The sequence below is a fragment of the Salvelinus namaycush genome, chromosome 34 (genome assembly GCF_016432855.1).
Source record: "Salvelinus namaycush isolate Seneca chromosome 34, SaNama_1.0, whole genome shotgun sequence".
Taxonomy (NCBI): domain Eukaryota; kingdom Metazoa; phylum Chordata; class Actinopteri; order Salmoniformes; family Salmonidae; genus Salvelinus; species Salvelinus namaycush.
In genome coordinates, this window is record NC_052340.1 from 5,229,530 (window position 1) to 5,290,477 (window position 60,948).

General features: G+C 43.0%; 1 protein-coding gene across 2 annotated transcripts; it reads left to right on the plus strand.

Annotated features, from left to right (window-relative positions):
- The first annotated feature begins 43,472 nt into the window (after positions 1-43,472).
- Positions 43,473-53,927, plus strand: LOC120028279 (transcription factor RelB-like). 2 transcript variants are annotated; one of them, XM_038973458.1, is made up of 11 exons: positions 43,473-43,587; positions 45,291-45,302; positions 45,538-45,725; positions 47,490-47,810; positions 48,568-48,734; positions 48,960-49,051; positions 49,185-49,316; positions 49,493-49,597; positions 49,846-50,061; positions 50,213-50,284; positions 52,042-53,927. In XM_038973458.1, exons 3-11 carry the CDS (start codon positions 45,663-45,665, stop codon positions 52,533-52,535), a joined length of 1,662 nt encoding a protein of 553 aa, XP_038829386.1. In that variant the 5' UTR covers positions 43,473-43,587; positions 45,291-45,302; positions 45,538-45,662; the 3' UTR covers positions 52,536-53,927. The 2 variants fall into 2 exon arrangements, with proteins under 2 accessions (XP_038829386.1, XP_038829385.1); XM_038973457.1 differs by lacking the exon at positions 43,473-43,587 and adding an exon at positions 44,361-44,796.
- The last annotated feature ends 7,021 nt before the right edge of the window (positions 53,928-60,948 follow it).

Here is a 60,948-nt window from a genome sequence, read left to right on the forward strand (position 1 = left end):
CAAAATCACCGGATGTTTTTGGAACTCTTGAACATAACGCACCAATGTATACTGAGATATTTGGATATAAATATGAACTTTATCGAACAAAACATACATGTATTGTGTAACATGAAGTCCTATGAGTGTCATCTGATGAAGATCATCAATGGTTAGTGATTAATTCTCTCTCTATTTCTGATTTTTGTGACTCCTCTCTTTGGCTGGAAAAATGGCTGTGTTTTTCTGTTACTGGCTCTGACCTAACATAATCGTTTGTGGTGCTTTCGCTATAAAGCCTATTTGAAATTGGACACTGTGGTGGGATTAACAAGAAGTGTATCTTTAAAATGGTGTGAAATACTTGTATATTTGAGGAATTTTAATTGTGGGATTTCTGTTGTTTTGAATTTGGCGCCCTGCACTTTCACTGGCTGTTGTCATATCAATCCCGTTAGCCGTAAGAAGTTTTAAACAAATGTTCGATGTTACAAACTTGAGCAAAAAAACAACAGCCTTGTAGGTATTAATATAAATATATTAATGACTTGATTTCTGTTTTTCAGTCACTTGAATTTATTTAGTATGTTCTGAAACTACAGAATCTCAGCTTGTAATGTTAATAATGATGTCAAACTGTCTAGCAATAGCTGATTTACAAGTGTTTTTGCCTGGACTTTTGATTTTTGAATTGTTTTACTACATTCACACGCCAAGCAGGACCACCTTGACATACACAGTCTACAAAACATTAAGAACACCTAAGACATTAACAACCCCGCCCTCAGAACAGCCTCAATTCATAGGTGCATGGACGCTACAAGGTGTCAAAAGCTTTCCACAGGGATGCCGGCCAATGCTGACTCCAATTCTTCCCACAGTTGTCAAGTTGGCTGGATGTCTGGGTGGTGGACCATTCTTGATACACACGGGAAACTTTTGAGTGAGAAAAACTTAGCGTTTTCTTGCCACTCAGCAGTTCTTGCCACTTAAACCGTGGAACTGGCACCTACTACCATACCCCGTTCAAAGGCACTCAAATCTTTTGTCTTGCCCATTCACCCTCAATGGCACATAAACACAATCCATGTCTTAAAAATATATTTCCTAGCCACCGTGCTTCTACACCTGCATTGTTTGGGGTTTTAGGCTGGGTTTCTGTACAGCACTTTGAGATATCAACTGATGTAAGAAAGGCTATATAAATAAATTTGATTTGAGGTGTGCCAAGCTTGTAGCGTCATATCCTAGAGGACACTAGGCTGTAATCGCTGCCAAAGGTGATTCAGCAAAGTACTGAGTAAATGGTCTGAATACTTATGTAAATGTGATATTATTTTTTATTTTTTTAACACATTTGCAAAAAAAAACTGTTTTTGCTTCGTCATTATGGAGCATTGTCTGTAGATTGATGAAGGGGGAAAACTATTCAATCAATTTTAAAATGAGGCTGAAACATAACAAAATGTGGAAAAAGTCAAGGTCTGAATACTTTCCGAATGCACTAATGTGAAAGTCCAGAAATGGATGCACCAATTGAATCTTTAAAGCAACGAAACATACAGTCAGTATTTTGTGATATTACAGAACACCACTACCCAGACTGACACAATATGGCTTATCCTGATATATGGCTCATGAGAGACTATAAAGATGCTAGTTTTAAGCTGATCAGTTAACATACCAGATTTCTCAGCAATAGGCTATGGAAATACCCAGAATTCACATAATGTTGAGAGGGTTGGGCTTCTTTCCTCTGGGCGAGATAAAGGTTCAGCACCTGGAAAGGATGGAATGGAGAGGGGAGGAATGATCGCTGAGGTCAGAGACGAATCCTGTTTTCACCCAGATGTAAGTGTTGCCCGGCACCAGTTCAGGGGAGCTGCAGTGGTCGGGTAATGTGTGGTACAGAGGGGAAGGCAGGGCGCTGACATTGCCATCCGAGGCCAGCAAAGACATGGCGTTAACCATCACGACGGACCGCTCGTTCATCTTCATAGACACAGTCTCCACTGTCCCTAGCAGAACTGAACACAAAAATCAGATCAGCTTTGTGAATCCACAAAGTCAGAGTCAAAAATAAAGTACAGTTGAAGTCGGAAGTTTACATACACGTTAGCCAAATACATTTAAACTCAGTTTTTCACAATTCCTGACATTTAATCGTAGTACAAATTCACTGTCTTAGGTCAGTTAGGATCACCACTTTATTTTAAGAATATGAAATGTCAGAAAAATAGTTGAGAGAATGATACATTTCAGCTTTTATTTCTTTTATCATATTTCCAGTGGCTCAGAAGTTTACATACACTCAATTAATATTTGGTGGCATTGCCTTTAAATTGTTTAACTTGGGTCAAACGTTTCGGGTAGCCTTCCACAAGCTTCCCACAATAAGTTGGGTGAATTTTGGCCCATTCCTCCTGACAGAGCTGGTGTAACTGAATCAGGTTTGTAGGCTTCCTTGCTCACACACGCTTTTTCAGATCTGCCCACACATTTTATATAGGATTGAGGTCAGGGCTTTGTGATGGCCACTCCAATACCTTGACTTTGTTGTCCTTAAGCCATTTTGCCACAACTTTGGAAGTATGCTTGGGGTCATTGTCCATTTGGAAGACCCATTTGCTTTTGTCTTCGTGACTGATGTCTTGAAATGTTGCTTCAATATATCCACATAATTTTCCTGCCTCATGATGCCATCTATTTTGTGAAGTGCACCAGTCCCTCCTGCAGCAAAGCACCCCCACAACATGATGCTGCCACCCCCGTGCTTCACAGTCGGGATGGTGTTCTTCGGCTTGCAAGCCTCCCCCTTCTTCCTCCAAATATAACAATGGTTATTATGGCCAAAAAGTTCTATTTTTGTTTCATCAGACGAGAGGACATTTCCCTAAAAAGTACGATCTTTGTCCCCATGTGCAGTTTTGTGGTGTGGTTTTGGAGCAGTGGCTTCTTCCTTGCTGAGCGGCCTTTCAGGTTATGTCGATATAGGACTCGTTTTACTGTGGATATAGATACTTTTGTACCTGTTTCCTCCAGAATCTTCACAAGGTCCTTTGCTGTTATTCTGGGATTGATTTGCACTTTTCGCACCAAAGTACGTTCATCTCTAGAAGACAGAACGCATATCCTTCCTGAGCTGTACGACGGCTGCGTGGTCCCATGGTGTTTATACTTGCGTACTATTGTTTGTATAGATTAACGTGGTACCTTCAGGTGTTTTGAAATTGCTCCCAAGGATGAACCAGACTTGTGGAGGTCTACAATTTTTTTTCTGAGGTCTTAGCTGATTTCTTTTGATTTTCCCATGATGTCAAGCAAAGAGACACTGAGTTTGAAGGTAGGCCTTGAAATACCTCCACAGGTACACCTCCAATTGACTCAAATTATGTCAATTAGCCTATCAGAAGCTTCTAAAGCCGTGACATCATTTTCTGGAATTTTCCAAGCTGTTTAAAGGCACAGTCAACTTAGTGTATGTAGAATTCTGACCCACTGGAATTGTGATACAGTGAATTATAAGTGAAATAATCTGTCTGTAAACAATTGCTGGAAAAATTACTTGTGTCATGCACAAAGTAGATGTCCTAACCAACTTGCCAAACCTATAGTTTGTTAACAAGACATTTGTGGAGTGGTTGAAAAACAAGTTTAATGACTCCAACCTAAGTGTATGTAAACTTCCAACTGTATACTGAACAAAAATATAAACAGAACATGCTACAATTTCAAAGATTTGACTAAGTAATATTTGGAAATCAATCAATTGAAATAAATAAATTAGGCCCTAATCTATGGAATTCACATCACCGTGTAGGGGTGTAGCCATGACTGGGCCTGGGAGGGGATCCACTGGGGAGCTAGGCCCAGCCAATCAGAAATAATTTCCCCCCACAAAATGGCTTTATTACAGACAGAACTACTGCTCAGCACCCTCCCAACCACCCCACAAGACGAAGAAGAAGCCAGATGTGGAGGTCCTGGGCTGGTTACACGTGGTCTGCAGTTGTGAGGCCGGTTGGACGTACTGCCAAATTCTATAAAACGATGTTGGAAGCAGCTTATGGTAGAGAAATTAACAGCTCTGGTGGACATTCTTGCAGTCAGTGTGCCAATTGCACGCTCCCTAAAAACTTGAGACATCTCTGGGATTGTGTTGTGTGACAAAACTGCACATTTTAAAGTGGCCTTTTATTGTCCCCAGCACAAGATGTACTCACTCTGTTTAGCCTCACATGTGAATCCTGAAAGAGAAGGGTGGGGCTGGCTTAAGAGGATGTGAACGATGCTGAATGGGTGCAGACAAAGAAGAGCTCTCCAGTAGTGGTACCAAAACATTCAAGGGCCATTTTCTCAAAAGTGGGTTACAAGTTTATCACCTTTCAAAGCAGAATTACTTTCCCATTGTTCCTCAACTCTAGTGCACGATATGCCATTTTCTAGCGCTGAGTCTATACTTTTATCCAATGTAAAAAACACCACCTCAAATTTTGCTACATAAGACCGAATCCAGCCGGTCGGTCGCATTTTTGTTCAGTGTAGATTCAAATGCTTCCCACTGTTCTTGCTAAAGGTCAAAGTATAGTCATGTTTCCTTCATTCTGTGCTTCAAACTGGAGGCCTTACCTTCAGTGTAACACAGATCTTCCATCTTCAAATCCCCCAGTGGTAGAAGCCTGGGTCCTGAGGATAGTAAACAACAGTCTAATCAAACGGGCTAAGACAGAGACAGAATCCGAACAGGGACCCATCAAAACACACCCCCTTTATCTTTTATGAACTACATATAGAATCATCATATCACTCGTCTGGCCTGTGGATTGATCTTTCGTAGGGCCTTTCAGAGATAAACAGACGCAACTCAAACTGTGACATAAATCATGGATCGATGAAAAATGGGAGTCAAGTTCGGAGTGTATCCTGTTCCCACTGACCTGGAATCATGTTCATGCTGGTGGTGTTTCGTTCAGTCCTTGGGTGCAGGACCCCCGCACAGCAAGACCACAGGGAGGACTTGGGGTAGCGGTGCCCACAGCAGGTGAACCCTGGCTGGGTAGGGTAGAGCAGGTCTAGCCCTGGGGCGGAGCAGCAGGTGGAGCCGGCCTCCATCAGGACATTCCCACAGCACTGGGCATCCTCTGTGAGCCTGCCCTGAATCTGCAGGTCGTACAGAGTCCCTGCACAGCACTTCATCTGGCCACTGCTGGGGCTGTAGCCCTTCCCTCCACAGCAGGACATGTTTCCCAACCTGCGGTGTCTGTGCAGAGAAAAAAGATTTGACCTCCCAATAGAAAGAGAGCTGTTCTGATACACACCAGCAAAATGATTAGGTATTGTCAACAGGGCTGTTGTCTCTATTAGTGTGTGGCGAGTTAGTTAACACTTGGATAAACTGATTAAAGTTAACGGTAGAACTAACACAATAACTGGCTTATGGAAGCACTTCTCTATGTGAGAGAGGTATAATTATATATTTCTATGTAAACTATTTATATTATTGATCCTAATGATATAGGCCTAGGTGTACAACAGCCAAGGTGATCGAGTAATGACCGTGGAATAAAAAACGAAATGTGTATGGGTGGAGAGAGGGGTTGGTTTTACAGGTTCACTCGCTCTGGATTGTCAGTACTGCATGTATTCTTGGCTGTCGTGCCGTGGCTGTGTCAGAGTCGATTGTAAGTTAAACTTGGGTTTTCCTTTATGGGCAGTGTGATGCCTAAGACACATTTTTTAGTTTTTCATTTTTTCCAGTCATTAGCAGCCGTTAGAATCTATGTTCTTTTTTCCTTCCTCCTTTTTTTTGTCGGGAAAACAACAGGATATAAATGAGGACTACATGAAATATGTCTTGCATGTATTGGACATAAAAAAAAAGGACTGGTCTTGTGATATATTTATGTTGTTTCCTCTTCATTTTTTCAAAATGTTTCAAACAATTGAATCCAATGACGTGAGCAGGCTGGACTGACATGCTTATAGCCTTGCTAGGACTTTCTAAATATGAGCATGCATTTATAAGATTGTGCTGTTATTATTTATATTAATATTATATATTCTTGTTACTATAAAAAAAATTCTGACTGTTTTCCATGTTATTTGGTTAGTTCTCTTAAGCACCCTCATAGATATTTATGTTATCATGGGACTGCCCATATTTCCCTCTGGGCCAACGCCAATTGGCGGCCAAGGGTTTGCCTTAGGACGCGAAGGTGCGTCATGAGTCAGGGAGATGGTCTGATGGTCTTAGTGGGTGGAATATTATATCTCGATAGTGCGGCTATAGAACTTTTTGAGGATCTGGGGACCCATGCCAAATCTTTTCAGTCTCCTGAGGGGGAAAAGGTTTTGTCGTGTCCTCTTCACGACTGTCTTGGTGTGCTTGGACCATGATAGATTGTTGGTGATGTGGACACCAAGGAACATGAAACTCTCGACCTACTCCACTACAGCCCTATTGATGTTAATGGGGGCCTGTTCGGCCCGCCTTTTCCTGTAGTCCACGATCAGCTCCTTTGTCTTGCTCACATTGAGGGAGAGATTGTTGTCCTGGCACCACACGACCACGTCTCTGACCTCCTCCCTAAAGGCTGTCTCATCGTTGCCGGTGATCAGGCCTACCACTGTTGTGTCATCAGCAAACTTAATGACGGTGTTGGAGTCGTGTTTGGCCACGCAGTTGTGAGTGAACAGGGAGTACAGCAGGGGACTAAGTACACACCCCTGAGGGGGCCTAGTGTTGAGGATCAGCGTGGCAAACGTGTTGTTGCCTACCCTTACCACCTGGGAGCGGCCCGTCAGGAAGTCCAGGATCCAGTTGCAGAGGGAGGTGTTTAGTTCCAGGGTCGTTAGCTTAGTGATGAGCTTCGTGGGCACTATGGTGTTGAACGCTGAGCTGTAGTCAATGAACAGCATTCTCACATAGGTGTTCCTTTTGTCCAGGTGGGAAAGGGCAGTGTGGAGTGCGATTGATAAGGGGGAGGCTTGCAAGCCAAAGAACACCATCCCAACCGTGAAGCGTTTTTTTCTTAAGTCCGCAACCTGGATCCCTGCACAGTCTCATTGAAGATCTTGATCACTTTTCTAGCCTCTCTGGATTAAAAACGAATTATGACAAGTACACCATATTACGTATTGGATCATTCAAAAAATAGTGTTTACACTACCTTGTAATTTACCAATAAAATGGGCGGATGGTGAAGTAGACATACCTGGATATAAATGAACTTTCCACAATTAATTTCAATAGAAAGTTAGCAACAATAGATACGATTCTGAAACGATGGCGAGGTAAATACTTGTCTATTTATGGAAAAATCACATTGATTAACTCTTTGGTCCTATCACAGAATACTTACTTACCAATGGCACTGCCTACTCCAGATGACTTGTTTTTCAAATCATATGAGCAAAAAATATTTCATTTTATTTGGAATGCTAAGCCAGACAAAATTAAATGTGCCTATTTCTATAATGAATGAGTTTGGGGGGCTAAAATGATAAAATATTAAAGCTTTAAACTTCTCACTAAAAGCTTCACTCATACATAAGTTATACTTAAACCCAAAATGGTTCTCCAGGAAATTATTAAGAAAGGCTCATCCATTGTTCAAAAATGTCCTTTTTTCCTTTATACGGATTACAACTTCTCATTTCCTACTAATTGAAAATGACATTTTGTTTAAAGTATCGCCCTTTCTTAAACAAGCCATGCAAAGATTGTTACAATTTCAGTTTTATCCTCCAGAAAAGATAGAACAAATATTACAACAAATGTTATGGTTAAACTCAAATATACTGATCAATAAAAAAAAACATTCTTTATGTAAAAAATGTTATTATATTGGTTAATGATATTATGAATAGAAACGGAGGAGTTATGTCACATATGCAGTTGTCGAAAATATATGGGAATATCTGCTCAATACAAACGTACAACCAACTGATTGCAGCAATACAACAAAAATGGAGGCAAGTGGAAAAGGGAGAAGGTAGGGAACTTGTTTGTCTGCCATATATTAAAGATATATATTGGCTGCAATGAACTGGCATAAATAGAAAAATATTCCAGTTTAATTTGAAGACAAAAATGTTGACAGCTGCACCATAACGGTTGCTAAATAAATGGGAAGAGATTTTCGATGTACAAATTCCATGGCATATGGTTCATGAACTGGTACAAAAAAACTACACTTGATTCAACACTTAAGAGTTTTTCAATTGAAATTATTATATAAAATTCTTGCCACCAACAGAATGCTATATATATATATATATATATATATATATATATATATATATATATATATATATATATATATATATATATATATATATATATATATATGGGGCATAAAACAATCTCAGCTCTGTAGATTTTGCTGCGAAGAAACCGAATCAATCGATCATTTATTTTGGTATTGGCCCTATGTAGCTCGTTTCTGGTCACAGGTACAGGAATGGTAAAAAAAAAAATCACAACATGCACTTAAAATTAACCTTACAAATAGCAGTGTTTGGCGATTTGGAAAGCCAGTCAGTCAATAAATAATATAAAAATACTCGTAGGAAAGGTTTTCATCTTTAGCTCACAATCTGTGGATACTATACAATTAGAAAGGTTAAAACATCACAGACCAATTGAAAAATATATAGCACACGAGGGTGGTCTATGGTGATAGGTGGGACGGGCTGAGAGTGGCTGAGGGTTGGGATTAAAGAGGTTATGTTTGGTAAAGTATTATTGTTATGTGACTGCTTTATATAAAAGTACCATGTATGTAAAATGTATATGTAAAATGTATGTATAAACTCAGCAAAAAAAGAAATGTCCTCTCACTGTCAACTGCGTTTATTTTCAGCAAACTTAACATGTAAATATTTGTATGAACATTACAAGATTCAACAACTGAGACAAACTGAACAAGTTCCAAAGACATGTGACTAACATAAATTGAATAATGTGTCCCTGAACAAAGGGTGGGGGGGTCAAAATCAAAAGTAACAGTCAGTATCTGGTGTGGCCACCAGCTGCATTAAGTACTGCAGTGCATCTCCTCCTCATGGACTGCACCAGATTTGCCAGTTCTTGATGTGAGATGTTACCCCACTCTTCCACCAAGGCACCTGCACTTTCCCGGACATTTCTGGGGGGAATGGCCCTAGCCCTCACCCTCCGATCCAACAGGTCCCAGACGTGCTCAATGGGATTGAGATCCGGACTCTTTGCTGGCCATGGTAGAGCAATCACGCACAGAACGAGCAGTATGGCTGGTGGCATTGTCATGCTAGAGGGTCATGTCAGGATGAGCCTGCAGGAAGGGTACCACATGAGGAAGGAGGATGTCTTTCCTGTAACTCACAGCGTTGAGATTGCCTGCAATGACAACAAGCTCAGTCCGATGATGCTGTGACACACTGCCCCAGACCATGACGGACCCTCCACCTCCAAATCGATCCCGCTCCAGAGTACAGACCTCGGTGTAACGCTCATTCCTTTGACGATAAACGTGAATCCAACCATCACCCCTGGTGAGACAAAACCGCGACGGTGGGTTTGTGCCCATAGGCAACGTAAGGCAAGTCCTCACCAGACAACAACAGGCCTACAAGCCCTCAGTCTAGCCTCTCTCAACCTATTGCAGACAGTCTGAGCACTGATGGAGGGATTGTACGTACCTGGTGTAACTCGGGCAGTTGTTGTTGCCATCCTGTACCTGTCCCGCAGGAGTGATGTTCGGATGTACTGATCCTGTGCAAGTGTTGTTACACGTGGTCTGCCACTGCGAGGACGATCAACTCCCGTCCTGTCTCCCTGTAGCTCTGTCTTAGGCGTCTCACAGTACGGACATTGCAATTTATTGCCCTGGCCACATCTGCAGTCCTCGTGCCTCCTTGCAGCATGCCTAAGTCACATTCACGCAGATGAGCAGGGACTGGGCATCTTTCTTTTGGTGTTTTTCAGAGTCAGTAGAAAGGCCTCTTTAGTTTCCTAAGTTTTCATAACTGTGACCTTAATTGCCTACCGTCTGTAAGCTGATAGTGTCTTAACGACCGTTCCACAGGTGCATGTTCATTAATTGTTTATGGTTCATTGAACAAGCATGGGAAATAGTGTTTAAACCGTTTACAATGAAGATCTGTGAAGTTATTTGGACTTTTACAAATTATCTTTGAAAGACAGGGTCCTGAAAAAGGGATGTTTCTTTTTTTGCTGAGTTTACGTAGCAAAAAACCTGTAAAAAAATCTAAAATATACTTGTCCTCCGAAGAGGGGTTAATAATTAAAAAATATATATTTAAAAAAAGAGCTGTCATGTTCGGTGAACTCAAAGCCATAAGTACTGAATATTTATACTTTGATGGATTTTAACCATTATATTTCAATAAATATAGCACTCAAAGAAATGCAATCTGGAGAGTCTAGCTATAATATATATTATATAGTATTATTTTAGCCCATTGATTGCTTGAATCAACAGATTGAGTAATGAAGAGAGATTACCAAAACCCAGTGGTGGAAAAAGTACCCAATTCTCATACTTGAGGAAAAGATACCTTAATAGAAAATGACTCAAGTAAAAGTGAAAGTCACTCAGTAAAATACTACTTGAGTAAATGTATTTGGTTTTAAATATACTTAAGTATCAAAAGTAAATGTAATTGCTCAAATATACTTAAGTATCAAAAGTACTCCCTCAGCATATGGCGTAGGCGTGTGTGTGATTTTTTTTTCACCTTTAATTAACCAGGTAGGCCAGTTGAGAACACGTTTTGTGATGCATTTACTTTGTTACACGTGTCTGTTGTTGATGTGTGCAGAGTGTCCCTGGTTCGCGCCCGTGTCGGGGCGAGGGGACGGTCTAAAGTGATCCGGGTCACGGCACCAATGTAACAGTATAACTTTAGACCGTCCCCTCGCCCCGACACGGGCGCGAACCAGGGACCCTCTGCACACATCAACAACAGTCACCCACGAAGCATCGTTACCCATCGCTCCACAAAAGCCGCGGCCCTTGCAGAGCAAGGGGAAACCCTACTTCAAGTCTCAGAGCAAGTGACGTAACCGATTGAAACGCTATTAGCGCGTACCCGCTAACTAGCTAGCCATTTCACATCCGTTACACTTTGAAATCAGACACAAACAAGGATAAGGGATTTGGGATTCAACCACAGAGTCAAAACGAGAGCAAATCGAAGTGCGTCACTCACAACTGCACTGTTCTCACAGACTTCCCGCTTCTTCCATGACCAAAGTACTGAGTAATGGCATCTGTGTAAATTCAGACTGCCTTGCAACTTCATGGGGACCTAACCAGGGGTCGCGACCCACATTTTGAATGACAGGGTGAGAGCCTTTAACATTGGAGCATTGTTTGTTAATGTGTTCGACCACGTTTCCAAAGACTTCAGATCAGTGTGTGAAGCCGCTGTACAGTCAAAACAAGTAGTAGTGCTTTAAAAAAAAAAATGTATTCCCGTCCGCGTCATGTATCACCTCAGACATGGTACATTTTTCTGTATTCCCTATAAACACACTTCAGCCAATATTTACCTGGAATGTACATTAGTAACATTCCTCAAATCCCAAACAGGAATCAACCAGCTTCCTCCTAGTCAGACACCGAGGTCAACCACAAGTTACACAACAGGGCTAGGTAGACAAAAACAACTACCCACCCCCCAAACAAAAACAGGTGTCTGGCCTCCTCATAGCAGACATACCACCTCTCTTAGGAGATGTCTGGCAGTCTAACTGGCTGAACGACTGACTGGAAAAAGGGAAGTGAAGTACAGAATGGGAGGAGACCTTTAGACCTTTGGCTGCAGCGGTAGACGCCCTCTGGGAGTCAGTGGTTCTCCAACGGAATTCTCTAAAATCAAAGGTAGTGAGCCTGGGAATGTGGGTATGTTTTTTTTTCATCACAATCACATCCATTCATGTCTCCCAGACATAAACATACAAAGATGCACACCCAGTCTCTGATGGTTGGAAAATACTTTCCACAGTTTGTACTATAACTAACATGCACACACACCCACACACACCAAAACATCCCACTGGGCACACACTGGTTGAATCAACGTTGTTTCCACGTCATTTCAATGACATCACGTTGAACCAACGTGGAATAGATATGTTGAATTGACGTGCCTAGTGGGATTGCATCATCACTTGGACAGGGGAGGCTGGATACATTCTGTTGAAGATGAAATGATCTAATCGTTAGCCTTTAGGCACTCTGAACTGTGCCACTCTGAACTGTGCCACTCTGAACTGTGCTTGCAGACAGTGATAACCTCACGTCTTTGGGATAAACTGCCTGGCTAGGTTTCATCTACGTACAGTTTCACCCTACAGAGCAACTCACTTGTGTCCGTTGCAGCAGATTTCATTCTGAGGGTTGTATGTCTCTTCTCCACAGCAGTGTTTGCCTGGATCGTTGAGATGAACGCGTGACTCACACACCATGTCACGGGATGGCAGATACAAGTGGCCACCTGGGGAGCACTGGTGCCCAGCCTCTACCCCACGGTGCAACGTCTGGTTACAGCACAGCACCTGTCGTTCCGCTACAGCATAGGGAGTTTTACCGCAGCACTGGGAGAGACACACACCAGTCAGCAGGGTATCAACACACACACACACGAATAACAGACACACATACAGACAACTTCATGCACTCACAAACCGTAGCATGCAAATACACAAAATTCACACACAATCACAAAAGAAAGTCAAAACGCTAGAAAAGAAAGTCGGACTTTACCAGTAAACCTGTGCACACATCTTCTACCGACAGAGTGCCGCGATAGAAAAGAGACCCAAAGAGAGCTCCCGTTACCAGTCAGGTACACTCTCACACTGAAGAGGAGCTGCGTTACTCTAATTGTTGCGAAATGGGGCTTACGTAGCTAACTGTGCAGACGAAAATGACATAGTACAGCATATGGCCAAAGTAAAGCAATCATCACTACAAATAGTCATTGTTACTGGCAAATCATGGGGCAGATTTTCTCCCTGATAGACTTTTAGATCAAACAGCACTCTAGAACATTGGCCTTGAGTATAAGACACCCACTTCCAACTGGGGCACTGTCTAAACATTCTGAGTGTATTGAAATTAGTCTGTGGACAACGTATAGTTTGACACTTAGTTATTTTAACCATGAAATCTTTTTACAAACACATCCGTTTTCAGTGCAGCATTGTCTTCATGCCTTGACAAACAACTACTCAACAAGTGGGTGGATGATTTAGCTGTTTGACTTTAATTTGACTGAGATTAGAACACATTTTTATGTTGCGGAGGAGGTTCAGTGAACTAAATTTAGCTGTAGGCCTAAGCTCTGTGGGCTAAGCTCTGTGGGCTAACTATAGGCCTTAGGTCTGTGGGCTAATGGACTCACCAGGTTTTTCCCAAGCACCCTATGAGAAAGTTGTCCGGCACAGCAGATGTTGATGTCTGGATTGTAAACCTGAGAGCCACATCTAGCAACATTGTAGGGACCTGGTTAGAGAGATGGGAAGGAGGGAGGACAGAGATGGTGATGACCCACATGATAAAATACTAGTTTGCTATAGAATTCTACAGAACTTACTGCGCATTCAGAAAGTATTCAGACCCCTTGACTTTTTACACATTTCGTTACGTTACAGCCTTATTCTAAAATTGATCAAATTTATTTTTTCCCTCATCAATCTACACACAATACCCCATAATGACAAACTAAAAACAGGTTTTTAGAAATGATTGCAAACGTATTAAAAAAAAACAAACAGAAATACCTTGTTTACATAAGTATTCAGACCCTTTGCTATGAGACTCGAAATTGAGTTCAGGTGCATCCTGTTTCCATTGATCATCCTTGAGATGTTTCTACAACTTGATTGGAGTCCACCTGTGGTAAATTCAACTAAATGGACATTATTTGGAAAGGCACACACCTGTCTATATAAGGTCCCACAGTTGACAGTGCATGTCAGAGCAAAAACCATGCCATGAGGTCAAATAAATTGTCCCTACAGCTCTAAGACAGGATTGTGTCAAGGCAAAGATCTGGGGAAGGGTACCAAAACATGTCTTCATCATTAAAGGTCCCCAAGAACACAGTGTCTTCCATCATTCTTAAACGGAAGAAGTTTGGAACCACCAAGACTCTTCCTAGAGCTGGCTGCCCGGCCAAACTGAGCAATTGGGGGGAGAAGGGCCTTGGTCAGGGAATTGACCAAGAACCCGAGCTCCAGAGTTCCTCTGTGGAGATGGGAGAACCTTCCAGAAGGACAACAATCTCTGCAGCACTCCACCAATCAGGCCTTTATGGTAGAGTGGCCGGAAGCCACTCCTCAGTAAAAGGCACATGACAGCCCACTTGGAGTTTGCCAAAAGGCACCTAAAGGACTCTCAGACCATGATAAACAAGATTCTCTGGTTTGATGAAACCAAGATTGAACTCTTTGGCCTGAATGCCAAGCGTCACATCTAGAGGAAACCTGGCACCATCCCTACGGTGAAGCATGGTGGTGGCAGCATCATGATGTGGGGATGTTTTTCAGCGGCAGGGACTGGGAGACTAGTCAGGATCGAGGAAAAGATGAACGGAGCAAAGTACAGAGAGATCCTTGACGAAAACCTTCTCCAGAGCACTCAAGACCTCAGACTGGGGCAAAGGTTCACATTCCAACAGGACAACAACCCTAAGCAGACAGCCAAGACAACGCAGGAGTGGCTTTGGGGCAAGTCTCTGAATGTCCTTGAGTGGCCCAGCCAGAGCCCGGACTTGAACCCAATCGAACATCTCTGGAAAGATGTTCAACCTGACAGAGTTTGAGGGGATCTGCAGAGAAGAATGGGGGAAACTCCCCGAATACAGGTGTGTCAAGCTTGTAGTGTCATACAGAAGGAGACTCAAGGCTGTAATTGCTGCCAAAGGTGATGTAGATTGAAAAACAATTTAATCAATTTTAGAATAAGGCTGTAACGTAACAACATTTTGAAAAAGGCAGGGGGTCTGAATGGTTTCCAAAGGCACTGTATATATATTTCCTAAGCTTTCTTATATCTCCTAGATATAGGACAGACACTTAAACCTCATGCTTGACACACTCTAACTGGTGAGCCTGGCCCCTACTAGCATACCCCAATCAAAGGCACTTGAATCTTTTGTCTTGCCCATTCATCCTCTGAATGGCACACATATACAATCCATGTCTCAATTGTCTCAAGGCTTGAAAAATCCTTCTTTAAAAAGTCAAATGTAACTACATGTATTCAAAAATGTAATCTACGTAATCTACGAAAGTAATTATGTCTCATGAGAGGACCATAAACAATAACTAGTAATGCTGCATACTCCAAGAAACGTTAAAATCTCACCTCTCTAGTAAAGATAGTTACAAATTGCCGCAGTGTAGTCACTTTTCAGGACACAAGCTCAAGTACACAGTACAAACATGATAAAAATATGAAATATTTTATATGACGTATTTCCTATTCAACAAACTGTATTAATAAGGCTTGAAATTACTTCTATGCTTTCTAAATATAGTAAAATACAATTATAAAACCACTAACTATGAGATTTCACCTTCCTTATAACTGTAAAATACATATTTGTATGTTTAGTGTTAGAGAAATGTACATATTTTCTAAAGGTCTCTCTTGCCCCCACTGCTGTGAACGTCACACATAGCTCTTGCTTGCCTTCCTGAACTTGTTAGGAACCCGCCTTTCACCCCATATCAATGTTGTCCATCTATGACGAACATAAAGTTTTTTGTTGTTGAATCTATTAATTATTTTAGATGAATGGCTGTATATCAAACTCAATGTGCTATGATGTAAGGATTGAGGGCTAGGGTTGGAAAATATTACGATATAAATCAGAAATAAACTATGTTTGACAGACATCGTCAATGGCAATAACACTGATGCGACAGACAATAGTTTAACCTACAGTTGCAAGAAAAAGTATGTGAACCCTTTGGAATTACCTGGATTTCTGCATAAATTTGATATAAAATTTGATCTGACCTTCATCTAAGTCACAACTATAGACAAACACAGTGTGCTGAAACTAATGACACACAAATTATTGTATTTTTCTTGTCTATATTGAATACATCATTAAACATTCACAGCGTAGGTTAGAAAACCTATGTGAACCCCTAGGCTAATTGGAGTTAGGAGTCAACTAACCTGGAGTCTAATCAATGAGACGAGTAAGGAGATTTTGGTTAGAGCTGCCCTGCCTCGTAAAAAACACTCACAAAATTTGAGTTTGCTATTCACAAGAAGCATTGCCTAATGTGAACCATGCCCCGAACAAAAGAGATCTCAGAAGACCTAAGATTAAGAATTGTTGCCTTTCATAAAGCTGGAAATGGTTACAAAAGTATCTCTAAAAGTCAGTCCACTGTAAGACAAATTGTCTATAAATGGAGAAATTTCAGCAGTGTTGCTACTCTCCCTAGGAGTGACCGTCCTGCAAAGATGACTGCAAGAACACAGCGCAGAATGCTCAATGAGGTTAAGAAGAATCCTAGTGTCAGCTAAAGACTTACAGAAATCTGTGGAAGATGCCAACATCTCGGACGAGTCTACGATACGTAAACCACTAAACAAGAATGGTGTTCATGGGAGGATCACATGGAAGAAGCTACTGCTGTCCCCCCAAAAAATTCTGCACGTCTGAAGTTCGCAAAAGAGCACCTGGATGTTCCACAGCGCTACTGGCAATATTCTGTGGACAAATGAAACTAAAGTTGTGTTGTTTGGAAGGAACACACAACACTATGTGTGGAGAGAAAAAGGTACAGCACACCAACATCAAAACCTCATCATCACTGTAAAGTATGGTGGAGGGTGAACACCTGTTGTGTTCGGCGCATGTGACAAGCCATTTCGATCTACGGGGTCCACAGATCGATTTATAAACAAAGGGACTTTATATCTAAGAGGTTTTAACCTGTCTCCTCCCCTCCATCTACACTGATTGAAGTGGATTTAAGAAATGACATCAATAAGGGATTATAGCCTTCAACCTGGTCAGTCTATGTCATGGAAAGAGCGAGTGTTCCTAATGTTTTGTACACTCAGTGTACATACAAATCAGAGGAGGCTGGTGGGAGAAGCTATATGAAGACCGGCTCATTGTAATGGCTGGAATAGAATAGATGAAACGGAGACAAACGTGTGGTTTCCATATGTTTGATACCGTCCCATTTATTCCATTCCAGCCATTACAATGAGCCTGTCCACCTATAACTCTTCCCACCAGCCTCTGATACAAAAACAAATAAAACTAGTCGGACACCTTGTGCTGTCTTACATGGTATTCCATCACAGCAGGTCTGGTGACGCAAGTAACGCTTCCCTTGGAGAGATGTAGGGTTCTCACAGCAACCCTCTGTTGTCGGGTTAAAACAGGCACCTCGACCACAGGGCCTCTCCCCTGGCATACTGGAGGTATGTAGAGAGCGAGAGAGATGCAAAATAAACATAAACAACCAATAAACTTATATGTACACAAACACAAGCATAGTTTTAAAAAACCATGCTAAAAAACAATCATCGTCACGTTTCTAATTATTCCACCACTCTTTTTCTACAGACAAAAGGTTACCAGTTAAAATCTCGGGCCTCGGCCAAAAGCTACAAGGAAAATAAAGCAATCCCTGACACCTGCAGATGTTCAGTTAATTTCAAATCTATTGACATGTAGTGGTCGTTTTTTAAATGATATTGCATCATTTGAAACGGATGCCACACCCAACATGGCTTTTAGCAACTAAGCAACTACTAACTAAATGATTATTTGAAACCCTGACTGTTAATGAAATGGTTGAATTGAACATTGAATAAAGAAAAGTGAGACAGTATGAGGTTCTTTATACAGATGAAGGCAACCTTACCAGTTTGTAGAACTCGCATCAATTCCCCTGTACTGAAAAAAAGAGAGAACAAAATACACACAAAGATGACAAACTATCATAATGTGAAGTTTCATTACAGCCATACAAAAACCAGTAGTTTGGCTTTTTACTAACATTAGAACTTGATGATGCACAGCAGCTTCCATTGAGAGGCTCTGGGGATAGTGGTTCAAAGCAGCAGCAGTGGCTTCGCTGGTCAAACTGGTGGTCTCCACAGCATCGGTGGTGGCTGGACATTTTAGTCAGGACCTTCCTTCCTTCGACAACATTTCCACAGCAAAGCTGGTGGTCTTCATCGTAGAGGTCTGTGGGACAGGTAATAACAATTGATCAGATGTACTGTTTAAAGAACTCAAGAGCTTTCAAGTGCTACAGTGTTACAAGCTTGACATTGTGAAGGGGAGTGAGTGAACACAGAAGCCGTGAGGTGAAGGTGGTTGTCACAATGAGAATCGGGAAACATCTCCCAAACAGCATTCTGAGTAGACAGACCTCCACTGGGAAAGACAGTTTGAGAGCCAAGTCTAAAATAAAGACTACAACACCACCTCTGTTTATGCCTTTGGGAAGAATCGCCTTTTCAATTCAGCCATACTTAGGTAGCCTGTTCCAACCAGTGTTTGTGGGTAGTTGTTTTCTGTTTCGTATTCTGTACCAGACAGAACTGTTTCGGTTATTCTTTTTGTCATTTTCGTGTTTAGTGTTCGGTTATTAAATTAAATATGAACACGCACTACGCTGCACCTTGGTCCTCATCTTCTTCTCTTGAATGCCGTTACAGTGCAAATAAGTTTAAGGCACACAACAGAATATTCTAGCCAAGGCTACATTTATTTCGAGGAAGACATCTGTGAAAACAGGCTTTGAAAATGTAACAAATAAAAAGTGCAATGAAGAACCATTCCGACAATTTTTCTTTTCATTATATATAAACACAAGCATGTTCACCTTTTTTGGCTTTAATAGACTGCAGAGTGGGGTAACAATATATTGCCTGCTGTAGGCAGTTTGAAAAAGACAGTTTGAAATGCACACCACAACGTCACCTCTGTTTATGCCTTTGGGGAGAATAAAACAAACACAACTACATCATCAATGATGACAGCAAACACGTCAATAGACCGGACCTCACTGACCTTTTCCACAACACTTGGCATGGGGTTGGGTCCTGGTTAGGATCCGTGAGTCACAACACAGTTGGTTGAGTGGGTCGTAGGCCCTCAACCCACAGCAATCTGACACCAGCTGGCTCACATTCAGAGTTAACTGACCTGCAACGGTTGAATAACAGATAAACACACACACAGCAAATTCAGGAGGTGCTGAAAAAATTATGATTTTAACCCAGTTACCAGGTTTGAGTGAATAGGTACAACAGGAAGCCTGGGTGAGGCCGAAGGCCCTTTTTCCACAGCAGGACAGCCCCGCCCCTTTATGCCGTACTCCTTCACAGCAGGTGTATTCTAGAACGTCATAATTAACCCCGCCGCAGACGTGAACTCTGGGAGACCTGAAAGGCAGAGGCTCATCTTCATGTCTAGAGGGCATTATCTTCATCTATATGCAGCACATCAACTAGACATAGACAAAGTGGAGTCACAATGCTCACACTTACATCATGATGACACATCTTAATTAAAGAAAGGTAGTAGGATGAAGTTGCCCCTAAACACTGTTCTAAGGTCAGTTTTACATATCCCCACTAAAGATCTGGGCCCAAGGGCAGCTTCTAACCAGAGCAGAGATAATAAGGGCACTTGCTATACTCACGTGCCGTAGAACTTCTCAGCATGGACGGAGACTGGAATTCCAAAAGGATTGACCTGCCCTGTGAGACAAGTAACATCCCCACATCAAGACAATGTCCTGGCTACGTATTCTGTGAAAAGCGCTATCACAGATCATGCTATTAATCTAAATGTGATATTTGCAAAACACACACTAAGAAAATATTGTAACTGTAAATTTCTTTACAGTAAAAAAGAAAGAAAAAAAAATGTAAAGCAATGAATAATTTATTGCTTTAAAAATCGCATATTACAACTGCCTATCAGTGACTGAAGTTGATTAGGATAAAACGCATAAAGATAATTCGCTGATAAAATGCCTGAAAAACTGAGTAAGGTATTGTCAGGAAGCAACGGTACCTATGGCTGCAGTTAGCGCTCCTTAAAGTTCTCTGCAGGCTTAATATCTCCATAGCAACTATAAAAAACACATCCACTAGTATGCCCTAGAAGGCTATACTATTTTCACTGACTCATTTCACTGACTTACTATCTATACTGAAAAAAATATATAAGATGCAACAATTTCAACAATTTTACTGAGTTACAGTTCATATTAGGAAATCAGTCAATTTAAATAAATAAATTAGGCCCTAATCTATGGATTTCACATGACTGGGCAGGGGCACAGCCATGGGTGGGCCTGGGAGGCCATAGACCCAACCACTTGGGAGCCAGGCCCAGCCAATCAGAATGAGATTTTCCCCATAAAAGACCTTTATTACAGACAGAAATACACCTCAACACCTAGCACACTTTAGAGTGGCCTCCCCAGCACAAGGCGCACCTGTGTCGTGATCATGCTGTTTAATCAGCTTCTTGATATGCCACACCTGTCAGGTGGATGGATTATCTTGGCAAAGGAGATATGCTCACTAACAGGGGTGTAAAACACATTTGTGCACCAAATGTGTGAGAAATAAGCTTTTTGTGTGTTGGGAAAATTTCTGGGGACTTTTGTTGCATTCATATTTTTGATTAGTGTAGATTGCAGATATCCCTATACACGCAGAACTCTGTCAGGGAAGTAAGTTACATGATGCACATGGGTGAAAGTAATGCCCGATGTCCACCAGATGCATATGCGTTTTGTTTTGCCGGATGTCTAGCACACATTTTCCATACTTGACGCACATGTACTTTGCTTTTCAACAAGCTACAATGAACAAAAATGTAAACACAACATGTAAAGTGTTGGTCCCCAAATTGTTGCCACAAAGTTGGAAGCACAGAATCATCTAGAATGTCATTGTATGCTGTAGCGTTACGATTTCCCTTCACTGGAACTAAGGGGCCTAGCCCGAACCATGAAAAACAGCCTCATACCATTATTCCTCCTCCACCAAACTTTACAGTTGGCACTATGCATTGGAGCAGGTAGCGTTCTCCTGGCATCCGCCAAACTCAGATTCGTCTGTCGTACTGCCAGATGGTGGTGCGTGATTCATCACTCCAGAGAAGACGTTTCAACTGCTCCAGAGTCCAATGGCGGCGAGCTTCACACCCCTCCAGCCGACGTCTGGCATTGCGCATGGTGATCTTAGGCTTGTGTGCGGCTGCTCGGCTATGAAACCCATTTCATGAAGCTCCCAATAAACAGTTATTGTACTGACGTTGCTTCCAGAGGCAGTTCGGAACTCGGTATTGAGTGTTACAACCAAGGACAGACCATTTTTTACCCGCTTCAGCACTAGGCGGTCCCGTTCTGTGAGCTTGAAGGGGTGTCCACATATAGTAGTTTTGTATAAGTAATGTAGATTAGAAAGCAAATGGCTATTGCTGTAAAGAGGAGGCAATGAAAAAACTAAGCTGTCTTGAAAGTTATCAAAATTCTCAACTTAATTGAGCGAACAGTTGGCCTATAGCCTATCTTAGGATATTGGCACCAGCGGAGAGCATCGGCCATTTCCCTGGTGAGTGTGCATATTCACTCTCATCACTGTTGTGTCAATGCCACTTAAAAACGTTTGTTTTTGGACAATAATTCCCTCTTCCAGGTTAGATGGAAGTCAAATTGTATTTGTGTCTCCCCTTCTCCTAGGCCTATTATATGGATCAGACATAGGGCTGGACGGTATACTGTATTTTACGATACACTGGTATTGATGCACAAACCGGTTTGGGTTTTTACATTACCTTCTATAACGGTATTTGATTTTGGTTTGTTAAATGTGATACGCCATGTGTAACGTCTATTTTTATAGTTTACTCCGTTACTTGAGTCATCTCACTCACTCCATGCCGCTTTCCATATAGACCTTGACCCTCCCCCTGTCACTCATGGAGCGCATTTGTTGGTCCTCGACCCTGACACACTTGCTTTCAGTCTGCATGGTCAATGCAGCACATGCAACAATGTTGATGACAACAATAATGTTTTCCCTTTGCTTCTTAATATGCATCCACTAGTGTTCAGCATTGAAGGTCACCAACAACACAGTGGCCTCCATCAATCTGAAATGGAAGATGTTTGGAACCACCAAGAGTCTTCCTAGAGCTGTCCGCCAGGCAAACTGAGCAATCGAGGGAGAAGGACCTTGGGTCAGGGAGGTGACCAAGAACCCGATGGTCACTCTGATAGAGCTCCAGAGTTCCTCTGCGGAGATGGGAGAAACTTCCAGAAGGACAACCATCTCTGCGGCACTCCACCAATCAGGCCTTTATTGTAGAGTGGCCAGACAGAAGCCACTCCTCAGTAAAAGGCACATGACAGCCCGCTTGGAGTTTGCCAAAAAGGCACCTAAAGGACTCTCAGACCATGAGAAAAAGAGATTCTCTGGTCTAATGAAACCAAGATTGACCTCTTTGGCCTGAATGCCAAGCGTCACGTCTGGAGGAAACCGGGCACCGCTCATCACCTGGCCAATACCATCCCTACAGTGAAGCATGGTGGTGGCAGCATCATGCTGTGGGGATGTTTTTCACCAGCAGGGACTGGGAGACTAGTCAGGATCGAGGGAAAGATGAACGGAGCAAAGTACATCAAAATCCTTGATGAAAACCTGCTCCAGAGCACTCAGGACCTCAAACTGGGGCGAAGGTTCACCTTCCAATGGGACAATGACCCTAAGCACACAGCCAAGACAACGCAGGAGTGGCTTTGGGACAAGTCTCTGAATGTCCTTGAGTGGCCCAGCCAGAGCCCGATCAAACATCTCTGGAGAAACCTGAAAATAGCTGTGCAGTGATGCTCCCCATCCAATCTGACAGTGCTTGAAAGGATCTGCAGAGAATGGGAAAAACTCCCCAAATACAGGTGTGCCAAGCTTGTAGCGTCATACCCAAGAAGACTCAAGGCTGTAATCGCTGCCAAAGGAGATTCAACAAAGTACTGCGTAAAGGGTCTGAATACTTATGTAAATGTGTTATTTCATTTTTTTAAATAAATTTGCCAAAAATGTAAATAAACATGCTTTGTCATTATGGGGTATTGTGTGTAGATTGATGAGGGGGGCATTTCCCCCCCATCCATTTTAGAATAAGGCTGTAACGTAACAAAATGTGGAAAGTGAGTTTCTTACATCTGCAAACGGCTAGTTTGTCTTTCCTTAGCAAGTTGGGCCTAAATCGTGTTAGCTGCTAATGCTAGTTAGCTGGCTAGCTAGTTAATAAATGTACTGAGTCAGAGCAAAAGTAACTAGCTATACAGCCTGATACTACCAGTGATGATGTAGACCTAAATCAATATCTTGTTTGCGCAACAGTATCTTCTAAAGCAGAGAGGAATACACAAAGCTAAGAAAAAACATTAAATATAGCCAAAGATTATAGGGTCCCCTAGGAAACAGTTACTAACACTTTGGTTCCTACACTGCCACAATAATTTTTGGCATTTTCATTCGTTGTCATGTCCAACAACACTGTATTCAAAGTGTCCACTATTATATTCTAACTATATAATTAGAATAACCATCATACTTCCATGATTCCAACAGTTCACCCAAGTGTTTTGAGCTAAATTGCTAGTAAAATCTCAATTGCAACATTTGGTCAAAAATAAGGCCTAGATTGTTTGCTCATATCGTGCAGCCCTACAAGGCAGTGTGGAAATAACCTCAAATGTGTGATGGAAATGCAGAAAGTCATTTTGGGTTGAAGTTGAATTGAACAGTATACTGTGAAACAATCAGCATGGGGAAAGACCCACTAAAATCACGTAGAATGTATGTGTTGTCAGCATAGGGTCACACACTACTCAAAGCAATTTTAGCAATTATTCAAAAACATAAAATACCTTTTTTTCTTATACCGTGACATGATATTTTGGCCATACCACCAAGCCCTAATCAGACATTGTTTTAACGGATCTGTTTGTAAGTGTCAGCAGAGTAGACTACCCTGTCATTTGTCTAATCAAATTTTTTTTATTTCAATGTCTCCAGTCATATAAAGTGAAGTAGAATTGCATGAAATGTGTTTATAAAAGGCCAAATTCTTCACGGGCAAAGAAAATATAAGGAACGTATCTGCTATAGCCTAGGCCAACTCTACCCCACTACGTGCTCAGCCAAACATTTAAGGGTCATTTTGTGAACAGTGATTGAGTTATATTAGCCTAAATTATGAATATCCAATGCACTGATCACATTAGGAATAGTAGGCTATCTTACATAAGTCTGCAAATGTGATGGCACATGTAATGCTTTATTATAAAGGTGCATTTTTATGGTGAACACTAGCTTCTCCAAACTTGAAACTCACGCACCGCCTATGAGTGGACACATCAATTCTGGCCTAATGACAATCGGCAAATATCATTACACTTTTTGGTGTTTTGTGTAACTGATGTCTCTTTCCATTCACCACTGTTTGGAAGCTTGAAATATGTTGGAAGTGGATGAACGTGCGCTGCTAACCTGGTAAAGGAGCCCTTTGAAGTGACAATCAGATGAAAACATCAAAACTGGTTGTGTTTATGCCACAACAAAAAGGTAATGCATTTAAAAAGTGAAATGACAAATCTTTACAACTATGTCCACAGAGATCCTATTGATTTAATACTAGGGATTATATATGTAATAATATAGCAAGCACATATAGGTCCCGTACCGGGAATAAATGAATTATACTTTTACTCCGAAGTCCAAACCACAGAACAATAAGTAATAATGAATTCCACTGGGGATTATTGTAACTGAAGAGGAGCCCACATTACAATACTGTCTCTGCTATATACTGTACACACATCAATCTGTACACACATCAATACTGTACACACATCAATCTGTACACACATCAATCTGTACACACATCAATCTGTACACACATCAATACTGTACACACATCAATACTGTACACACATCAATCTGTACACACATCAATCTGTACACACATCAATCTGTACACACATCAATACTGTACACACATCAATACTGTACACACATCAATCTGTACACACATCAATACTGTACACACATCAATACTGTACACACATCAATACTGTACACACATCAATCTGTACACACATCAATCTGTACACACATCAATCTGTACACACATCAATCTGGCAGAGTAGTAGTCCACATTACAACACTATCTCTGCTGGATACACATCAATCTGAGAGGCAGAATAGTAGCCCATACAGCCCTACACCTCTCAACAGCTGGCCCCATTAATTCATACAAACAGATGCAAGAGATGATAGTGCTTTCCACTTACCATGTGCGCTGTAGCAGGGTAGAGTCAGAAGAACTGCACAAATGAAACAAACAAATGTTAAGGAAAGGAAGTCCAGAGATTGTACACACAAATTCTAGCAAATGTGCAGAGTTTGATAGTGATGGTCACATACCAAATATCAGTAGTGGAGTTGTCATGGTGTTTCCTTCCATAAAGCATTCATAGATGAGAAACTAAGATGCACTGAGATAAGTAGTCCAATTCAGCCCCACCTACAAGCACCTAGTGGTGGGGAGTCAACTCCAAAATAATAGATTCCTTGCCCGTCGACTCCCATTTCTGGGTATCAAGCTTCGATTCTGCAACGAATCGACTCCTTGTTTTTTTGCAACGGCTGAAACTACACTACATCACCAAAAGTATGTGGACACCCCTTCAAATGAGTGGATTCTGCTATTTCAGCCACACTCGTTGCTGACAGGTGTATAAAATTGAGCACACCGCCATGCAATCTCCATACACAAACATTGGCAGTAGAATGGCAGTACTGAAGAGCTCAGTGACTTTCAAAGTGGTACTGTCATAGGATGCTACCTTTCCTACAAGTCAGTTTGTCAAATTTCTACTCAGCTAGAGCTGCCCTGGTCAACAATTCTCTCAACCAGCTTTACCTGGAATGCTTTTCCAACAGTCTTGAAGGAGTTCCCAAATATGCTGAGCACTTGTTGGCTGCTTTTCCTTCACTCTGCGGTCCAACTCATCCCAAACCATCTCAATTGGGTTGAGGTCAGGTGATTGTGGATGCCAGGTCATCTGATGCAGCACCCCATCACTCTCCTTCTTGGTCAAATAGCCCTTACACAGCCTGGAGGTGTGTTGGGTCATTGTCCTGTTGAAAAACAAATGATAGTCACACTAAGCGCAAACCAGATGGGATGGGGTATCGCAGCAGAATGCTGTGGTAGCCATGCTGGTTAAGTGTGCCTTGAATTCTAAATAAATCACTGACAGTGTCACCAGCAAAGCACCCCCACACCATCACACCTCCTCCACCTCCTCCTCCATGCAAGAGCCAGCTCTTGTAGGTGAACGTTGGGAGCCGGCTCACATATCAGAAGAGCCAAATCTATTTATAAAAAAATAAAGATATAAATAATCAAAAGATTTAAATGAATAGAATTAACTCATTCAAAGAATGTTTAAAAAAATATATAATATAGGCCTAAATGCTCAAGCGCACACACATTCGTTCTGACTGTCTGCTCAGACTAACAGCCTCACCTGTTGTTCCTGTCAATCAGACGCGCAGTGTCAACCAATGAACCAAAGATGCGTGAGGGAGGGCAGAGCCAACTCACTCACAGTCACACACTTAGCAGCCGAGGAGAGAGAGGAAGGACAGCTGAGAAAACAACAGCTGGAAAATGAGTCGGAAGCACAGTAGCATTTGGATGCATTTTAATAATGTAGACAATGTTAGAGCACAGTGTAGAATTTGCCAAAACAAAATCTCATATAAAGCCGGTTCTACACACAACCTTAATCCGGCATATGCGAACTGTGCACCCAACTGTGAAGCTAGCTGTAGCGGAGCTTCGAGAAACTAGCGGGCCTGCTAGTGATAGTGGTGGAGCCAAAACCTCCACACCTGGAGATGTATCCACTCAGTCAAGTAGGCCTACTCCGCCACCCACAGCAACACAGTCTTCTATGGACCAGTTTATGCCAAAGTCTATGTCTGTAGCAAAACAAGGCCAAATTGATATTGCATTAGCTAATTTATTTATTTAATTTTTATTTCACCTTTATTTAACCAAGTAGGCTAGTTGAGAACAAGTTCTCATTTACAACTGCGACCTGGCCAAGATAAAGCAAAGCGACACAAACAACAACATGGAATAAGCAAACATACAGTCAATAACACAATAGAGAAAAAATCTATATACAGTGTGCGCAAATGAGGTAAGATAAGGGAGATAGGCAATAAATAGGACATAGTGGCGAAATAATTACAATATAGCAATTAAATACTGGAGTGATAAGATGTACAGAAGATGAATGTGCAAGTAGAGATACTGGTGTACAAAGGAGCAAAAAAATAAATAAATAACAGTATGGGGATGAGGTAGTTGGATGGGCTATTTACAGATGGGCTATGTACAGGTGCATTGATCTGTGAACTGCTCTGACAGCTGGTGCTTAAAGTTAGTGAGGGAGATATGGGTCTCCGGCTTCAGTGAGTTTTGCAATTCGTTCCAGTCATTGGCAGCAGAGAACTGGAAGGAAAGGCGGCCAAAAGAGGAATTGGCTTAATTGACCAGTGAAATATACCTGCTGGAGCGCATGCTACGGGTGGGTGCTGCTATGGTGACCAGTGAGCTGAGATAAGGCGGGGCTTTACCTAGCAAAGACTTATAGATGACCTGGAGCCAGTGGGTATGGAGACGAATATGAAGCGAGGGCCAGCCAACGAGAGCATGGTGGTGGTGGGTAGTATATAGGGCTTTGGTGACAAAATGGATGGCACTGTGATAGACTGCATCCAGTTTGCTGAGTAGAGTGTTGGAGGCTATTTTGTAAATTACATCGCCGAAGTCAAGGATCGGCAGGATAGTCAGTTTTACGAGGGTATGTTTGGCAGCATGAGTGAAGGATGCTTTGCTGCGAAATAGGAAGCCGATTCTAGAATTAATTTTGGATTATAGATGCTTAATGTGAGTCTGGAAGGAGAGTTTACAGTCTAACCTAGGTATTTGTATTTGTCCACATATTCTAAGTCAGAACCGTCCAGAGTAGTGATGCTGGACGGGCGGGCAGCGATCGGTTGAAGAGCATGCATTTCGTTTTACTTGCATTTAAGAGCAGGCTAAAATGATTGCCACCGATTTCCAGCCATTTTCGATCGTGGAGGACAGAGGTTTAAGAAATTATAGCAATAGTCTAAATCCAATGTACACAATTCCAAGCAGGAAAACCCTTTCAAAATCTATTATTCCACAACTGTACGAGAGCACACATGCTTCAGTGCGGGAAAGAGTCCAAAAAGCTACTGCTGTTTGCCTTACCACTGACTGTTGGACATCAAGGGTAACCACTTCTTACATGTCGGTTACCTGTCACTTCATTGAAGATTTTTCGATGTCTAGCTGTCTTCTGGACTGCTTTGAGTTCAGCAACAGACACACCTCAGAGAACTTGGCAGAGGAACTGTTGAGAATGGCAAGTAGATGGAAAGTGGTCTGTTGTGTTAGCGACAATGCAGCTAACATAACTAAAGCCATGAACATTTTTAAATGGACCCATCATCCATGTCTTGCCCACACAATCAACCTGATTCTAAGAGATGCTCTGAAGGTGATGAAGCCCACTGTGGACAAAGTGAAAGCAGCTGTGGAATACTTCCACAGGAGCACAGTAGGTGCTGAAAAACTAAAGTCTACACAACGCCAGATGGGGATGCCTGAGCTGAGGCCTAAACAAGACTGCAGTACAAGGTGGAATTCAACATTTTATATGCTGAAGCGGTTTCTTGAGTCAAAGGATGCCATCATCTCTACCCCGCCATTGTCAATGCACCTGTTGATGCTCTGACCCAAGAGAAATGGGAGGTGGTGGAGGTGTGCAGAGTCCTGGAACTCTTTGAGCAGGTCACTGTGGAGATCAGTGGAGAGAGGTACAGTAAGCAGTTATTACTTCATCATTATTTAATCCAGTATTATATATGTATATGAGCAGTAGATGATAATGAAGTATCAGTAGACAAAACATGAACCTGAACTAATAAGGTACTGTTCTCTCTTTTTAGCTATGTGACAGCCTAAAAAATGATACTCTTGTGTAAGGGTCTGCAGCGAATCACAGCCAGCCGCCATAGAGAAGCAAAGGTAACCACAGGACATGTGACAGATTTGATGGACACCCTATGTTCATCAATGGACAGAAAGTTCCACAGAATGGAATATAATCACGTGCTATCAGAAACCGCTGCACTTGACCCCAGGTTTAAGAAGTTAGCCTTCAGTGATGCCAGAGCGATTGATGAGGCTCTTCAAAGAATAACCTCAGCAGCAGGGAGGGACAGCACCAGCAGTCAGCTGGCTCAGGCACCAGGGCAACAGGAAGAAGAGGGATCAGATGGAGCAGAAGCACCAGCAGTAGTGCCACAAACGTCTGTTGTTTGGATGCTGTTTGACGAGAGAGCAACTGGGGATGCAGCACGAAGGAATCCCAAAGATGTGCAGATCCTCTGAGCTGGTGGAAGAACAAGGCCTCTGTCTACCCAGTCATGACAGGGAGACTCTACATAGTAGCCACATCCATTCCCTCTGAGAGGGTCTTCGGGAAAACGGGACAAATAATTACTGAGAGAAGAAACTGCATCAGCCCCTCGAAAGTGAAGCAGCTTGTATATCTGAATGCAAATCTCTCATAAAAGCAAAATATGGTCAGCATTGCTGTGTGCTGCTGGTTATAACATGGCAATAAAGAAGAGAGAGAAAAGAAAAGAGGGACCAGTTTAATGTTTTAAGTGGGATGCTGCATTTTTGCACATTGTTATTTATGTTTCTTTGATATGGTGCAATATTCTATTATGCTGTTCAGATTGTATTCGATTTGAATGGTCAGATTGATATGCACTTTGTTTATATATATTAAAAAGTTATACTTTAATTGCAAATGTTTAATAGCATCCTTTTTCATAACAAACCAATGCATTTTTTTATACATTGTGGTTAAGGTAGAGTATGATTTCATTTTAATATTTTAATTCGAATTGTTTTAACACCAATCATAGTCAAACTATCGCAAACTGTTTGATTTGAAAAAATACAAAACATGTTTTTTTTAAAGAGCCGTTTGGGAGCCAAAAGATCCGGCTCTTTTTTGGTGAGCTGGGCCGAACGAGCCGGCTCACTGAAAAGAGCCGGAATGCCCATCACTACTCCGGACAGTGCTGGTCGTAAAAAAGCTAGCCAGTTGATGGATGCAAACAATGTTCTCCCTCAAAAACACAGCAAAACGACATAATCTGTTTCAGTAGCTATAGTTCTTTTTTTACGTAGGTATTACACATTGATTATACTCTCACTTGTATTTCATGTCACAACGATTCACCGATACGTATGCTATGAGTCATAGATTTTGTCACTGATGATCCACATTTGCATAAAGGTCGTTTTGACTCCGCCCAATTCTCAGGTACTGATGAAAGACGTTCACTCAGCTTTCTGTTCTTCTGAGGTAAAATTAGCTAGCTAGTTAACAATGGCAGCCCAATTCATCGAAAATTGTAAATCTACCATCTCTGATTGCACCAGGCTGCTGCTCACGGACAGAAGAGATGGACTTCAACCATCAATGCCAGGTAACGTTAACGTTGACTTAATGTTAGCTAGCGTAGGTGTTGAGAAGCAAAAACAAGTAGCTGTTTGTACATCGCGCTGGTCCGTACAATTGACCTTATTTTAGCGCCCCAAAACGTAATACTTCCAGATCAACTGAAATATCAATACCATTGTAAAGCACACTTTCTCCCCTTTCCAACAAAATCAATGACGAGACCGTCACCTCTAAAATGTAAATAAAACACTATAAAGAGTTTATATAATGTGTCATTACCTATTTGAAGGTTTGTGTCGAATTTGAATCGTGTTTTTAGAGCACCGCTAAAGTTATCTTCAGAAGTAAACAGCGGCTTTTGAAAGTCATGATGGCTTGCAGTGATGACGCAAAAAATGACTAGGTATCCCCCTTACCCTGTCCCTTCTTTTTAAACGGTGAGAGAAGCGCTACACCTGGTGGAGAGAGGCTGTAAGACACAGAATTAGTTGCTTTACGCGTGCAGTACGTTACGTCATGAAACGTTACAATTTAACGTACAGCGTTGGAGGGGTCAGTTTTTGCAACTTTTCTCCAATACTATTGAGCTATTACCATGTCAATCAACGCTTGATTAGAAACGTAGTTCACACCCCCGATTTTGATGTCAACACAGACGCTACAGTGCCATTAGTTTTCATTGCAACCTCGTTTGAATGTCGTGGTTACGCAAATTTGTACCGAATGGAGTTAGTCACGGTTAGATAATATAACGCTACTAACGGCGTTAGCTAGCTTGATCTGCCATTGACAGTAAACTGAACTCAAGATAACTAGCTAACGTCAATCGTCCATAATCTAGTTATGGAATCTATAAAACGTTAGCTAGCTAGCGATGTAGTTAAAACTGTATCGCCTGTCAATGCACGGTTGTCATCATATTTCGCAGGCTCTGAGAGTTGGCACAGTTTAGACAAGAGAACAGGTAGGGCTTGTTAGTTACAAAAAAATAAAATGTTACTGGACCAATCGGATCTGCAGTCTATTTTTCAGGCTAGAGCATGTTGCGGAGCCTTCGGTGGGCAGGCGGTCATTTGATTGATGAAGAAGAGTTGGACAGCAATCTAATTGCTGTTGCAGAGGAGTTCCTACAAGAGAGAAAGGACATCCAACAACGGGAACTTTACCAAGATGGAAAGTTGTTACATTTGTATAAAAAAAATTGTACAGCATGAGTGACAAAGGCTGAGATTGTATCATTTTACTTGTCCTGTGTTGTCTTCTGTGTCAAGTCTGGGATTGTGTGTGCACCTCTAACGAAGTCAATCAGTAAAAATACAAAAAAGATTTGGTTTGCCTATCTAATGTTCCTAAATTCTATATTGTGCTCTTAGTCTTTTAACCTAAAAAAGGTTTTTAGGAGTGTATGTTGTAATTAATGATCTATTGTATATTTTTTTTTAAATTTTAGTAGCCTATCAAGCCCCTTTGGAGGGAAGGCGGTATCACATCACCAAAGAGCATCTTGAGTTCCTCATAGATTTTCATATGACCATCAGACAAATGGCAGATGTTCTCAATGTGTCGCACTCCGTGGTCAAGCGGCGTATGAGCTAAGTTATGGTAATTGAATAAAGCAATCGTAACATGAGAGGGAGCATCTCTACATCCTCTCTAGATTTGATCACGTTCCTGATTAATGTATCTTTTTGTACTTAGTCATTTTCAGGTCCTACTCACTGTTGTCAGACACTCAGCTGGATGAGAGGATCAAAAGAGCTGATAGGGCAGAATGAAGGACTTGGTGCAGAGTCTGAGGGCACGCTTAAGAGGAGAAGGTGTTCGAGTCCAGCGGGAGAGGTTCAGAGTCTGATCCGTGTCAACCCCCAGGGAGCTGCGAGGAGAGCCATGCAGCAGCGGCTACGGACGCACTACAGAGTTGCAGTCCCAAATTCTTTGTGGCACATCGATGACAACCATAAGCCGATTCGGTAAGTGCATTACGAATCTTAATATCGTAAAAAACGAATGATTTCTCTGGTTATATGGTCATGAAAGAATTGTGGTCCTATTCCTCAGTATATAGTCACTAATATTTACACCTTGACTTTTTCCACATTTTGTTTTGGTACAACCTGGATTAAATTGAGACTTTGTCACTGGCACAATACACAATACCCCATAATGTCAAAGTGGAATAATGTGTTTAGAAATTTTTACTAATTCATTTAAAAAATGAAAAGCTAACATGTCTAGAGTAAACAAGTATTCAACCCCCTTGTTATGGCAAGCCAAAATAAGTTCAGGAGTAAACATTTGTCGCATAATAAGTGGCATGGACTCACACTGTGTGCAATAAGTGTTTAATAGGATTTTTGAATGACTACCTCATCTCAAGGCACTGTAATAATGTTATCAATAATAAAAACAGAATGGCGTCACTATAAGAGAAAATAAATGTATCTTGTTTTTTAGGTGGAGGATTGTTATCCATGGTGCTGTGGATGGTTACAGCAGACTTGTTGTGTTTCTGAAGGCCTCTGACAACAACAGGACCGCCACAGTCATGGAGTCATTCGAAGCAGCTGTCACCAGCTACGGAGTACCATCCCGGGTGAGATGTGACCGGGTGGTGAAAACAACCGCATCTGTGCCTTCATGGAGCAGTTCAGGGGTGGTGAGAGGGGAAGTGCCCTCAGAGGAAGGAGCACGCACAACCAGTGGATAGAGCGGCTGTGGGGGGACATCTGGCATGGAGTCTCCAACGTTTACCATGACCTGTTCACCTTCTTGGAGATGGAGCAGATCATCGACATCAACAATGAGGTGGACCTGTGGGCACTGCACTTTGTGTTCCTGTCACGGGTGAACAGAGATCTTGCTGTGTTTGCCAGTCAGTGGAAGCACCATGGGCTGAGGACTGAACAACGGCAGTCACCTCTGCAGTTGTTCGTATCGGGTTCCCTGGCAATGCAGAAGGCCAATCTGACAGCACCAAGGGATTTGTTCGCCCCAGCTTCAACCACCATCACCTCTCAAGCCACCACCTCAGTTCCTCCAACCACCACCCACACCAGCACCTCCGCTCCTCTAACCACCACAGCTCCTCCAATCACCACCCACACCAGCACCTCAACTCCTCTAACCAGCACCTCAGCTCCTCCAATCACCACCCACATTAGCACCTCAGCTCCTATAACCACCACCACCACCACCTCAGCTCCTCCAACCACCACCTCAGCTCCTCCAACCACCACCTCAGCTCCTCCAACCACCACCTCAGCTCCTCCAATCACATCAGCACCTCAGCTCCTCCAACCACCACCTCAGCTCCTCCAACCACCACCTCAGCTCCTCCAACCACCACCTCAGCTCCTCCAACCACCACCTCAGCTCCTCCAATCACATCAGCACCTCAGCTCCTCCAACCACCACCTCAGCTCCTCCAATCACCACCCACATTAGCACCTCAGCTCCTATAACCACCACCACCACCACCTCAGCTCCTCCAACCACCACCTCAGCTCCTCCAACCACCACCTCAGCTCCTCCAACCACCACCTCAGCTCCTCCAACCAGCACATCAGCACCTCCAATCACATCAGCACCTCAGCTCCTCCAACCACCACCTCAGCTCCTCCAACCACTAGCGCCGCAGTTCTTTATTGGTCAGAATGGGTGATTGTGCCACAAATCCAGTTCACCATCAGCAACACACAGATGGAACTGTTGCGGACAATAAATCCATTGGAAGGCCCCAGAGGCAGCCTGGGAGTTGACAATCTACAGAGGGTTATGGCAGTTATATCTTCAGCGCCACTCGTTCCTACTCCAACCTGACATACTACACCCCTGATACTCCCCTACTGGGACGAGGGATTGGACGCTATATCTTCAGCGCCACTCGTTCCTACTCCAACCTGACATACTACACCCCTGATACTCCCCTACTGGGACGAGGGATTGGACGCTATATCTTCAGCGCCACTCGTTCCTTTGAGTCAGTAATTTTTTTATAATACTATTATATATTTTATAATACTAACTAAACTGTTCCAGAGGTAACTTTCCCCTTCTAGGGATTCTGCGTGCCGCAGCGGTCTAAGGCACTGCATCGCAGTGCTAGAGGCGTCACTACAGACCCGGGCTGTATCACAACCGGCCGTGATCGGGATTCCCATAGGGCGGCGCACAATTGGCCCAGGGTCGTCCGGGTTAGTGGAGGGTTTGGCTGGGGTAGGCAGTCATTGTAAATAAGAATTTGTTCTGACTCACCTAGACAAATAAAAAATATACACATTGTATGAGCAGCCCGAGAGAGCAGCCCAAGAGAGTTGAGACCATATTTGAACCTGTTATGGTTTAGAGACAGTATGTATATTTAAAATAAGTGTTAAGGACAATATAGTGATGTGTATTGATTTAGGGGGGTGGACTGATTAAAAATACTTATGTTAGAGGTAATGACAAGTACTTCACAGATTTATGACAGAGTTGACTTACTGCTCTAAGGCCACCTGCATGCTCCCTTGGACAAATTGTTGAGCCACCAATTCAACCACACCATCTCTGTCCTCCATTGTCTTGACAACAATCCTTTTCTTCCCCAGTAGGTTCAGCCAGTCTACCGAATCCTCCAATTTGTTCTTCACTTCTGATAGGTCCTCTGCTTTTTTGATCTAGAATAAAAAATGTATGACAGGCAATCGAGAATTTTAAACACAGCAAAAGAAACCATACATGTCAAAAATTATGATCTATTATTTCCTGTTAGGGAGGACATCAAACTTACATTTTCCAAATGTGCTCTCAGAGTAGTGTGGCTTACCTCCTCCAGACTGAGTGGAGGAGCAGGCTTCCCACACTGCTGCGAAGAGTCGCTCAGAGAACAAGTGTGGCCCAACACCTCCATGGACCACACACACACTTTTAATTTGACCAATGGTTCCATACAGGCCCTCATGTGATGCTAAAAAGACCATTTCAAAAGTGTGCCAACTTTATTATCCCTATGATATATCGCCCTGGACAAAGCCTCTTCACTAATTGTTTTGGCTTAAATTCTGTATTTTACATGAATATCACACATTAATACGGGTAAAAAGGTTTACCATGAACATCAATGGACAGCCGTTTCCCTCCTTCCGGACCCTCGAAGATGGCCGAGTCTCTGATGTCCCTCATGAGAAGCCTGTAATACTCCCTGGAGGGACCCCAATGGTCAACTACCCCCCTCCGCCTTGGACTCAACGTCCACAAAGGCAACGTCCATCTTAGCCCCTGCATTTAAGTTGTTGCGTTGAAACACATACAGGCTACTGTTTAGGACGTTGCCCCTGTGGGCATTTATCATGTTGGCGACGGGGCAGTGGTCCTGGTCCACTCGGCTCCAGAGCGTACGTAAAATGGCACTTATGTCCGTTGAAGGGGGGGAAGCTCATTCAAAATGTATGACAAATCGAATAAGGATTGATCCTAAGGGAAAATACTCTTGACATTAAGGTTTTAAATACTACATTTTGTTTATAAACTGCTCTTTAAAAAACTCACTGGAGCCGAAGGCGAGGGAGAAGGAGAAAGTGAGTTAGTGTAACAGTATAACTTTAGTACGTCCCCTCGCGTGAATCAAGGACCCTCTGCACACATCAACAACAGTCACCCACGAAGCATCGTTACCCATCGCTCTACAAAGGCCGCGGCCCTTGCAGAGCAAGGGGCAACACTACTAATAGGTTTCAGAGCAAGTGACGTAACTGATTGAAACGCTACTAGCGCGTACCCGCTAACTAGCTAGCCATTTCACATCCGTTACACTCACCCCCCTTTCAACCTCCTCCTTTTCCGCAGCAACCAGTGATCCGGGTCAACAGCATCAATGTAACAGTATAACTTTAGTACGTCCCCTCGCCCCGACCTCGGGCTCGAACCAGGGACCCTCTGCACACATCAACAACAGTCACCCACGAAGCGTCGTTACCCATCGCTCCACAAAGGCCGCGGCCCTTGCAGAGCAAGGGGCAACACTACTAATAGGTTTCAGAGCAAGTGACGTAACTGACGTAACTGATTGAAACGCTACTAGCGCGTACCCGCTAACTAGCTAGCCATTTCACATCCGTTACATTAGGAGGTGAGGGGTGAAAAGAAGGAAAAAGTGAGGACGTAAAGGGTGATGGGTGATAAGAAGGAAAGTTTGGTGATGAAGAAGGTGAGAGGTGTTGAGGGGGCAGGTGAGAGATGATTTGATAGGATTGCCTGTAAATGGACAGAAAGAACCACACACAAAGGTATCAAGTAGTTCAAATGTAGTCTGATTCAAATTTATTATTAATTATTGTCATGCTAGTCACCTGCACATACTCCACAGACAACCACAACACATACAGTGGTGTGGACTCCCAAATGTCATGGTCCTCCAATGACCCGTTAATCGTGCTCTTCGGGGTTGCGAAGCTTGCTGCTGCCTGGAGGGTAAAAACCTCACTCGAGGCATCATCCTCTCCCACAAAATCAAACAACATCTATATAACAAAAGACCAACATTAACAATTGTAATTCAGCCAGAAATGTACATTTATAGTACTGAGTTTATCAACAAGTAAATTAATGATTTACCAGAACGGAATCTCCTAATCCGCTCCCTCCCATCCGGGTATTTGATTTTAAAGGACACTCCATCAGGCTGCTCTGGATGAGAGACCACCCTCTTGTCTTCTCTCCTCTATTGACTAAAATATGCATTACTGTCAGTGTTAAGTTATAAATATATTTATACCACAGCATTGTTGAATTCTAGAATGGGCATTAAAACCAGTTCAGAAACAAAACAGCATGTAGAAATATGTTTAACCATGTATTAAGCAATGAATAATGTAAGCCTTGGCGATATAGGCTCTGCTCATTCAGGGTAGCTCACTGCCCAAGGAAAGCATCAATATAAAATAGCCTACAGGCAGTGAGTGCGGTAAGCTATACCAATGCCCCCGGCAGGAACATAGAATCTAACAGGTGGAGGCTGGGGTGGTGGTGGGAGCAAGAAGCCAGTGCATAGAAGCAGCAGCAGGATTTCTGCTGATAAATGTGTGCTTTCGTATTTTTTTCTTTGGTAAATAGTATAAGCAGGATAAACGCCTCCTTTCTGTACATTATCTTGGAAAAATGAACTCCGCAAAGGGACTCGGCTCCGCCTTGCCCCGCTGCGTCATCTATTATTTCCAAGGTAATGTACAGAAAGTCTGCGTTTATCCCTTACATAATATACAGATGATATGAACTTGGTGAAATGCCTTACCTTCCTCCACCTGGTCTCCCACTCCTCAAAACAACGACGTTTCATCTGCTGTGGCAAAAATAAGTATTGAATTAATCCGTTTTGTGTATGAAAAAGTAAGTGTTTCCTGATGGTATGCCGATGATGTGTGATTTACTAAGCTATATTATATACATACTTTCTCCTGGTCTGCAGCCAGAGAGAGATAGTAGATCTCATCTTGGAGATGCCGTATCTCCCGCATTTCCTCTGGAGACTGAAACCAATACAGGTACAGTAATAAATAAAGCCATTCCGATTGTTAAGTTACAATGAAAGTCTTAACTAATATTATACTTTATAATTGGTTGCAAAAGTGTAAAAGGTCATTTAACGTTCCAAACCTCTAGTGTCATTGAAGCTTGTGGTGAGGCAACAGGGAGGCCTGTCTCCATATGCGGAGTCTCTGTCTCCGAGGTTCTGTCTTCCCTTACAGTTTCCTTTAACATAAAAATACAAGAAATTACTAGTTGCTCAATTACTTTATAACTTTGGGAAATCCAGTTTCTTTTCAAATTAATTCATTACCTCTGGCATTTATTACGTGACATAATAAAGCTTAATCTACCTCGCCCTTCCGAACACATAAACTATCAAATACCTTCAATCTTAAATACAGGGCAGACCTCCCTAACCCAGCTGATTTGATTGCCAGCTGTAGGGGCACGAGCCTACTCCTCCTGTCTGTCTTAAAGGCCTCTACATTTGGATTCATCTGGGGGAATGTTTCCCCCAAAACCTTCAAGAAGCTGCTCTCCTCCTGACCATAGGGCACTTTGATGTACCTAACAGGATACTCTAACGATACTTATTTAAATCTAATAAAAATGATCTTAATATAAAACAGGGAAACAGTCCATGATTTTTAAATCCGTAAAATAACCTTCAATAAGTCTATGTTTAATCACAAGATAGATTCACACCTAGCTTACTTATAAAGCAAGCACTGTGCACCTCACTGTGTGTCCTCATGTACTGCATGGATATAGGGAAAATGTACCTATCCTGTTCAGCTGCTGGATGGTAGGCTCAGCGATCAGGCAAACCCTCATAGTTATCAGCCTGCTTCTCCCGGTTTGCCGCCTTTGGACTCCAGCATTATTCAGTCTCCTGAACGATTGAAATCTCACATGTGCAAACGTTATAAAAGTTACAATAATGACACCCAGTATAATCGACACCGCCCATACTCGCGCATCCCACGGTAGGTGCTGCTATCGTTAGCTAGCTAGTCCAGTCCAATGACGCTTCATGTTCAAGCGATATTTGAAGAAAAAGTCAACGAAATTTGTTGGTGATGATGAATGAGATGTTTTTCATATAGCTGCCTTCACATACTCCTTATTTGTGATTGGCCAGCATTTGCATGTAGTTTACATAGTGTTATTTGACGCATCAAATAATGTTATTTGACGTGTATCTTTTTGACACGCAAAGACCCAAACGGCGATCCATAGTCTTCCTCTCAGGCTTCCATGTCTTCTCCCTGGACCTCCTCAATGTCCACCTCTTAAACATCAGACTCTGAGGCCTCATCTTCATCAGTTTTTCAACCCTTTTATTGGTCAGCCTGTTGCGTGCTTTGGTGTGTGTGTTCCCAAACAAGGACCAGTTGCCATCTGAGGCGGCTGATGTTGGTGGGATTTGGAGGATGATGGAGGCAACAGGGGAAAGAGCCTCAGATCCACAAAGTCCCTTCCACCAGGTGGCTGATGAGATATGTTGCCACGACTGCCATATTGCATCTCCATCCCAAAGCCCTTGCTTGGAAGTGTACTTCACCAGACTGCCAAGAACCTTTCCCTCATCCAGGCCAAGGTGGTGAGACACGGTAGTGATGACATCATAGGCCTTGTTGATCTCTGCACCAGACAGGATGCTCTTGCCAGCATACATGGGGTCCAACATGTACGCTGTGGTGTGTATTTCAGAACTGCAGTTTCCTCTGCTTGGAGCAACAGTGAAGTGGGCAGGGAAGTACGGATTTATTATCTTACATCTGCAAGCAGAATCTGAACATCAGACAGGGCAGCATTGTCTCTCTCAATCCGTGCAATGGCTACTGCTATAGGTTTCAGAAGTTTCAGGCAGCTTACCACTCTCTTCCAAAATACATCATCCAGGAGGATCCTCTTGATGGGGCTGTCCATATCGGCAGACTGTGATATGGCCATTTCTTGGAGAGACTCCTTCCCCTCCAGGAGACTGTCAAACATGACAACACCAACCCAACGGGTGTTGCTGGGCAGCTTTAATGTAGTGCTCTTATTCTTCTCACTTTGCTTGGTGAGGTAGATTGCTGCTTGAACTTGATGACCCTTCACATACCTAACCATTTCCTTGGTTCTCTTGTAGAGTGTATCCATTGTTTTCAGTGCCATGATGTCCTTGAGGAGCAGATTCAATGCATGAGCAGCACAGCCAATGGGTGTGATGTGAGGGTAGGACTCCTCCACTTTAGACCAAGCAGCCTTCAACTTCGAAGCCATGTCTGTCACCAGAGCAAATACCATCTGTGGTCCAAGGTCCTTGATGACTACCTTCAGCTCATCTGCAATGTAGAGACCAGTGTGTATGTTGTCCCTTGTGTCTGTGTTCTTGTAGAATAATGGTTGAGGGGTGGAGATGATGTAGTTAATTATTCCTTGCCCACGAACATTCGACCACCCATCAGAGATGATTGCAATACAGTCTGCTTTCTCTATGATTTGCTTGACCTTCACTTGAACTCTGTTGGACTCTGCATCCAGCAAATGAGTAGGTAAAGCATGTCTGGTTGGAGGGGTGTATGCTGGGCGAAGAACATTCAGAAATCTCTTCCAATACACATTGCCTGTGAGCATCAGAGGTGAACCAGTTGCATACACAGCTCGAGCAAGACATTCATCAGCATTTCTCTGACTACGTTCCTCCATTGAGTCAAAGAAACTTCGGATTCCAGGAGGACCATGAGCTGTTGTTATCGATAAGGTGTCTGATTCATCATTTTTGAAGTAACAGACACATCTCAACATCTACTGCGTGAATCAGGCCTTCATGGTCGAAATGCTGCAAAGAAACCACTACTAAAGGACACCAATAAACACACGATGGACATTAGACCAGTGGAAATCTGTCCTTTGGTCTGATTATTTTTTTTATTCCAACCGCCGTGTGTTTGTGAGATGCAGAGTAGGTCAACGGATGATCTCCGCATGTGTGGTTCCCACTGTGAAGCATGGAGGAGGAGGTCTGATGGTGTGGGGGTGCTTTGCTGGTGACACTGTCAGTGATTTATATAGAATTCAAGGCACACTTAACCAGCATGGCTCCCACAGCATTCTGCAGCGATACGCCATCCCATCTGGTTTGCACTTAATGGGACTATCATTTGATTTTCAACAGGGCAATGACCAAACACACCTCCAGGCTGTGTAAGTGCTATTTGACCCAGAAGGAGAGTGATGGAGTGCTGCATCAGTTGACCTGGCCTCCACAATGACTCGACCTCAACCCAATTGAGATGGTTTGGGATGAGTTGGACCGCAGAGTGAAGGAAAAGCAGCCAACAAGTGCTCAGCATATTTGGGAACTCTTTCAAGACTGTTGGAAAAGCATTTGTTTAACACTTTTTGGTTACTACATGATTCCATATGTGTTATTTCATAGTTTTGAGGTCTTCAATATTATTCTACAATGTAGAAAATAGTACAAATTTAAAAAAAGCCTGGAATGAGGAGTTGGTGTGTCCAAACTTTTGAACAGTATTGTATGTTATCAATCAAGGTGAGAATGAACATCGACAAGGCACAGGAGAAACAGAAGGAGAGCTACCGGAGGAGAATCAAGAAGAGAACCAAGTGCTTCGACATCCGGGTGAATGACTTGGTTTGGAAGAAGGACGAAAGGAAGGCGAGACCTGGGTAACCTGGCTGCCCTTTCACTCCTAGCTGGGGTCACCATCCATTAAGGTGAATAGAAAAATCTCAGATAATAACTATTTGCATTTGAAGCTAGTTTTAGTTTCCCTAACACTGACATTTTTCTCTTTGTCTTCCTAGGGTTACCTCGTGGAAGCCAACAATCTTCTCCAGTTGAAGAAAGCCCTGACACTCTACATTTTGATGATTCCCATGAGACAAAGTATGTTAAGTGTCACACCCTGATCTGTTTCACCTGTTTTGTGATTGTCTCCACCCCCCTCCAGGTGTCGCCCATCTGCCCCATTATCCCCTGTGTATTTATACCTGTGTTCTCGGTTTGTCTGTTGCCAGTTCGTTTTGTTTGGTCAAGCCTACCAGCGGTTTCCCTCTGTTCCTGTCTCTCGATTGTTCCTGTTTTCTAGTTTTCCCGGTTTTTACCTTTTCTGCCTGCCCTGACCCTGCCTGCCGTCTTGTACCTTTGCCCCACCTATCTGAATTACTGACCCCTGCCTGCCCTTGACCTGTCTTTTGCCTGTCCCTGTTGGATAAATAAACTGTTGTTAATTCGACGTTGTCTGCATCTGGGTTTTTACCTGAAACGTGATATTAAGCTTTGGGTGACATGAGAAAACAAGAAATGGTAGTTATGCTGAGCTTATAAAAAATTTACCTCTTCAATTTACCTCTCCAAATTAATTTAGGACCATCGACTGTCTGAGACACACAGGAGGTATCCCATCCACCAGAGCCAGTGAGTTCTGATCAGTCTGATTCTCTGTGCTTTGAGTTGGAGGGGGGCCAGCTTGAGGTAGGCTATACATTAAAAAACTGTTGAAAAGTAAATATCTCCCATTTATAACACTGCACTAATCCATCAAATGTTCTCACAGGTACTGTGTGTTTGACTACATACACAGATTAACTAAAAACACTAGCACTGCAAACACTCGGAACAAAGAGAGCAGCAGTGCCCGGACTTTGCAGTCTCCCTCTTTGAGTCCCCCTTCAGAGACAGGCAGAACCTCCCACCCACACAGCACCCACCTCCTTTCTATTCCACACACAAGAATTCAGTATTTCAGTCTATGATTGTCATGTGAGTGTACCTGGTTGATTCTGCAACTACGGAACTTCTATGTCCTCAGGGTCAATTTTGGGGATTTTATATATTTTTTAAAATATGTTTTTATTCTTTATATGTTAATGACGTGATGTAAATGACATTTGTCTATGGCTGTCTTAGAACAATGACAACAAATATATAAATTCCTGAATAGTACGATCACAGCCATTATCAGATATTATTTCTAGACAATTATAATACTGGTAAAATGGTGTTTCAATAAAAAAAAGAATTCTGAAAGTGCCCGAAGTTGCAGAATCAACCCCCCCCAAAGAAAATCTAAGGTTGGTTTTCACAGCTGTTGCACAAGGTGTTCATTGTTGTAAATTGTAAGGTGTCGCTTTACGCTATTTGTTAGTTCAACATTATTCATTATTGTATTCTAGGACCTACAATAGATGCATATATCAACCACAAGGGTGTACTAATGAGCTATGCGAGATAGAAAAAAAGTATCATAATAGAGGACTACTGAAAGTAATATTATTTCAGTGTAGATAAGGGAACGACAGGTTCAATTAAAAACATGCCAGCCAGACAAGCCAGTGTATGAATCAAAGGTATTTGCATATGAATGGAGTGGAAATTATCTGACTTTGTGATCTGTAAGGTAAGTAACATTAATGTGTCAAACAGATCACACATTTTCTCTGCTATTTCTGAAACGTAGCAACGTTTAAGACATGGATTTCGTGTTCTTGAAATGTTAACAAGGTACCCAAAAGCACTTGGAAGTAATGTTTTCATCATATTAGCTAAACAAAACTCGTTTAAAACAGCGATATTGTCGCGGTAATGATCTCCAAAAATCGATGCATTAGGTTGGTTGATATAGCAACGAACGCTAATAGTTTATCGAATCCCATTGTGATTTTGGCGGGACACTTTTTGTCATGACACCTCCATTGATTTTGTTAGTCACTCTTACGCAAACATAATTTCACTTATGCCCCCCAAAACGCAGGGCCAGCGCGGTTTGGAGGTGTGGGTATTGATGTGGGTATGCAGACCTGCGAGCAACCGCGGTCCTTCATTTGACATAAAGGATAGATTAACTGGATTAGTTGGCATATCGCCGGAATCACACCTCGATGCACCACCATGAGAAATTGCATGTTTGTGCACTACCAGTATCCTTCCGTACTCATTCTATTATAAATATCCCACTCTATTTTGCCTTAAACAATGAAATATACTACACTATTTTCTGAAATATACTTAGTGCAAGTACCTATATTTTAAAGTACAATAATCGACCCCATTGTGCGTAAAAACCGGCCATGAGGAAGGGTCTTTTTTTATATCAGGATATTCACACTCGGGTCATTGCACTTGCGGCTATTGTACTCCAGTAGTTTGCAAAATATAGTTGATGGAATGATCCGTTATCTGAAGTTTCTACAAGGCTACTGCCGGCACAACACTGCCGCTGGGGGTTTCCCAAGCAGTGATGTAAGGGGATTTCCACCCAACCGAACAGCCAGTCAAATCCATCCAACAAGTGCGGAACTAAACGCACACTCGAACAGGGCGCTTGGGAGGCGGACTCATTTTATCCATAACATATGCAAGAGAGGTAGAATGTCTATGCTTTTTTAAAACGAAAGGCCAATTGAACCAAATCGAAGTACGAGAGCGAAGAGAGGACAATATTTGATTGCAGTAGCCTATTATGGCCACGAAATGATCGGTCAGGGGAAATAGGGCGGAATTGTGTTTGTGTCTGGGTTTAAAAAAAATACTCGAACAAGGTTTTCAGCTCCAGGACAAACATCGTAACGTGCCATGAGAAACATGAGTGTTCAAAACTGCACTGCAAGTAAGTGTCTTTTATTTTAAATAAACGGAATATGAGTTATGCATCGACGGTGTCTGATGTGTGTTGTCCCACGTCATTCACATTCGCACGAACAGTAGTATAATTTATATAAATAATTTATCTGCTTGTAGTGTTAACGCATTGTCACGGGTCTGTGTCAAAAAGTGGACCGACTGCAGGGGCCCAGACAAGAGATCCTATAGTTTAAACGGCACACACTGCCATGTTTTTCAATTGACAGTTTGTGTTGTCATTCTGTCTTCCCCAGCGTGAATGACAGTTGAGTAGAAGGGGCAACACCTACTTCAGAGATGTTAGTCTTAGACACTAGTCTTAGGCTACCTGTTAAACCTATACTATTACATTGTAATACATATACTTACCTGTTATACTTAGACTATTACAATCACTGTCATAAATGTATATAGTCTTGCCTGTCACAAAGTAATCATTAATGAGTTAACTCACTTTTTTTCTCCCGCTTTGTACAACAGCAAATGACTTGGGTGAGTAGGCTATTTGTTATTAATGTATAGTTATTTGTTTTTTTTAATGGCTAGTAGTCCTATAGTCTACGTACGGGCCTCCTAGGCCTGTGCATCATGCTCAGGGTTTGATGTAGCTGGTACTGTACACATACAGACATGGATCACATTCAGATGGCCAACCCACCAGCTCAATGTTTGCAGGCCCCATCAGCATGTTTGCAGTCTCCCTCATCCCACTCCGTCTACTTTTTAGACATCATTCAGGAGGTGATCTCTGCAGACCGAGAGTTTCCCTGTCAGGCCCAGTCTCGTTTCTGCCTCCCCAGACCTCCTCATCCCCCTGTAGACCCTGAGATCCAGGCCCAGAACCACAGGGCCATGCCCAGGCATACCCCCTCCTTGACGCCCCCAGTACTGGTGCCAAGGGGCACGACCTCCAGGGTGAGTACCAGGCCTTTCGGGATCTAATCCAAAAATATATTCAGCCACTCTTGGAGGAAAATGAATGTTCAATAAATGATAAATTGCTACAAGGGAGATAGTTTTTGTTAGGCCATTGATTCATAGAGTTCAATAGAAAAATGGAGGGGTTGACTTTTTGGTATTTGACATTTTATTAGGATCCCCATTAGCTGTCGAAAAAGCAGTAGCTACTTTTCCTGGGGTCCACAGATGGCCTACACACCAGCTCAAAACTTGTAGTTGTTGTGTAGTGGTTAGTTAGTGATTTGATTTGTTTCTGCAGCCCACTCAGGTACTCTTTGTGGTCGCATCAGTTCACACTGTCAGGGCTTGGTATCTCAGTTTGTTGTAATAGCTGGGAGATAATGTCAAGAAAACAGCTAAGGTCTAGTCTCATCAGGGACGTGTGCTATCGCTTCCTCATGGGCTAGTGGTGGGAGCCAAGGCAGACAGACACACCTCAGGGATAAGTGAAACTCAACTACTCACAGTTTCCATGGATAAGCGTGGTGACTCAATTCACTGGTGCGTTGACTTCTAAGGCGGCCTTGATTACCTTGTTGTCATGCCTTGGGTTGCTGTTCTCCAATAGTCTGGAACTCAGAGTGAGACAATTGTGGTCTGTGTATGTCTGTGAGTCAAAGCGGTGCCTTGAGATAGACTGTGAGCTGAGTTGACACACCCCCGTCTGCATGTTGTGGCCTCTCGTGGGGGAGGTGGCAGAAAAGGAGAGAAAGAGTGTCATCTGATTCCTACTTTCGTTTTGAGTTCCCTTCCTTCCGGGACCCAACCCTTTCAGGGTGGAAGTTCACATTCAGAGGCTTTTCTGCTTTTCTAATTGGTCGATCTGCTGTAGATTATGTCAACTTCCTGTTTCCTGAACATGCGCCTCCCGGCTCGATTGGCTCGATCCTAGTTGCTTTTGTGTAGAGGCTCTAAGGCATGCCAACACTATTGCTCTTACACACATATACTCCGCCTGTAGACGCTACTTTGAGGTGGAGCACAATGATCTCACACGCGCCTCTTTTTGTTCATACAGCCTTATCAACTTCTGGCGGTGTGTTTAGACAGACTTGAGTTGTAGGGCGGCTTGTAATAACAAAGGGAGAAAGCGATCCCTTAAGTCGGTCAGCTTTTTTTCCTTTGTTCCGGTTTGTTTTTGGTTAATAGTGTTTCCTGTTTGCTGGTCTCTAGGGATTCTTCAAACGGGCTGTTAATTAGAAGGTATGTGGCTGAACTTGGAGAGTGAAGGGCAAAGTGTGTGTGAGAGAGATTGCGTCTGTCTATAATGACCACAGGCCGTTTTTATTTATTTATATAAGTATACCATTTTGACGTATAAGAGAACCTAGGAGAAATGGGCAGACGGACAGAGCTAGAGAGATGGAGGCATGAAGGATGAAGAACAGTCATGCATCTCAGCAGCCTGAGAGGGTGGAAGGGAGACGGAAGTATAGAGGGGTTAACCAAAAACGGAAGGGGGTGCTCTCTAGTTTAACGGTTGAAAGGGGGGCATGGCAACAGAATGTGTCAAATGAGGACATAGAAAGTGGTGTACTGAGAGAGAATATGTAGATAAACGATAACAATGCAGGTTATCTTTGAAAACGATCTCACCATTTTACTGTTAGTACCATCATGATGATGTTTTGGATGCAAAGATAACTGTTTGTTGTCTGCTGTGTTCTTTACATGGATTTTTAAACATAGCCATTGACTTTAAATGATGTCTCTCCGCAGCCGTCCTGCTTCTTCCCTCAGCCCCAGCACCACTCTAGCACCAGAGATATGGCAGCACCTCACCCCACTCGTGGGGTCTCAAACCGACGAGGACGTGGGTCCTCTAGTTCAGGGACTTCCAGGGGGCCAGATAGTCCTTCTCGACAGGCCCAGACAGACACAGATCTGCTGGAGCAGATCCTGGAGAGGCCCAACCTGGCTGTGGTGGAGCAGCCCAAAGAGAGAGGCATGAGATTCCGTTATGAGTGTGAGGGCCGCTCGGCCGGGAGCATCCTAGGGGCCTCCAGTGGGGACTCCAACAAGACCCTGCCTGCTATAGAGGTACCCAATAGATCCATATTGTATTTTGTCTTTATTTGAAGTTGATTGGAAACACTTTCATTTAAAACAACTTAGCAAAGTCGCAGTTAATGCCCTTACTCTTGTGATAAGTGACATCTTTCATCGTGACCACTCAGTCAGGGCCTTGCTTTAACGTCTCATTAATATAGAACCTAGTCCTTACATTTGTTTACTGCAGACTGTGTTCCCAATTTCATCCCTAACCTGCACTGGATTTGTATGTTTGTGTGGGAAGTGGAAGGGGGTTAACGGAATGTACCATCTATCCCAGAATAAAGGTGGTTCCCCCTTGTTGGTTTGGCTGCCCTCAACATGTAGAGCCTTGCTAGTGTAAGGAGCAGGGGCAGAGGGGAAGGGGGAGGAATTACATGTAACTGAAATAGAAAGTACCCCACAAATCCACATCTTTGTGTGGTTCAAACTAAGGGGATTACCCCCTCCACCCTTTAAACACTGTTGATTCGCACCCACATTCTACAATTCAGACCGCATCCCTCTAAGATTAACACTACCAGACAAGTGTGAAGTTTGACAGTTGAAAGGGAGATGCACAGTTTTGGTTAATCACTGCACATTTATTCAGTTTTAATCATGCTCTCACTTGCGTTGGAGGAAGAAAGACGGTTTGATTGATGCAAATCTCTCCTCCTTCTCTTTCTTTGTCCCTCTCCCCCGCTTTCTCTCCCCATTTCTTTCTCGTCTTCACACTCTATCCCCTCTCTCCTCCTTCTTTCAGCTCCAGGGTCCCATTCAGAACATTAAAAAAGTGATGGTCACTGTTTCCCTGGTGACCAAAGACTACCCGTACCGCCCACACCCCCACTGCCTAGTGGGTAAAGACTGTGCTGACGGTACCGGAATCTGTGTCATCTGCTTAAACCCTCACAGCAACCGACGTCACAGGTGCCCCTCTCTTTCTCTCCTCTATTCATCGCTCTCTTTTCTTGACAAGTGCATTTTCTCCCTTTGTCCACCAGCGGCCCATATCCCATTTCTTTCTCATTCATTCTTCACCTCTTTGGGAGTGCTTTGCCAGGAAAGTGCACTAGGTTAGTGTAAACTAGGTTAGTGTAAACATGTCTGTTTTTAATGGTTGGTAACCGACCATGTTTTGTGTGCATCTTGCAGTTTCGCTAACCTGGGCATCCAGTGTGTAAGGAGGAAGGAGCTGGATGCCTCACTCGAGAAGAGACGGAATCAGAAGATCGACCCCTTTAAAAGTGAGTAGAGCCCTGACACGCACACAAAGCACATCACAAGCGCACACAGAACTTACCCAATTACATGAATCCAATATTATTGTACAATACAGTTGTTAGCAGTAGGGTAATATCCTCTCCTCTGTCCCCCCAGCGGGCCACTCTAAAAGCATCGAGGACATGGACATGAACGTGGTGCGGCTGTGTTTCCAGTGTGAGCTGGAGTGGGAGGATGGAAAGAAGGACTTCCTGAACCCCATAGTGTCCAACCCCGTCTATGACAAGAGTAAGATCACCCCCCTCCCACCCAAACATCCTCCTGACACCTGTGCATGACTGCTTTTACAGTAGTCTTCAAACGTGATACGAACCAGTACCGTAACACCACAGCTATGTAAATGTACTTCCTTCCTGAACCATCCAGCAGGTGCTCAGTGTGTGTGTGTGTGTGTGTGTTTACAGAGGCGACCACCACATCTGAGTTGAAGATCAACCGTCTGAACATTGTTAAAGGGCCATGCACCGGCAAGACTGAGATCTACATGCTCTGCGACAAAGTCCAGAAAGGTGAGATCGAGCCAGACTCCCAAGTTGTAATGTACAAACACTGTGTTGAGCACGCTGATATCTAGCAAATTAAAGGGTGAAGTCAAAATCCTGTTATAACAACTAGATGGAAGTGGTACATGATGTGTAATGACACCTCTCTGGAAATACACTGTTGATGTCATACAGCCTGGAGGACTATACAAGCTGATTGGTGTGTGTCTGTGTGTGTGTGTGTGTGTGTGTGTGTGTGTGTGTTTCCCGCTCAGACGACATAGAGATCATCTTCAAGAGGGGGTCTTGGGAAGCCAAGGCGGAGTTTGCCCAGACGGACGTCCACCGGCAGATCGCTATCGTGTTCAAGACCCCGTCCTACCAGGAACAGGATGTGGGGGAGGAAGTGGAAGTAGATGTCCTCCTGCGTCGTCTCTCGGACCACATGGACAGTGACCCCGTCACGTTTACCTACCAGCCCGACAACACAGGTTGATACAACTTATGAACGTTATATATATGATATCATAATGCTGTGTTATAACATGTTATGTATTGTGCAATAATATAACATTATAGAGACAAAAGCTATTCAAACAGAGGGATGAAAGCTCTTTTTTTCTGTTTTGATGCCGTGTTCAGATCCATATGAAGTGAAGCGGAAGAGGAAGATAAAGTCGGACATCGGCTTCACAGAGAGGTCCTGTGTGGCAGGTGAGGATTGGCCTCGGCTCTTTCTCTTTCCAGCTTACACTTCTGCACCTATTTCAGGACAGAAAGTGAAAAAGAAAATGAAAGAGAACAATAACACCGCACTTACACCGCACCCTCTCCAAAACAAATGACTGTACATCTGAGTGTCAATAAGGTGTTCTTCTATTCAGTGCGTTCGGAAAGTATTCAGAGCCCTTGACTTTTTCCACATTTTGTTACGTTACAGCCTTCAATTGTTGTTGTTTTTCTCATCAATTTACACACAATACCCCATAATGACAAAGCGAAAACAGGTTTTTAGAAAGTTTAGCAAATGTATTACAAATAAAAAAACAGAAATACCTTATTTACTTACATAAGTATTGAGACCCTTTGCTATGAGACTCGAAATTGAGCTCAGGTGCATCCTGTTTCCATTGATCATCTTTGAGATGTTTCTACAACTTGATTGGAGTTCACCTGTGGTAAATTCAATTGATTGGACATGATTTGGAAAGGCACACACCTGTCTATATAAGGTCCCACAGTTGACAGTGCATGTCAGAGTAAAAACCAAGCCATGCGGTCGAAGGAATTGTCCGTAGTGTTCCGAGACACAGTCTGGGTGAAGGGTATAAAAATGTCTGCAGCATTGAAAGTCCCCAAGAACAAAGTGGCCTCCATCATTCGTAAATGGAAGAAATATGCAAATATCAAGACTCTTCCTGGAGCTGGCCACACGGCCACTGAGCAATCGGGGGAGAAGGGCCTTGGTCAGGGAGGTGACCAAGAAACCGATGGTCACTCTGACGGAGCTCCAGAGTTCCTCTGTGGAGATGGGAGAACCTTCCAGAAGGACAGCCATCTCTGCAGCACTCCACCAATCAGGCCTGGTAGAGTGGCCAGACGGAAGCCACTCTCAGTAAAAGGCACATGACAGCCCGCTTGGAGTTTGCCAAAAGCCACCTAAAGGACTCTCAGACCATGAGAAACAAAATTCTCTGGTCTGGTGAAACCAAGATCGAACCCTTTGGCCTGAATGCCAAGCGTCACATCTGGAGGAAACCTGGCACCATCCTTGAAGCATGGTGGTGGCAGCATCATGCTATGGGGATGTTTTTCAGTGGCAGGGACTGGGAGACAAGTCAGGCTCGAGGGAAAGATGAGCGGAGCAAAGTATAGAGAGATCCTTGATGAAAACCTGCTCCAGAGCGCTCAGGACCTCAGACTGAGGCGAAGGTTAATCTTCCAACAGGACAACAACCCTAAGCAAACAGCCAAGACAACACAGGAGTGGCTTCGGGACAATTCTCTATGTCCTTGAGGGCCCCAGCCAGAGCCTGGACTTGAACCCGATCATACATCTCTGGAGAGACCTGAAAAAAGCTGTGCAGCGACGCTCCCCATCCAACCTGACAGAGCTTGAGAGGATCTGCAGAGAACAATGGGAGAAACTCCCCAAATACAGGTGTGCCAATCTTGTAGCGTCATACCCAAGAAGACTCCAGGCTGTAATCGCTGCCAAAGGTGCTTTAACAAAGTACTGGTTAAAGGGTCTGAATGCTTATGTAAATGTAATATTTCATTATTTTATATATTTGCAAAAATTTCTAAAAACCTTTATGCTTTGTCATTATGGGGTATTGAATGTAGATTGATGAGAAAAAAATAAAATTTCATACATTTTAGAATAGGACTGTAATGTAACAAAATGTGGAAAAAGTCAAGTGGTCGGAATACTTCCCGAATGCACTGAAAGTCCTTTCTATCACCCACAGTTCAAAATGTGGCTGCAGCAGAAGCCTCCACCTCTCAGCCATTCGAGCCGTTCACCTTCTCCCCAGCAGAGAGCCAGCTGGTCCCGGAAGAGTTGCATCCTCCTGCCCAGTCTGGGGCCTCCACCATGGGGGAGATCCACTACAATGACCTCCAGGAGGACAACTTCTTCAATGAGGACATGAGCCCAGACGACATCAATATACTGTCTCGGATTCTGTTCAGTGACCCTGGCCTCCTTGGCTTTGGCCAGGAGCTCAACTCCAACTTCACCCCAGGCGTCATGGACATGAACTTTAACTTCAACCAGGGTGGGTCTGGGCAGGACTTGGGCTACTATAACGACCTGCAGTTCAACCAGCTGGTCAACGAGAATCAAGCCTCTCCGATGGACCTCCTCCCACTGTTACTCCGCGGCTCCGCCCCTCAGGACCAGGGCCAGTGTGATAACGAGGGGAGTGATTTGGCCCAGGTAAAGACAGAGGGGGACCTATGAGGACAAAACGTAACCCCCTTAAGACTGAATGTGGCACGAATGTAGCCCCTGAACTTTAAGGGTCTTTTGTTGTGTTGCTCCTCAAACCAGAAGTTTAGGGTGTGTAAAGTCCTAACTCTGCCCTGTGACAGTCATCTCACCCAAATAAAGTACAGTATGAGAGTTTGAACACACACAGGTAATAACAGTAGCGGAGGCACCTTGTACCCTAACGGTGTGGTTACCCCTTGCCCCCAAAGGCCTCGCTGGATGAGGCTATAATCCAGACCCCCCCCCCCCCCCCCCCCCTTCCCACAAGCGACCACTACCAGACCCTAAAAGGATACGTTTCAAAATGTCTGCCCGGACCCAAGTCTCTGAGTGTACTGTGCTGCGTTCACCATGCTGCTAACGTTAGCCTAAGGCTAATAGCCGTGATCAGCACAGCACTCACGGATGACATGTAGCTTTAGCTCCTCCGGGGGACCAGAGTGATACTGGTGGAGGCGAGTTGCCCTTCCACTAGGCTAACCATGGATGTTAAGAACGATTCCTACCTACCCATTGTCATTACTACCTGTGGTGATTAGGGGACCATGCAGTGCTCTGACCAAATACAAAATGGACACACAAACTCAACCCTTGTCTGCCTTGTCAGTTTTCCTTGTCAGGCTCTGTCCTTCCTGTGTGTATATATTGTGACCGAGGCAGACTTCCACAAGGACCTGCAGGAAATCCCTGATTTGAGGATTCAACTGAAGGAAAGCATAACTAAGGGCTCGATTCAATCCGTATCGCGGATGTTCAGCGCTATAGTGCGATTGAAATTTAAAGGTAATTTCCAATTGAGCCGACACATGCACCATTTACCACGAATGCAGTCTCTGCGAATGCGGCATTATTGCCTTTACTTTTATGGCGCACATCTTCAGCACTACAGATTGAATCGAGCCCTAAGCATTTAATTGTTGGCGCAAGACAACCTGAAAACTAACCCTCTGTGGATAAATTGTTAAATATAAAGGGACCAACTACAAATGCTGTATATTTTTCACTTTCCATATGTGATATATTCTTTGTTGTATAGTCAAAGTTCCTTTCTTTTGACTGGTATCTGTAGTGTTTTGAATGTTGACATTAGTTTTAACCTCTGGCTCGCCTGTTGACTCTGTTTATTGTAATAACCAACCTCCATGTACAGTAGAAACGACCATAGTCTAATGCGCTGTCCATCTGTAGTTCCTAGTGTCAAACACGTTCAGATTACGTTCGGTGTATGTTCAGATTCTTAACAGATTCACAGCTTGTTTGTACACTGTATGTCAGCCTCTACCCTTCACACTGAAGGGTTTTGATTTTTGTCATTAGTGTTTCAAAAATAAAATGATACCAAGTCTGGTCACATCAAGTGGGTTTTGTTGTTGGTCATATAGGTTATTTAATATTAATTACATTATAGCTTTTTTAATTTTTGTAAAAACCTAACTGGCCAATGACAAAGGAGAGAGAAAAAGAGAGCGGGACTGAATGAAAGACAAGAGGGAAAGAGGCAAAGGCTGTGGGAGAACGGGGAGCCAGACGAGTGTCTGTCCTCCTGGGTCCGTCTTTGTGTTCAGGCACTGCTGCTTTTAATGCGATCCTATTTTTAGCTGCCAGCTTTCGTTGCCGGGTCATAGTCCAGCCCACTCACATTCCTAAAGCCTCACTCACATTTACTTCAAAAACCACGTGACTTCCCCTAACCTCACCAACGCAACACAGTCTTGTACATGGGCCCTGACTTGACAATAAGTGTAAAAACACAAATATATTGTTTGTGTTGTATGTAACTGGTGTTTTATCTAATGTAAAAGCAGAGATGCTCTTATGTTAGCCCATCAGTAACTGGGGAAGAGCTTTGATGAGGCACTTCACTTTGTCCTCCAATGTCATTGGATATGGCTTTTTGCCTGATGAGCTTACTGTGTCCTCCTTCTCCTATACACCTTGTATGTAGTGCTGCTGAAACTTGATTCGGAAGCATTTCTATTTGGATGTATTTATGAAAACATAATACTTTAATCCCTTGTGTTCAGAGTTTTTGCTGAGTCAGAGGAGCATTATGGGAAGTTATAAGGCCACTGTAAAATCCCACTCAGGGTAGCAGTTGAAGCTTTCACCCAGAATTTGATTATTAGGTACAAACAGTAACAATGTTTTCATATGTTCTTACAGGAGAAGTTTAGGTGTTTGCTCCGTTTTTTTTATGCCTACTGAACGCAACCCAGTGAAAGGCTACTGTGTGGCAGCAAATGTTTCACTAGACAGGCACAAATCACACCACCCTGTTATCTGCTAAACGGCACAAACCTGAATGGATCTCTCGTCGCAGGTCCGTGGCGAACGATACGACGACGTACATTCGTTTAATAAGCTCAATAAGGCCCAGTCGGAGCAGGTGTATCTCACACTGTGCTTTTCACTGTTCACCAACACTGGAAATAGCGTTGCATAAAGCCACAGGGAAACTCCACGCTGGGCTCGCAACCAAAAGTTGAATTACCGTATGTACAGTTACACACTGATGAGTATTACTAGAGGTAGATCTATACACATTTCCTACTTTACTATATAGTGCATTTCATACTTGACTAAAGTATACACACTCATTAATGGTTTTATTTCTATGGGCCTACTGTATATCCCCACGAGTTTTGGTCTGAATTCACTTTAAAACTAGCTCAGCAGCTTCAGAAGAATTTGCATACTTGCCCAGAAATGAACTTTTGGGATTTTGAAACATGAAAAATTCCCATGAATTCATGCAGAATAACTTTTTCCTAATATACAGATTATTCATAGGAAAGCATAGACGTGAGTGTTCCCACAAGTAGGCCGACATACCATTGCACTGAGCTAAGAGTCATACCTCCTCATTCCAGAGATAACCTTTTTATAGTAGAGGTGAGAGCTAAAAGGTTAACATTACACACCCAAACACTTGAGTCTGATTGAGGGAGTTGAAATGTCCTGTGTTGGCCATACAACAATCCTCCATCTCCTCAAACCATCGATAGATCTTACTCACACGTTTGCTGACTTTATGTTCTGCAAATGTGTTTGAACGCAAATGAGAATGTGTGACATAACAAAGTCAACGTCTGACCTCTCCTCGCTCCACCTTCTCTGGTGTTAAAAACAGCCTGTGTGTGTGAGACAAATTGAATCTTTGTGACATATTCAGAACGTATTCAGACCCCTTGACTTTTCCCACATTTTGTTACGTTACAACCTTATTCTAAAATTGATTAAATTGTCCCCCCCCCCCCCCCATCAATCTACACACAATACCCCATAATGACAAAGCAAAAACTGGTTTATTTAAAATGAAGAAAAAAATATCACATTTACACAGCTATTCAGACCCTTCACTCAGTAGCCTACTTTGTTGAAGCACCCTTCGCAGTGTTTACAGCCTCAAGTTTTCTTGGGTATGAGGCTAAAAGCTTGGCACACCTGTATTTGGGGCATTTCTCCCATTCTTCTCTGCAGATCCTCTCAAGCTCTGAGGTTCGATGGGGAGCGTCGCTCCACAGCTATTTTCAGGTTTCTCCAGAGATGTTCAATCGGGTTCAAGTCCGGGCTCTGGCTGGGCCACTCAAGGACATTCAGAGACTTGTCCCGAAGCCACTTCTGAGTTGTCTTGGCTGTGTGCTTAGGGTTGTTGTCCTGTTGGAAGGTGAACCTTCGCCCCAGTCTGAGGTGCTGAGGGCTCAGGAGCAGATTTTCATCAAGGATCTCTCTGTACTTTTATCTGTTCATCTGTGCCTTGATCCTGACTAGTCTCCCAGCCCCTGCCGTCCGTGGCGAACGATACGGCGACGTACATTCGTTTAATAAGCTCAATAAGGCCCAGTCTGAGCAGGTGTATCTCACACTGTGCTTTTCACTGTTCACCAACACTGGAAATAGCGTTGCATAAAACCACAGGGAAACTCCACGCTGGGCTCGCAACCAAAAGTTGAATTACCGTATGTACACAGTTAGTTACACACTGATGAGTATTACTAGAGGTAGATCTATACACATTTCCTACTTTACTATATAGTGCATTTCATACTTGACTAAAGTATACACACTCATTAATGCTTTTATTTCTATGGGCCTACTGTATATCCCCACGAGTTTTGGTCTGAATTCACTTTAAAACTAGCTCAGCAGGTTCTGAAGAATTTGCATACTTGCCCAGAAATGAACTTTTGGGATTTTGAAACACGAAAAATTCCCATGAATTCATGCAGAAGAGCTTTTTCCTTATATCCGGATTAGTCATAGGAAAGCATAGACGTGAGTGTTCCCACAAGTAGGCCGACATACCATTGCACTGAGCTAAGAGTCATACCTCCTCATTCCAGAGATAACCTTTTTATAGTAGAGGTGAGAGCTAAAAGGTTAACATTACACACCCAAACACTTGAGTCTGATTGAGGGAGTTGAAATGTCCTGTGTTGGCCATACAACAATCCTCCATCTCCTCAAACCATCGATAGATCTTACTCACACGTTTGCTGACTTTATGTTCTGCAAATGTGTTTGAACGCAAATGAGAATGTGTGACATAACAAAGTCAACGTCTGACCTCTCCTCGCTCCACCTTCTCTGGTGTTAAAAACAGCCTGTGTGTGTGAGACAAATTGAATCTTTGTGACATATTCGGAACGTATTCAGACCCCTTGACTTTTCCCACATTTTGTTACGTTACAGCCTTATTCTAAAATTGATTAAATTGTCCCCCCCCCCCATCAATCTACACACAATACCCCATAATGACAAAGCAAAAACTGGTTTATTTAAAATGAAGAAAAAAATATCACATTTACACAGCTATTCAGACCCTTCACTCAGTAGCCTACTTTGTTGAAGCACCCTTCGCAGTGTTTACAGCCTCAAGTTTTCTTGGGTATGAGGCTAAAAGCTTGGCACACCTGTATTTGGGGCATTTCTCCCATTCTTCTCTGCAGATCCTCTCAAGCTCTGAGGTTCGATGGGGAGCGTCGCTCCACAGCTATTTTCAGGTTTCTCCAGAGATGTTCAATCGGGTTCAAGTCCGGGCTCTGGCTGGGCCACTCAAGGACATTCAGAGACTTGTCCCGAAGCCACTCCTGTGTTGACTTGGCTGTGTGCTTAGGGTTGTTGTCCTGTTGGAAGGTGAACCTTCGCCCCAGTCTGAGGTGCTGAGGGCTCAGGAGCAGATTTTCATCAAGGATCTCTCTGTACTTTTATCTGTTCATCTGTGCCTTGATCCTGACTAGTCTCCCAGCCCCTGCCACTGAAACCCCCCCCCCCCCCCCCCCCCCCCACCCCCAGCATGATGCTGCCACCACCATGCTTTACCGTAGGAATGGTGCGAGGTTTCCTCCAGACGTGAAGCTTGGCATTCGGGCCAAAGAGTTCAATCTTGGTTTCATCAAACCAGAGAATCTTGTTTCTCATGGTCTTAGCGACCATCGGGTTCTTGGTCACCTCCCTGACCAAGGCCCTTCTCCTCCGATTGCTCAGTTTAGCCGGGCGGCCAGCTCTAGGAAGAGTCTTGGTGGTTCCAAACTTCTTCCATTTAAGAATGATGGAGGCCACTGTGTTCTTGGGGACCTTCAAGGCTGCAGACATTTTTTGGTACCCTTCCCCAGATCTGTGCCTCGACACAATCCTGTCTCGGAACTCTACGGACAATTCCTTCGACCTCATGGCTTGGCTTTTGCTCTGACATGGACTGTCAACTGTGGAACCTTATATAGACAGGTGTGTGCCTTTCCAAATCATGTCCAATCAATTGAATTTACCACAGGTGGACTCCAATCAAGTTGTAGAAACATCTCAAGGATGATCAATGGAAACAGGATGCACCTGAGCTCAATTTCGAGTGTCATAGCAAAGCGTCTGAATACTTATGTAAACAAGTTTATTTTTATTTTTATAAATTTGCAAAAAAAAATCTGTTTTCGCTTCGTCATTATGGACTATTGTGTGTAGAGGATTTGTTTTTATTTAATCAATTATAAATCAAGGCTGTAAGGTAAAAAAATTGGGGAAAAGTCAAGGGGCCTGAATACTTTCCGAAAGCACTTTAGAATGAATTAAAACCAGATTGTCCTAAATGTGGAATGATTAAATCATTTCAATCATGATAAAGGATAGCACTTCATTACCATATAACAGAAATACAGGAGTGAAGTTTGCTATATAAGGATGAGCCAGGATGAGGTCTGGTAATGGTACAGTATGACTAGGCAGTTTTCCTAGCTCTCTATTTAAGCAGACTCGCTACTGCTTCCTAGTGGTTCCCTAAGGATATTTACGGGAAAAATACATTGACACCTTTCTTTTTTCTCAATGACATTCAATTCAGCATTGGAAAAAAAAGCGCAAGTTTGTTCCACCTGAGTAAGTCTGACCACAAGTCAGAGACCACTATGATGACACAATAAATGCATTTGATGGATCTTTTTTTGTCTTCTAATGCCTCTTAAGGGGAAAGTAATCTAAAATGAATAAGATTATGTTACTGAGTTCAGGTAATCAAAAAGTAACGGATTACAATTTTGGACATGTAACTGGAACAGATTATATTTACAAAGTAACCTACCCAGCCCTGGTTTGGGAGCATTGAATGTTGATGGCCCTATACACAGTGGGACTCAGCTGTAATTTATCATGTGCGACATTAACACAAGCAGTCACAAAGCCTGCATCTACACAGGCAGCCCAATTCTGATCTTTTGCCCAATTATTTGCAAAATAACTGATCTGATTGATCAAAAGACCAATTAGTGGAAAAATATCAGAATTGGGCTGCTTGTCTAAATGCAGCCTAAGGTGAAAATATGTACCAGTGTGATGTGTACTTTGTGTGCAGAGGATGTTGTGGTTTAGAGATGGCCTTCATAGCTGTTTCTCTGGGGGATTCAAGGGAATCCTGGCCTTGTAGGTTGACTGGCTGATCTTAGTGTGGAAACAATTAGCAAACGAGATGCTATCTGAATTTAGCTGATAGTGTTGTCACCTCCTGAACCACAATGGTTACAATAGGGCAGTGGTTCCCCAAACTTTTTATAGTCCCGTACCCCTTCAAACATTCAACCTCCAGCTGCATACCCCCTCTAGCACCAGGGTCAGCGCACTCTCAAATGTTGTTTTTTGCCATCATTGTAAGCCTGCCACACACACACTACACGATACATTTATTAAACATAAGAATGAGTGTGCGTTTTTGTCACAACCCGGCTTGTGGGAAGTGACATAGAACTCTTATAGGACCAGGGCACAAATAATAATAATATAATAATCAATAATTTTGCTCTTTATTTAGCCAGCTTACATATAAAACCTTAGTTGTTCATCGAAATTGTGAATAAATCACCGCAGGTTAATGAGAAGGGTGTGCTTGAAAGGATGCACATAACTCTGCAATGTTGGGTTGTATTGGAGAGAGTCTCAGTCTTAAATCATTTTCCACACACAGTCTGTGCCTGTATTTAGTTTTCATGCTAGTGAGGGCCGAGAATCCACTCTCACATAGGTATGTGGTTGCAAAGGGCATCAGTGTCTTAACAGTGCGATTTGCCAAGGCAGGATACTCTGAGCGCAGCCCAATCCAGAAATCTGGCAGTGGCTTCTGATTAAATTAAACTTTCACACAACCGCTTGTTGCAATTTCGATGAGGCTCTCTTGTTCAGTTATCGTTAAGTGGACTGGAGGCAGGGCATGAAAGGGATAACGAATCCAGTTGTTTGTGTCATCCGTTTGAAGAAAGTACCTCCGTAATTGCGCACCCAACTCACTCAGGTGCTTCGCTATATCACATTTGACATTGTCTGTAAGCTTGAGTTCATTTGCACACAAAATAATCATACAATGATGGAAAGACCTGTGTGTTGTCCTTGTTAATGCAGACAGAGAGGGGCTCCAACTTCTTAATCATAGCCTCAATTTTGTCCCGCACATTGAATATAGTTGCAGAGAGTCCCTGTAATCCTAGATTCAGATCATTCAGGCAAGAAAAAACATCACCCAGATAGGCCAGTCGTGTGAGAAACTTGTCATCATGCAAGCGGTCAGACAAGTGAAAATGTAAAAAAAACGTGTCAATACTTTGCCCTTTGATAACCAGCGCACTTCTGTATGTTGTAAAAGTGTTACATGGTCGCTGCCCATATCATTGCATAGTGCAGAAAATACACGAGAGTTCAGGGGCCTCGCTTTAAGAAAGTTAACCATTTTCACTGTAATGTCCAAAACGTATTTCAAGCTGTCAGGCATTCCCTTGGCAGCAAGAGCCTCTCGGTGGATGCTGCAGTGTACCCAAGTGGCGTCGGGAGCAACTGCTTGCACGTGCGTTACCACTCCACTATGTCTCCCTGTCATGGCTTTTGCGCCATCAGTACAGATACCAACATG

Excerpts from the sequence above, each read along its gene's own strand:
- LOC120028279 (XM_038973457.1), top strand. The coding sequence starts at position 44,763 with ATGAGAAACATGAGTGTTCAAAACTGCACTGCAA. Across the intron at positions 49,052-49,184 it reads GAAGATCGACCCCTTTAAAA|CGGGCCACTCTAAAAGCATC; the intron begins GTGAGTAGAGCC and ends CTGTCCCCCCAG. Across the intron at positions 49,598-49,845 it reads CTGCGACAAAGTCCAGAAAG|ACGACATAGAGATCATCTTC; the intron begins GTGAGATCGAGC and ends TTTCCCGCTCAG.